Source organism: Pimephales promelas, chromosome 14 (assembly GCF_988280905.1).
Source record: "Pimephales promelas chromosome 14, fPimPro1.hap1.1, whole genome shotgun sequence".
NCBI lineage: Eukaryota > Metazoa > Chordata > Actinopteri > Cypriniformes > Leuciscidae > Pimephales > Pimephales promelas.
In genome coordinates this window covers 8321613-8393189 of record NC_142782.1, presented here as the reverse complement: position 1 = coordinate 8393189, position 71577 = coordinate 8321613, and the positions used below count along the sequence as shown (strand labels likewise).

The 71577-nt window shown below is 41.0% G+C and overlaps 6 protein-coding genes across 6 annotated transcripts; 1 reads left to right on the top strand and 5 right to left on the bottom strand.

The window, feature by feature from the left end:
* Positions 1-158: 158 nt before the first annotated feature.
* Positions 159-3699, bottom strand: LOC120481081 (uncharacterized). Its single transcript, XM_089119201.1, has 5 exons — positions 3450-3699; positions 2839-2929; positions 1761-2108; positions 1162-1254; positions 159-532 (listed from the first exon to the last, which is right to left on the bottom strand). The coding sequence occupies exons 1-5, from the start codon at positions 3639-3641 to the stop codon at positions 159-161; spliced, it is 1098 nt and encodes a 365-aa protein (XP_088975327.1). The 5' UTR covers positions 3642-3699.
* Positions 3700-16971: 13272 nt separating this feature from the next.
* LOC148973662 (uncharacterized) lies at positions 16972-20534 on the bottom strand. The gene is made up of 5 exons (XM_089119200.1): positions 20285-20534; positions 19674-19764; positions 18574-18921; positions 17975-18067; positions 16972-17345 (listed from the first exon to the last, which is right to left on the bottom strand). The coding sequence occupies exons 1-5, from the start codon at positions 20474-20476 to the stop codon at positions 16972-16974; spliced, it is 1098 nt and encodes a 365-aa protein (XP_088975326.1). The 5' UTR covers positions 20477-20534.
* Positions 20535-31353: 10819 nt separating this feature from the next.
* LOC148973661 (uncharacterized) lies at positions 31354-35852 on the bottom strand. The gene is made up of 5 exons (XM_089119369.1): positions 35603-35852; positions 34992-35082; positions 33900-34247; positions 33301-33393; positions 31354-32671 (listed from the first exon to the last, which is right to left on the bottom strand). Exons 1-5 carry the CDS (start codon positions 35792-35794, stop codon positions 32298-32300), a joined length of 1098 nt encoding a protein of 365 aa, XP_088975495.1. The 5' UTR covers positions 35795-35852; the 3' UTR covers positions 31354-32297.
* Positions 35853-38534: 2682 nt separating this feature from the next.
* Positions 38535-41870, top strand: LOC148973660 (uncharacterized). The gene has a single exon (XM_089119199.1). It carries the CDS (start codon positions 38535-38537, stop codon positions 41742-41744), a length of 3210 nt encoding a protein of 1069 aa, XP_088975325.1. The 3' UTR covers positions 41745-41870.
* A 7980-nt stretch (positions 41871-49850) lies between these two features.
* On the bottom strand, positions 49851-53725 carry LOC120481082 (uncharacterized). Its single transcript, XM_039674516.2, has 5 exons — positions 53476-53725; positions 52865-52955; positions 51775-52122; positions 51176-51268; positions 49851-50546 (listed from the first exon to the last, which is right to left on the bottom strand). Exons 1-5 carry the CDS (start codon positions 53665-53667, stop codon positions 50173-50175), a joined length of 1098 nt encoding a protein of 365 aa, XP_039530450.2. The 5' UTR covers positions 53668-53725; the 3' UTR covers positions 49851-50172.
* Positions 53726-65022: 11297 nt separating this feature from the next.
* LOC148973659 (uncharacterized) lies at positions 65023-68987 on the bottom strand. Its single transcript, XM_089119368.1, has 5 exons — positions 68738-68987; positions 68127-68217; positions 67031-67378; positions 66432-66524; positions 65023-65802 (listed from the first exon to the last, which is right to left on the bottom strand). The coding sequence occupies exons 1-5, from the start codon at positions 68927-68929 to the stop codon at positions 65429-65431; spliced, it is 1098 nt and encodes a 365-aa protein (XP_088975494.1). The 5' UTR covers positions 68930-68987; the 3' UTR covers positions 65023-65428.
* Between the last annotated feature and the right edge of the window lie 2590 nt (positions 68988-71577).

Here is a 71577-nt window from a genome sequence, read left to right as displayed (position 1 = left end):
AAGTCCAATTTAGTCCTCAACCAACAGTGTCCGTGTATATCAGGTTGCCCAATTTCAGCTTCAGTTTGATGATTCTTCCGCAATTCAGGCTTAGTCAATACAGAAAAGAAACGTGTGCACAGCCCTACAACTCAGCTCAGGATCAGCTTGAGACTGGATTAACTGGAAACAGGCTCGTAATCTCCCATTAAAATTGATAACTCTGAGAGAAGATCGGTCAGACATGGAGCAGACGATGAATCGGAGCAAAAGAAACTTGACTGGGAACCAGATGGACTTGAGAAGGGTGACGTGTCTAAACTGATCTCGCGGTGAGATGGACCTGAGAAGGGTAACTGGTCAGAACTGATCTCGCGGTGAGATGGACCTGGCTCGGTTAAGTCCCTGGAGAGGACAGATATTTGTGGCTGTAGATCTGCTGGATCTGGGTCCACTGTGTCGTCCCCGTAACAACCAAGAGCGGAAACCTTTAGAGTTTTCCATGTTCGTTGGATGAATGAGCCTTTCTTCACCCTCCTTCTTGATTGTTTTTCTAAAAAAAAGAAAAAATGGAAAAATAAATTCAATTACGCCACGCCAACTTCGGACAAAACAAAGACGACCAAATCAAATCATGGAAAGGCAATAAAACGGCAAAAAAGTGATGGACTTATAACAGCTTGTGACTGTGTCATGGGTTACAGTAGAGAATCACAAAATCATTTTCATATTAATAAATCCCTTATGTAAACGTATATGACTACAGCCCACACACAAAAATGCCTTTTCAAATGGAAGAAAACCGGATGTGTAACTATTTTCATGCACTCATTCCTAAAAAACTAAATACATTTCAAGGTTCACATTTAATTCAGTCGGATTTTCTTTTTTTCTCTAGAGCTATTAAACTGTGTACCGCAGTCAAATAAGAGAAGTAACACACAACAGTAAACTACAATCAAAATGCTCATTTCAAATCGAAATTTGATTCAAAATCGAGAATCGCTTCGAATCGCGAAGCACCAAAAGATTCCCACCGCTAGATTATAGTGAAAAATAAAATAGATGCTGAATGTTGAACACTAATAATTTAAGGGGAACAAGAATAACATAAACCGTAGACTAGAGCAAAAGTCTACAACTATAACGAAAAGAATGACAATAGACTAATAATAGACTTACCAACAGCCGGCGCTATCATAGCCCTCCATTTCCTACGGAGAAACGCACCCACATCTTTCTTCTTCTTCTTCTTTGTTTGGCTCTCAGCAAAGTCTGAGGGAAGACATAATGAAGAAAGAATTCAATTGTGAGGTGAGACAACTGGAAAAGTGGGACATTTTTCAAGTATTTTCAGAGTATTTCCTCCTTAAAACTGCAGTGAACCAAAGACAGTCTCAAAAACACGGTGTGAAATCGCTGGTGTTTCTGACGTCACAAACCACCTTGTAACCAATCAGATCAACGTGTGATCGTCAACCAGTGGATCTCTGGGCTGAGTGAGTGAGTGGAGGCGGGGCTCATTTGCATATTCATAGAACCGAGCATACTAAATGAGGCAAGGGTGTCGAGTTACATTCAAACTATTTTAAGGCGTGACGGATTGTTTTTTCAAAGAAAAAAACATTTAAATATGGAATTATTTGGTGATCAAAGATGAGTTTAAAGGGATGAATTGATTGACCAGCGGGGGACTTTAATAATTAGGTACACAAGATGAACACAACACAACTCGGTTATAATGAAAGTACTGACAGTAATAATAATGACCATAGACTCACCCGGGACAGACGATGCATCGTCAGGATCGTCCTGAATAGAGTCCGGCGTCAGCTCGATACTAGAGAGACTGGACAATCCTGAGAAAGACATCAGCTCTAGATCTCGTGCCACTGCCGGCTCTGGGTCCAGGACAGATGTGCATGAGTGTTCGGGATCGTCCGGATCGGCATTAACCGGCAGCTGGACTCCAGATGGACACGGATGCACTGGTGTTGCCCAGTAAAACTCGGATGAATCCTGCTGGACATCCGTGGGATTGCAGGAGGGATATGTGGACACAAGTATATCGACCTCACTGCAGTCCAGCTTTACAGCCTTCCCGATTCTCCGTAAGAAAGCACAGATGCCTTGAAGAAAGGTAAAAACATTAACACAAGAAACCGTAAATACTGAGGCTTGACATCATGAAGAAAGAACAACATGGGATTACAACAGTTAAATATGTTCGTCCCAATCATCCTAGTGCCTGATTACACACACACACACACACACATGCTTTCCTTTCCTCCCTTACATTTACAATTACAGCGATATACAATAGTGAACACAAGTGACGTCCGGCCCAGGAAATCTGACATCTGCACTCTTGTCTTGCATTTAAATGTTATTATAAATGTGTGTAAGATTTTGTAGTCATATTGCACAGTTAAGCTGGGAGTCGATTGTTTAATTTGTGATAATAATTCAATAAAACATAAACAATTTGGCAACATCATTTTTGTCCAGGCTGTTATATAAAGCTGAATTAAAAACACATGCAAAAACAAGAGAACCAACCAAATATTAATAATAACTTATAATGTTGTGTACCATGTGTGACCATGATCCTCTAAAGCAGGGAATAGCACACACAAGCATGTTTCAAACTAATCATAATTATTAAACATTGGATACTCAAATTATGGCTATTCTTGAAATTTGTACCCAATCCTTATTTAAATATGTTATGATGTGTCTTGGAATAAAAACTAAATCTGATTATTGGCTTCAGTTGTATTTTGATATAATATGGTGTGGTCATATATGGTAATTAATGAAACTCCAGTGATAATATTCTCCAATGGTCATTTGATTTACCCTCAGCTCTTCTCTCAGGTATCGGTACAGTCCTCTGGTCTGGGGTGATGCCGCTCCAGTCACGGGAATGAAGCTTCTCCTCTTCCTCTGCCTAGGGGGACCATATTTTGATTACCAAAAACCAGGACACTCGGCCCAGCAAACAGATACTCAAAGTTTACTCAAAGATGCCTTATTAATTTCAATACATTGAAAGTAGGCTATTCCTCCTCTGTATAAATAGAAAATTGTTACATTAACAAGACACAAATTCAGATAGGCTTCTCAGAGGTTACTCAACGTTTTATTATGACAGGTTTCAAAAATAATGAAATAATGTCTCTTCTGTATTACAAAAGTAAATATATAAATAATAAATAACTGAAAGAAATACCTACAAATTGAACAAATATATATCTCTCACAAACTTGCCAAAAAGAACTAACAAAATATATTTATATCTTTAGTTTTCTTCCTCTTTATCCTGTTTTTATTCCTTGCCCATCTATATTTTGCTGTAGAGCTGATCTTTCCCAGCAGTTTTTTGAAAACCAGGACATTTTCATCACTTTATAAAGAGCAGCCAGGAGGGCCAGGACAGGACGTGAAAACAGGACTGTTGGCCACCCTACCTTTGCCTTTGCTCTCCGAGAGTCTTGAGAAGAAGTGGACGGACGTCCATCATCTGGGCTCTGCTGGCTGTCTCTCTGCCACTCTCTCTTCCTGTCAGCCGGACCTGTGGAGACAGAAACAAACTCACAAGACAGAGATGTTACATATCCAGGAATAAGCTCATGGCTCTGAGTCCCGGTCGGGCCTGGCATCCTCCTGCAAACAAGAGCAATACAATACAAAATACAATACAATACAATGAAATACCCCACCTCAGTAATACCCCACCCAAAATACTCAGAAATACCCCAACCCCCCCCCAAAAAAAATTAAAAAATAAAAATAAAATAAAAATAAACAATAATAAATAAAATAAAACTCCAAAACTCCCTCAAAAACAAGAAAAGAACAATCAAATTAAAGCGTCCTCAGAAATAATATTAAATAAAAATAAATAAAACGATGTAGCGTTAGCTAGGATATATTATCCGATCTCCTTCTGGAATAAAAGTCTCCTCTCTCTCTCTGAAATCCTCCGAACAGCTTCAAAATCTCAAGTTCAGCACAAGAAAATTTTCAGCAAAAGTCTCTGAAATCGCCTCGACTCTCAACCAACCAACAGCGATCAAAGTGTTGATATTTTCATTCAAAATTCATAAGACGCGTCGCCATAGCAACTCATACTCGAATCACTCATATGCTCGCACGCGCATCCGAAGCCGCGTGCGTGAGCAGAGCGCGTGAGCTTACATCAATGACAAATAAGGTTTTCAACTGATAAAAAAAAAAAAAAAAAAAAAAATTAAATTGGTTAAAACTTTACATCAAAGTAGTTATTATCTTTATGGGGATGTTTTTTTTTTTTACTTGTTACTAAAATCTAAATTTTAAACTATGTATTTTAAGTGGTTTAACTGAGAATCATGTGACCACACCAGTCAAAATGTCATAAGGCCTACAGGATAACGTTAATGCATTTTCTAAATATTATGATATTAAAACTTTTCAAATCAATAATACTTAGGCTAATGAATATGTAAAGTGATGCAGTAAACAATATTTAGAGATCAGAAAAAAAAATTTTTTGTATTTTTTTTGTATTTCTTGTTCAAGTTCTTTACACACATTTTAACACTGCAATGTGAGTTAAAATGTAAAATGTCTGAAAAAGTTTAACAGGACTTGATTTCATGTTATTATTGTTTCCTCAACTCCATTTAGTGAAATTATGCATTTCAATGGAAAAAAAAAAACAGCGTTATCCCGTCTGACTTACGGTATATGGTATATGAAAACATATGAGATATCACATGAATTGTCATTTTTACAAAACTTACACACAATAATGTTCATAAATAATGAATGTTTGTTATGTAATGTTTTTTTTTTCCAATGAAATTAATTAGGCTCCACTTTAAAGAAATACACAAGTGGTTTTCAGTGTGAACTGTTACACACAAACTCAGTGTGGTTTCTTCCCAGATTTGCCAAGTATACAAATACAGTTAAACCATTTTTTTCCATGTTTATGAATATCAAAACAGCACAACTTAGTTTAAGGTTTAATTTAGTTCTGAAAAGTACCTTGAACCATTTTACTGATCACTCAACATCAATATTCATAAATAATGTAAGGGTTAATGTAGGCGACCTTCACTGATTTCACTGAACATTATTTATTTGAACAACAAATTTACAAAAGCATGTAATTGAACAATATATTTATAAAGACAATTTTTATTATTGAAGTACATTGAATCACTAAATTTCATTAAATTAACACTAAATGTTATTTTAGACAATGTCTATAGTAAATGTAATGTAACTGTAATTGAAAATTATTATGAATTAAATCATTTGCTGATATTCAACTGAACAATATTAATGATATGTTAGTATCACAATTTGAATGGAAATTATACAAATTAAAGCTGAAAACTGTATAAGAAAAACAATATAAATCAAGAAACAATATAAAATCAATATTGCTTTATGCAGAGCAAGATTATATGCTAGTTTATTAGGTTTGTGCTTGAATTGTTAAATGACTCCTTTCAGACAGAGACCAGTTGCAATTAAATGTGTACTGCAATGACATTTTGACTAAAAAGACATACTGTAACAGAATAATAAGCCCCTTTCAATATTGCAACTCCAAAAAACATTCCCAATTTAGCAAACCATGCTCATAATTCTCCAAACTTTAAATCAAGTTTGCCTGAACTTCTGAAAAAAGTTGAATAAAGTTGGGGCCAAAACCAAAAATATTTAAGCTTTTTTGACCCGATCATGTTCGCTATCGCTAAATGTTCCGAGTCTTGGCACTGTCTCGTTACTTCCGGTTTCTGGACTGGCTGCAGTAACACGCCTCTGTCCATACGGGGGCGCTCGCAGGCGGAGTGCAGAATGAATGGAGGTCTATGGAGCAATACTACAACTCCTTCTTTAACCTCACAAAATAACTTAGTTATTAATCTGATTTGTCTTATTTTGGGTGGGATTCACTAACTATATGGTGTTTAAAGTACATTGGAAGTATTTATTAGCAATCTTAACAAATCTGTGATCTGCAGAAAAACAATCAACAAACTTTTCTCATTTGTTGCATTTTTATTTATCTTTCAAAACTCTTTCCTAGTCACACAAAAGATCTTACTTTATTTTTTCACTCAACACCCAGCATCATACTAATGGAAGTCTTATCTGTTTTCTTCTGAATGACGAAGATGATGATGATGCCAAGGGTAATCACGTTGAAACCACACTACAGTAATGTCCATGAAAGCTCAAGTCCACAAATCCAAATCTCAAATCCTCCCAGTGTCAACCTTAGTGTGGATCCAATATCCCATACAATTCAGCTTCGGGATCCAAAACAGTGCGGAAAACCACTGAAATAAGCCACAGGGCCTCTAAACTCGCTCGCATAGTTTCAGACAAGGGTCCCACCATGAGTGACAGAAAGACAAAAGCCACAGTATGTGAAGTCCTTCTACAAAATAAATAAATAACATTAGAAAAAATACATACTCATACATCAACCAGTCAAAGTCAACATAAGAAAATAAACAATGCTTACTTTCGATTGAGCATCAAACTTTCAGTTTCCCAATCAGGACCATTGATTTCTTGGATTTCTAATGCATGCTTAGCTTACTCCTCCATTACATGTACTCTCTACACCTGTTTTATACCTGAGAGTATTACTCCTTGATGCCCCCGCAAGGTGTGTAGTATAATTACTACAGCTCAAAAAAAAAAAAAAGAAAACATGTAACACTCAGTGTTGTTTATTTTATTGACTAAACTATTTACATTTATTCATTTAGCAGAGGCTTTTATCCAAGCGACTTACAAATGAGAACAAAAGAGGCAGTTAAACTAACAGTAGGACAACAATACGCAAGTGCTATAACCCCTCTCAGTTTAATTTTAGTGCAGTTTTAAAGAAGAGAAGAGAAGAGAAAGTGTTAGTACTACTGAATCTGCCGAAAAAGATACTGTACGTCTTCAGCAGTTTCTTGAAAGTGGCTACTGACTCAGAAGCTCTGGTTGAGTTAGGCAGATCATTCCACCAGCAGGGAACAGTCATGGGTAAAGGTCCAAGAAACAGATTTTGTGCCTCTTTGAGATGGTACCACAAGACGACATTCGCTAGCAGAGTGCAAGTTTCTGGATGGCACATAAGTCTGAAGTAATGAGTTTAGGTAAGAGGGAGCAATGCCAGTGGTTGTTCTGTAGGCAAACGTCAGTGCCTTAAATTTAATGCGAGCGGCAACTGGCAATCAGTGCAATTTTGAGAGGAGAGGAGTGACGACGAGTGCTCTCTTTGGCTCATTAAAGACTACTCTGGCTGCAGCATTCTGGATCAATTGTACACTGTAAAAAATATTTTCAAGATTTGTTATCACAACATATTTTCTTTTGTCAAATCAACTTTATAATAATTTATTTAGTTGAGATAACTTATTATTTTGAGTTTCTGATGGTTAAATTAACTCTGTGTGTTGTACTCACACGACTGGATGACAGCAGGTGGAAATACTCGATTCAGCAGCTCTGTTTTACTTTAACACAGGCAGGAGAGCAGATGAGGATGTCGATATTAACTCTGTGTGTTGTACTCACACGACTGGATGACAGCAGGGGGAAATACTCGATTCAGCAGCTCTGTTTCACTTCAACACAGGCAGGAGGACAGATGAGGATGTCAGTATTAACTCTGTGTGTTGTACTCACACGACTGGATGACAGCAGGGGGAAATACTCGATTCAGCAGCTCTGTTTCACTTCAACACAGGCAGGAGGACAGATGAGGATGTCAGTCAGGGCCTGAAATTAACACCCGACCACCTGCCAAATGCGGGTGAATTTTTCTATTGGCGGGTAACACTGTCAATCTACCTGCCACATTGGCAGGTAGCCAATGAGAATTGAGTGATTCATAAGGATTTTTACATTTCAACTAAGTCTGCCATTGCGTTTGACTTTAGCTAAAATGTGGCGGCACATTACTGGGGTAAAGAGGCCAGCTGAAACAAACAACCAACAAAAAGATGAATACAAAGTGGACAATTGGCGGCAATGGCAAGGTTCGTGAGTGGCTGATTTATGACAGCGACTTTTTCGTAACGTTCATGCGATCAGAAGAAGACGAGGCCCTTTTCTGACTATGTTTGGATGTGCGAGTATTAAACTGTTGGTGAGATGGGATGAGATAATGTAACGCTGATGTAGCCGACAGTACAATGAGAGTTGCACAGATGTGTGTTGGGAGTTGGGAACCAGTGAGAAAATACCCGGTACCCGGTAACTTTACCAGTAATAACAATATTAATTTAGTTAATAGTTAACGGTTCCTGAACGCTGTAACTAAAAGCTGTCAGGATCTGTCTACGTGACTAAATCAGCAATCAACACAGCCGCGTGTGATTTGTTTACATACGAGCTGCGGTAGGTCTATCTGTTGAGTATATACTATATAGCCTATACTATATATGTTGAGTGAGTGTCAAAATCAATGAATAAAAAGATTTTAAAAAAATGTATGTTCTTAGAGTTATTATTATTACTTGAGAGAACTTAAATGTGTATTCTTGTGAAAGTGAAAGAACAATATTGTGAAATTCATGGGGTTTTTTCACCTTTCTATAAAGGTGAAGGAAAAAACCCCCCAGAAATTTCACAATATTGTTCTTTTTACCAGCCATTTTTGAGGCAAAATATGAGGCAAAAAAAAAAGGTGGCTGGTAAAAAGTCTCAGTGGCAGGTGAATTTTTAAATCCACCTGCCACAGTGGCCGGTGGGCGAAAAAGTTAATTTCAGGCCCTGATGTCAGTATTAACTCTGTGTGTTGTACTCACACGACTGGATGACAGCAGGGGGAAATACTCGATTCAGCAGCTCTGTTTTACTTCAACACAGGCAGGAGAGCAGATGAGGATGTCAATATTAACTCTGTGTGTTGTACTCACACGACAGGATGACAGCAGGGGGAAATACTCGATTCAGCAGCTCTGTTTTACTTCAACACAGGCAGGAGAGCAGATGAGGATGTCAATATTAATCTCCTTCATTGTATTAACTCACTTTTTCCAGTTCAATCAACTTAAAATTTTAAGGCAACCAGGTTACTTACATTTTTAAGTTAAACCATCAATATTTTTTTCACAGTGTAGAGGTTTGACAGAGCAAGCTGGAAGACCAGCCAGGAGAGCATTACAATAGTCCAGTCTGGATAAAAACAAGTGCTTGGACAAGGAGTTGTGTAGCATGCTCTGTAAGGAAGGGCCTGATCCTCCTAATGTTGTGCAAGGCAAATCTGCAGGACCGGGCAGTTCTAGCAATGTGGTCTGTGAATTTCAACTGATCATCAATTATTACAACCTCAAGGTCCTCAGGTCCGTATCGGCAGCTGGGTCCCGGCCTTTCTCGTCCCACGGAGGAGGAGATCGGCTTGGAGGATCTGCAGGACAGCCATTGAATGCAGGGTGGAAGCTGCTTGCCAGTTACAATACACACCGTACACTTCAGAAAGCCTACTTCCACTGAAACGGAGTTTAAAACTACCTGGCTAGTAAATCTTTCTTCTGTCACATGTTTACTTCTGCTTCTGTTCTGTCATATGAAGCAGGCTTGCTTGTATTTGTTTTAGTTCTAGAGTGCCGAAGTTACGACGTCACTCTGTAGGCCAAAACGCGGAAGTGAGTTAGCATTTTAGCACTACGGTTCCCTCGCTCTAAAGCCTATGGGATTTTTGAATGGGTTTTTGCTAAATCGCCTGAAATAAGGCGATTTAGCCTTAATAACTTGTAAAGATTATCTTGATAGACAAAACGTGTAAGGGTCACACTCACAACTGTTTGTTAAACACAGATCTTATTTTTTTGCGATTTTCCAAAAGTCTATGGGGGAAAATGCATAGCTTTTCGACAGAGGGAACCCATGCGCCGCTAGCTTCCGAGTTGTCCTACAAAGTGACGTCATCACTTCGGCACTCTACTGATTGTAGATTTATCAACTTTGAACTGGTACCAATTCAGTGCATTTTCTTTTTTTCATTTCACAAGTTGTAGTGAAATTGCTGTCTCAAATCCTCCTTACGAACTTAGACGATAACTATATAATGCCAGTGTGCCCATTCAACCTGATCAGTTAATACAGAAGCCTACACTATAGAGTACACACACACACACACACACACACACACACACACACACACACACTAATACAACCACAGTTGACCACAGTGCTGTAGGGACAGAGCAAAATAATCATAAAATCACATTCAGATTCTATATCATTACAACAGCCACACAGATAAAACAAAACCCCATGTGAACTCCCAGTAGGAAAACGGTTTGTCGCATTCTTCATCCCGTAATTCTAGAATTAGATCTCTTTTAAAAGGAGCTTGTAACAACTCCATATGTGGCGTCATATTGGATGAACTTTATTGACCATATTGACTTTGCCAGTATGGACTTTGAGTTTGAAAGACATTTCACTAAAATTTTTACACAAATTTAACCCTGCTAATGTAGCACTCCTGAAAGGGAGCAGCTTATCAGTAAACAGTCAGACGAGATGCTTCATTAACAGAGTTTTTACTTAGAATCAATCTTGGCAATAAATGAATAATTATTACACAACAATGCATGAGCTCTATTATTTCTATAATGTTATACACAAGTGCATGAGTATGTACTTCTCCTTTAAATCAACGCATCCCAAGTTCACTGTGAATAAATGAGTGCACTTAAAGTAGTGCGCATCCTAAAACAGCGACACTGTCTATATTCAGGCACGTGCAGAGGGGGGGGCGTTGGGTGCTCGAGCACCTGCCCTTTTGCCCCTTGGTGCCCAAAGTGCCCTTTTGTCAAGACAAAATTTCCTCTCCTTTTTTTTGTATTTAAATGCACTTTTGTGGATGCCTGCCCCATCTAACTAGTAGTAAAATTAATGAATAATAATTTAGCTGTAAATAAAATGACCCACATGATGACCTTTCACCTGATTCCTCACGCTGCACGCGCATTTTTTAATTTCGCGCGGCTACGCGCAATCGCGCATTCCCAGAGGATATCTTCAACTCTTGCGGCTGCTGGTAAGTGGTGTTCTATTCTCAGCGAAGTGATTTTGATGTTTGTTTACTTATTATAATTATTTTACTAGAACGACGTGAAGAGAGCATGCAGAGAGATGTTGTTTGTATTGCTGTGTGTAACGTTAGGCTGTAGAAGTAACGTTAGCTTGCTGTTTGAGGGAGAAAAGTTTCATGGGCGTGGAGTGGTGTTATTTGACTAAAAACTATTATTTGTACTTTAAACTATTATTATTATTACAGTATTTATTTAAAAAATTATTTTCACATAAAAATTATTATCACAACTCTGGTAAGTTATCACATAGGCTTACCAGTTAGTATCTTATGTTTTGTGTGCAGAAGCCTGTGTGAACATCTGCCCTGTTACGTTACTATTCTATTATTGTATTATTATACTATAGCAGCCTGGGCAGAATCTGTAGCTTTAGCAGGTCAGTGAACTAGTGAGCCAGTTCCAAACACTGTCAGCAATCTTTACATCTTGTCATGGTCACATAAAAATGGTTTAATCAGCTAATAACCTATATTTCTGTTTATTTTAATGTCTACAGTCTTAGATCAACTCCAGCAGTATCAGCAGCAGCAGTAACAACATCAACAGCAAAGGCAGCAAACTCACTTAAGGACTTAAGTAAGAATTAACCATAACAGGCATCACATTAATGTTAAAAATCTTGTAAAAGTATTAATTGATGTTTCTGTTTGCTTTGTTTTTATTTTCATTGTATAAAATGTAACTCTTGTATTTTTGTAAATCCGTTTTTGCCATGAAAATAGCCACAGATGCTGATATGCCATTAAATAAAACTATACTGTACTGCACGAAACATGGGCCAGGTTGATTTTGTCCTATACAGTTCACTATAACAGCTGTTCTTTATTATTCTGTATAACAGAGAAGAAAAAGCCATCAGGTTGGGACAACTTAAGATACTTCAGTTTCTAATCCCAGAGTTATATATAAATATATAAATTATATATATATATATATAAATTATTTTTTTACATTTTAAACTTTAAAATTGTCTTTTCTGTTCTGTTTCTTTTTCAAAACTGCATCAATGCATTTGCTGCTGTATCGATGCAGAATCATCTGTATTGATATATTACTGTATTGATATTTTGAGCACAGCCCTATAAAGCCTTGTTTCCATGTGCCCCATTTTATACTTTGAGCACCTGCCCTTCCAGAGGTCTCTGCACGGCCCTGTCTATATTCACAAGCCTCAATCTGACATAAAACACACACACACACACACACACACACACGTGAAAACACAGATCATATATCGACCTTCAACTCATTAAATCACTCTACTGATAAACACATAAACGATTTGCGCGCGAACCGCGTGCTCTCCAGCTGAAAACTCTCGCATTTTACATTGGATTCGCCCCGTATCACTCAACAATACAACACAATACCTAACCTAGCAAAATTAGATTTAGTCACTAATATTCACATGAGTGCAAATGTACGGTTCATGTACCTGAAAGGGAGCAGGTTTATCAGTAAACAGTCAGACGAGATGCTTCATTAACTGCAATGTTCTTCCGGGTTTCTCTCTCTTTTTTTAAGGATGTAATGTTTGGCATTTTTTTTAATATACAGAAAGCTCAAACGAATGAATACTTTATTATTATTCTATTATTGCAATTAAATTCTCTTTTCAAATTCACCGTTTTTAGGAGAGAGGTCCAACAGTACATCCAAATATTTCATCATCTGAGAATCTTAAAGCTCAGTAACCTTGTTTCAACTTTTTAACTCATTTCATTAAAGTTTTCTGTTCTGTTTTTCTTGTTTTTACATGTATATATAGGCTATATGAAATCTCTATGTATAGGCCCATGCATAAATTATGGATTTTATTATCATTTAATTGTATGTAAGTTTTACATTTTTGATATGTACTTGTATTTTTGATACCTTGGTATTACATTAAAAAGAAGGTGGATAGAGGACCTGCCCTCCTGAAGAATATCATTTTTTTCCATATAAAGATAAAAGTGTGTGGAAAATGCTGAGGTGCAATAGGTGACTGTCTACAATTAATTTTTTTATTATGCGGGTTGAAATTCTCCTCATATCCTGATAGCAATCACAGTGTTAAGCGGTCGAACACACACAACATCTCTCAAAATCAGGTACGCCAATTTATTATTATTACAAAATATTATTTACTGAACAATAAAAGTTAATGAACAATAACAGCCATTATACAAGAATACATTATACAAGCATACATTATACATGAATACAAAGTGTGTAGAATAGTCAAGTCAAATATATTTAAAAAGCACTTTTTACATTACAGATTGTATCAAATCTGCTTCACAGTATCAATCAAAAGAACATAACAGTGTTTGTTTATTGCTGGAAAAAAAAGACATCCAAGTTTGGTGGAGCTGATCAATGGTATGATGGGTCATTTAATTTGAATATCCCCAACTGAGCGAGCCAAAGGCAACAGTGGCAAGGAACCGAAAAACTCCATCAAGTGACCCGATGGAGAAAAAAAAAAAAACCTTGGAAGAAACCCAGGCTCAGTCGGGGGCCAGTTCTCCTCTGGCGTTTATGAACTAAGAGGCCAAATTTACAGTAACTGTAAGATAAACATTTTATATGAACGCCTGGCTAAATAAATGCATCTTTAGTCTAGCTTTAAACTGGGAGATAAATGTGAAAATGGAAATAAATGTGAAAATGGTGGATCTGGATATTCTAGGAATGAAAATAAATAAAAATAAATAAAATACAAAAAGGTGATGCTATTAGTATTTATACTAATTTATGACTCAAGACTTGGGTATAATCCGTCTTTTTAGTGGTACGGGTGTAGTGTAGACGCACGAGTCACGTATAGGAAAATGTTCGATTGTAAGTGAGTGTAAAGAAAGTGAGTTTGGCAATCGATCGCAGGGCGAGCAGCAGTGAAGCAGTGTCTCGCTCTACAACCAACAACCAAACGCTCCAGCCGTATTTGCAGTTCCAGCCATATAATGGCTTGAGACGCACACACACATCACACATCTTCTTCCGCTCATCCGGGGCCGGGTCGCGGGGGCAGCAGTCTAAGCAGAGATGCCCAGACTTCCCTCTCCCCAGACACTTCCTCCAGCTCTTCTGGGGGGATACCGAGGCGTTCCCAGGCCAGCCGGGAGACATAGTCTCTCCAGCGTGTCCTAGGTCTTCCCCGGGGCCTCCGCCCAGTGGGACGTGCCCGGAACACCTCCCCAGGAAGGCGTCCAGGAGGCATCCGGAACAGATGCCCGAGCCACCTCAGCTGACCCCTCTCGATGTGGAGGAGCAGCGGCTCTACTCTGAGCTCCTCCCGAGTGACCGAGCTTCTCACCCTATCTCTAAGGGATCGCCCAGCCACCCTGCGGAGAAAGCTCATTTCAGCCGCCTGTATCCGGGATCTTGTCCTTTCGGTCATGACCCAAAGCTCATGACCATAGGTGAGAGTAGGAACGTAGATTGACTGGTAAATCGAGAGCTTTGCCTTACGGCTCAGCTCCTTCTTCACCACAACAGATCGGTACATCGACCGCATTACTGCTGAAGCTGCACCGATCCGTCTGTCAATCTCCCGTTCCATCCCTCCCTCACTCGTGAACAAAACCCCAAGATACTTAAACTCCTCCACTTGAGGAAGGATCTCTCCACCAACCTGAAGTGGGCAAGCCACCCTTTTCCGGCTGAGGACCATGGCCTCGGATTTGGAGGTGCTTATTTTCATCCCAGCCGCTTCACACTCGGCTGCAAACCGTCCCAGTGCATGCTGAAGGTCCTGGTATGAAGGGGCCAACACGACAACATCATCCGCGTAGAGCAGAGATGAAATCGTGTGGTCCCCAAATCTGACACCCTCCGGCCCCTGGCTGCGCCTAGAAATTCTGTCCATAAAAATTATGAACAGAACCGGCGACAAAGGGCAGCCCTGCCGGAGTCCAACATGCACCGGGAAGAAGTCTGACTTACTACCGGCAATGCGAACCAAGCTCCTGCTTCGGTCATACAGGGATCGGACAGCCCTTAGCAAAGGACCCCGGACCCCATATTCCCGGAGCACCCTCCACAGGCCGCCTCGGGGGACACAGTCGAATGCCTTCTCCAAATCCACAAAACACATGTGGACTGGTTGGGCAAACTCCCATGAACCCTCCAGCACCCTGTAGAGAGTATAGAGCTGGTCCAGTGTTCCACGGCCAGGACGAAAACCGCACTGTTCCTCCTGAATCCGAGGTTCCACTATCGGCCGTATTCTCCTCTCCAGTACCCTGGCATAGACTTTCCCAGGGAGGCTGAGAAGTGTGATCCCCCTATAGTTGGAACACACCCTCCGGTCCCCCTTCTTAAAAAGAGGAACCACCACCCCGGTCTGCCATCCCAGAGGCACTGTCCCCGACCGCCACGCGATGCTGCAGAGGCGTGTCAACCAAGACAGCCCCACAGCATCCAGAGACTTAAGGTATTCGGGGCGGATCTCATCCACCCCCGGTGCCTTGCCACCGAGGAGTTTCTTGACTACCTCGGTGACCTCAGCTAGGGTGATGGACGAGTCCACCTCCGAACCCTCAGCCTCTGCTTCCTCAATGGAAGACGTGACGGCGGGATTGAGGAGGTCCTCGAAGTATTCCTTCCACCGTCCGACGACATCCCCAGTCGAGGTCAACAGCCGCCCACCCCTACTGTAAACAGCATTGGTAGGGGACTGTTTCCCCTTCCTGAGGCGCCGGACAGTTTGCCAGAATTTCTTCGAGGCCAGCCGATAGTCCTTCTCCATGGCCTCACCGAACTCCTCCCAGGCCCGAGTTTTTGCCTCCACGACCACCCGGGCCGCAGTCCGCTTGGCCTGCCGGTACCTGTCAGCTGCCTCCGGAGTCCCACGAGCCAACCAGGCCCGATAGGACTCCTTCTTCAGCTTGACGGCATCCTTTACTTCCGGTGTCCACCACCGGGTTCGAGGATTGCCGCCTCGACAGGCACCGGAGACCTTACGGCCACAGCTCCGAGCAGCCGCTTCGACAATGGAGGTGAAGAACATGGTCCACTCAGACTCAATATCTCCAGCCTCCTTCGGGATCTGGTCGTAGCTCTGCCGGAGGTGAGAGTTGAAGATCTTTCTGACAGGAGATTCGGCCAAACGTTCCCAGCAAACCCTTACAGTACGCTTGGGTCTGCCGAGTCCGTCCAGCCTCCTCCCCCGCCATCGGATCCAACTCACCACCAGGTGGTGATCAGTTGACAGCTCCGCCCCTCTCTTCACCCGAGTGTCCAAGACATACGGCCGCAGGTCAGATGAAACGACCACAAAGTCGATCATCGACCTACGGCCTAGGGTGTCCTGGTGCCACGTGCACTGGTGGACACCCTTATGCTTGAACATGGTGTTCGTTATGGACAAACTGTAACTAGCACAGAAGTCCAATAACTGAACACCACTCGGGTTCAGGTCGGGGGGGCCGTTCCTCCCAATCACGCCCCTCCAGGTGTCAGGTGTCACGTGGGTAACGACAGTGGCTTGAGACGCGTCTGACCTAATTTTAGCTACGTTTGAATCTAATTCTAGCTACAATTCTTTCACCCAATTACCCTTTAAATTCTCCTTTCAACTCTCGTCACCTTAGAAACAAAATAGGAAAAGATGAGAGAAACCAATACAATATTCAATCAGAATAAAAAATGTAAAAAATGAAAATAAAATACAAAAGGACTTGAAACAATCAAGAAAAAAAAACAACAACAGCAACATGGAAAATTGAAATCACACTAAGTCCAATTTAGTCCTCAACCAACAGTGTCCGTGTATATCAGGTTGCCCAATTTCAGCTTCAGTTTGATGATTCTTCCGCAATTCAGGCTTAGTCAATACAGAAAAGAAACGTGTGCACAGCCCTACAACTCAGCTCAGGATCAGCTTGAGACTGGATTAACTGGAAACAGGCTCGTAATCTCCCATTAAAATTGATAACTCTGAGAGAAGATCGGTCAGACATGGAGCAGACGATGAATCGGAGCAAAAGAAACTTGACTGGGAACCAGATGGACTTGAGAAGGGTGACGTGTCTAAACTGATCTCGCGGTGAGATGGACCTGAGAAGGGTAACTGGTCAGAACTGATCTCGCGGTGAGATGGACCTGGCTCGGTTAAGTCCCTGGAGAGGACAGATATTTGTGGCTGTAGATCTGCTGGATCTGGGTCCACTGTGTCGTCCCCGTAACAACCAAGAGCGGAAACCTTTAGAGTTTTCCATGTTCGTTGGATGAATGAGCCTTTCTTCACCCTCCTTCTTGATTGTTTTTCTAAAAAAAAGAAAAAATGGAAAAATAAATTCAATTACGCCACGCCAACTTCGGACAAAACAAAGACGACCAAATCAAATCATGGAAAGGCAATAAAACGGCAAAAAAGTGATGGACTTATAACAGCTTGTGACTGTGTCATGGGTTACAGTAGAGAATCACAAAATCATTTTCATATTAATAAATCCCTTATGTAAACGTATATGACTACAGCCCACACACAAAAATGCCTTTTCAAATGGAAGAAAACCGGATGTGTAACTATTTTCATGCACTCATTCCTAAAAAACTAAATACATTTCAAGGTTCACATTTAATTCAGTCGGATTTTCTTTTTTTCTCTAGAGCTATTAAACTGTGTACCGCAGTCAAATAAGAGAAGTAACACACAACAGTAAACTACAATCAAAATGCTCATTTCAAATCGAAATTTGATTCAAAATCGAGAATCGCTTCGAATCGCGAAGCACCAAAAGATTCCCACCGCTAGATTATAGTGAAAAATAAAATAGATGCTGAATGTTGAACACTAATAATTTAAGGGGAACAAGAATAACATAAACCGTAGACTAGAGCAAAAGTCTACAACTATAACGAAAAGAATGACAATAGACTAATAATAGACTTACCAACAGCCGGCGCTATCATAGCCCTCCATTTCCTACGGAGAAACGCACCCACATCTTTCTTCTTCTTCTTCTTTGTTTGGCTCTCAGCAAAGTCTGAGGGAAGACATAATGAAGAAAGAATTCAATTGTGAGGTGAGACAACTGGAAAAGTGGGACATTTTTCAAGTATTTTCAGAGTATTTCCTCCTTAAAACTGCAGTGAACCAAAGACAGTCTCAAAAACACGGTGTGAAATCGCTGGTGTTTCTGACGTCACAAACCACCTTGTAACCAATCAGATCAACGTGTGATCGTCAACCAGTGGATCTCTGGGCTGAGTGAGTGAGTGGAGGCGGGGCTCATTTGCATATTCATAGAACCGAGCATACTAAATGAGGCAAGGGTGTCGAGTTACATTCAAACTATTTTAAGGCGTGACGGATTGTTTTTTCAAAGAAAAAAACATTTAAATATGGAATTATTTGGTGATCAAAGATGAGTTTAAAGGGATGAATTGATTGACCAGCGGGGGACTTTAATAATTAGGTACACAAGATGAACACAACACAACTCGGTTATAATGAAAGTACTGACAGTAATAATAATGACCATAGACTCACCCGGGACAGACGATGCATCGTCAGGATCGTCCTGAATAGAGTCCGGCGTCAGCTCGATACTAGAGAGACTGGACAATCCTGAGAAAGACATCAGCTCTAGATCTCGTGCCACTGCCGGCTCTGGGTCCAGGACAGATGTGCATGAGTGTTCGGGATCGTCCGGATCGGCATTAACCGGCAGCTGGACTCCAGATGGACACGGATGCACTGGTGTTGCCCAGTAAAACTCGGATGAATCCTGCTGGACATCCGTGGGATTGCAGGAGGGATATGTGGACACAAGTATATCGACCTCACTGCAGTCCAGCTTTACAGCCTTCCCGATTCTCCGTAAGAAAGCACAGATGCCTTGAAGAAAGGTAAAAACATTAACACAAGAAACCGTAAATACTGAGGCTTGACATCATGAAGAAAGAACAACATGGGATTACAACAGTTAAATATGTTCGTCCCAATCATCCTAGTGCCTGATTACACACACACACACACACACACACACACACACACACACACACATGCTTTCCTTTCCTCCCTTACATTTACAATTACAGCGATATACAATAGTGAACACAAGTGACGTCCGGCCCAGGAAATCTGACATCTGCACTCTTGTCTTGCATTTAAATGTTATTATAAATGTGTGTAAGATTTTGTAGTCATATTGCACAGTTAAGCTGGGAGTCGATTGTTTAATTTGTGATAATAATTCAATAAAACATAAACAATTTGGCAACATCATTTTTGTCCAGGCTGTTATATAAAGCTGAATTAAAAACACATGCAAAAACAAGAGAACCAACCAAATATTAATAATAACTTATAATGTTGTGTACCATGTGTGACCATGATCCTCTAAAGCAGGGAATAGCACACACAAGCATGTTTCAAACTAATCATAATTATTAAACATTGGATACTCAAATTATGGCTATTCTTGAAATTTGTACCCAATCCTTATTTAAATATGTTATGATGTGTCTTGGAATAAAAACTAAATCTGATTATTGGCTTCAGTTGTATTTTGATATAATATGGTGTGGTCATATATGGTAATTAATGAAACTCCAGTGATAATATTCTCCAATGGTCATTTGATTTACCCTCAGCTCTTCTCTCAGGTATCGGTACAGTCCTCTGGTCTGGGGTGATGCCGCTCCAGTCACGGGAATGAAGCTTCTCCTCTTCCTCTGCCTAGGGGGACCATATTTTGATTACCAAAAACCAGGACACTCGGCCCAGCAAACAGATACTCAAAGTTTACTCAAAGATGCCTTATTAATTTCAATACATTGAAAGTAGGCTATTCCTCCTCTGTATAAATAGAAAATTGTTACATTAACAAGACACAAATTCAGATAGGCTTCTCAGAGGTTACTCAACGTTTTATTATGACAGGTTTCAAAAATAATGAAATAATGTCTCTTCTGTATTACAAAAGTAAATATATAAATAATAAATAACTGAAAGAAATACCTACAAATTGAACAAATATATATCTCTCACAAACTTGCCAAAAAGAACTAACAAAATATATTTATATCTTTAGTTTTCTTCCTCTTTATCCTGTTTTTCTTCCTTGCCCATCTATATTTTGCTGTAGAGCTGATCTTTCCCAGCAGTTTTTTGAAAACCAGGACATTTTCATCACTTTATAAAGAGCAGCCAGGAGGGCCAGGACAGGACGTGAAAACAGGACTGTTGGCCACCCTACCTTTGCCTTTGCTCTCCGAGAGTCTTGAGAAGAAGTGGACGGACGTCCATCATCTGGGCTCTGCTGGCTGTCTCTCTGCCACTCTCTCTTCCTGTCAGCCGGACCTGTGGAGACAGAAACAAACTCACAAGACAGAGATGTTACATATCCAGGAATAAGCTCATGGCTCTGAGTCCCGGTCGGGCCTGGCATCCTCCTGCAAACAAGAGCAATACAATACAAAATACAATACAATACAATGAAATACCCCACCTCAGTAATACCCCACCCAAAATACTCAGAAATACCCCAACCCCCCCCCCCCCCCCCCCCAAAAAAAAAATTTAAAAATAAAAATAAAATAAAAATAAACAATAATAAATAAAATAAAACTCCAAAACTCCCTCAAAAACAAGAAAAGAACAATCAAATTAAAGCGTCCTCAGAAATAATATTAAATAAAAATAAATAAAACGATGTAGCGTTAGCTAGGATATATTATCCGATCTCCTTCTGGAATAAAAGTCTCCTCTCTCTCTCTGAAATCCTCCGAACAGCTTCAAAATCTCAAGTTCAGCACAAGAAAATTTTCAGCAAAAGTCTCTGAAATCGCCTCGACTCTCAACCAACCAACAGCGATCAAAGTGTTGATATTTTCATTCAAAATTCATAAGACGCGTCGCCATAGCAACTCATACTCGAATCACTCATATGCTCGCACGCGCATCCGAAGCCGCGTGCGTGAGCAGAGCGCGTGAGCTTACATCAATGACAAATAAGGTTTTCAACTGATAAAAAAAAAAAAAAAAAAAATTAAATTGGTTAAAACTTTACATCAAAGTAGTTATTATCTTTATGGGGATGTTTTTTTTTTTTACTTGTTACTAAAATCTAAATTTTAAACTATGTATTTTAAGTGGTTTAACTGAGAATCATGTGACCACACCAGTCAAAATGTCATAAGGCCTACAGGATAACGTTAATGCATTTTCTAAATATTATGATATTAAAACTTTTCAAATCAATAATACTTAGGCTAATGAATATGTAAAGTGATGCAGTAAACAATATTTAGAGATCAGAAAAAATTTTTTTTTGTATTTCTTGTTCAAGTTCTTTACACACATTTTAACACTGCAATGTGAGTTAAAATGTAAAATGTCTGAAAAAGTTTAACAGGACTTGATTTCATGTTATTATTGTTTCCTCAACTCCATTTAGTGAAATTATGCATTTCAATGGAAAAAAAAAAACAGCGTTATCCCGTCTGACTTACGGTATATGGTATATGAAAACATATGAGATATCACATGAATTGTCATTTTTACAAAACTTACACACAATAATGTTCATAAATAATGAATGTTTGTTATGTAATGTTTTTTTTTCCAATGAAATTAATTAGGCTCCACTTTAAAGAAATACACAAGTGGTTTTCAGTGTGAACTGTTACACACAAACTCAGTGTGGTTTCTTCCCAGATTTGCCAAGTATACAAATACAGTTAAACCATTTTTTTCCATGTTTATGAATATCAAAACAGCACAACTTAGTTTAAGGTTTAATTTAGTTCTGAAAAGTACCTTGAACCATTTTACTGATCACTCAACATCAATATTCATAAATAATGTAAGGGTTAATGTAGGCGACCTTCACTGATTTCACTGAACATTATTTATTTGAACAACAAATTTACAAAAGCATGTAATTGAACAATATATTTATAAAGACAATTTTTATTATTGAAGTACATTGAATCACTAAATTTCATTAAATTAACACTAAATGTTATTTTAGACAATGTCTATAGTAAATGTAATGTAACTGTAATTGAAAATTATTATGAATTAAATCATTTGCTGATATTCAACTGAACAATATTAATGATATGTTAGTATCACAATTTGAATGGAAATTATACAAATTAAAGCTGAAAACTGTATAAGAAAAACAATATAAATCAAGAAACAATATAAAATCAATATTGCTTTATGCAGAGCAAGATTATATGCTAGTTTATTAGGTTTGTGCTTGAATTGTTAAATGACTCCTTTCAGACAGAGACCAGTTGCAATTAAATGTGTACTGCAATGACATTTTGACTAAAAAGACATACTGTAACAGAATAATAAGCCCCTTTCAATATTGCAACTCCAAAAAACATTCCCAATTTAGCAAACCATGCTCATAATTCTCCAAACTTTAAATCAAGTTTGCCTGAACTTCTGAAAAAAGTTGAATAAAGTTGGGGCCAAAACCAAAAATATTTAAGCTTTTTTGACCCGATCATGTTCGCTATCGCTAAATGTTCCGAGTCTTGGCACTGTCTCGTTACTTCCGGTTTCTGGACTGGCTGCAGTAACACGCCTCTGTCCATACGGGGGCGCTCGCAGGCGGAGTGCAGAATGAATGGAGGTCTATGGAGCAATACTACAACTCCTTCTTTAACCTCACAAAATAACTTAGTTATTAATCTGATTTGTCTTATTTTGGGTGGGATTCACTAACTATATGGTGTTTAAAGTACATTGGAAGTATTTATTAGCAATCTTAACAAATCTGTGATCTGCAGAAAAACAATCAACAAACTTTTCTCATTTGTTGCATTTTTATTTATCTTTCAAAACTCTTTCCTAGTCACACAAAAGATCTTACTTTATTTTTTCACTCAACACCCAGCATCATACTAATGGAAGTCTTATCTGTTTTCTTCTGAATGACGAAGATGATGATGATGCCAAGGGTAATCACGTTGAAACCACACTACAGTAATGTCCATGAAAGCTCAAGTCCACAAATCCAAATCTCAAATCCTCCCAGTGTCAACCTTAGTGTGGATCCAATATCCCATACAATTCAGCTTCGGGATCCAAAACAGTGCGGAAAACCACTGAAATAAGCCACAGGGCCTCTAAACTCGCTCGCATAGTTTCAGACAAGGGTCCCACCATGAGTGACAGAAAGACAAAAGCCACAGTATGTGAAGTCCTTCTACAAAATAAATAAATAACATTAGAAAAAATACATACTCATACATCAACCAGTCAAAGTCAACATAAGAAAATAAACAATGCTTACTTTCGATTGAGCATCAAACTTTCAGTTTCCCAATCAGGACCATTGATTTCTTGGATTTCTAATGCATGCTTAGCTTACTCCTCCATTACATGTACTCTCTACACCTGTTTTATACCTGAGAGTATTACTCCTTGATGCCCCCGCAAGGTGTGTAGTATAATTACTACAGCTCAAAAAAAAAAAAAAGAAAACATGTAACACTCAGTGTTGTTTATTTTATTGACTAAACTATTTACATTTATTCATTTAGCAGAGGCTTTTATCCAAGCGACTTACAAATGAGAACAAAAGAGGCAGTTAAACTAACAGTAGGACAACAATACGCAAGTGCTATAACCCCTCTCAGTTTAATTTTAGTGCAGTTTTAAAGAAGAGAAGAGAAGAGAAAGTGTTAGTACTACTGAATCTGCCGAAAAAGATACTGTACGTCTTCAGCAGTTTCTTGAAAGTGGCTACTGACTCAGAAGCTCTGGTTGAGTTAGGCAGATCATTCCACCAGCAGGGAACAGTCATGGGTAAAGGTCCAAGAAACAGATTTTGTGCCTCTTTGAGATGGTACCACAAGACGACATTCGCTAGCAGAGTGCAAGTTTCTGGATGGCACATAAGTCTGAAGTAATGAGTTTAGGTAAGAGGGAGCAATGCCAGTGGTTGTTCTGTAGGCAAACGTCAGTGCCTTAAATTTAATGCGAGCGGCAACTGGCAATCAGTGCAATTTTGAGAGGAGAGGAGTGACGACGAGTGCTCTCTTTGGCTCATTAAAGACTACTCTGGCTGCAGCATTCTGGATCAATTGTACACTGTAAAAAATATTTTCAAGATTTGTTATCACAACATATTTTCTTTTGTCAAATCAACTTTATAATAATTTATTTAGTTGAGATAACTTATTATTTTGAGTTTCTGATGGTTAAATTAACTCTGTGTGTTGTACTCACACGACTGGATGACAGCAGGTGGAAATACTCGATTCAGCAGCTCTGTTTTACTTTAACACAGGCAGGAGAGCAGATGAGGATGTCGATATTAACTCTGTGTGTTGTACTCACACGACTGGATGACAGCAGGGGGAAATACTCGATTCAGCAGCTCTGTTTCACTTCAACACAGGCAGGAGGACAGATGAGGATGTCAGTATTAACTCTGTGTGTTGTACTCACACGACTGGATGACAGCAGGGGGAAATACTCGATTCAGCAGCTCTGTTTCACTTCAACACAGGCAGGAGGACAGATGAGGATGTCAGTCAGGGCCTGAAATTAACACCCGACCACCTGCCAAATGCGGGTGAATTTTTCTATTGGCGGGTAACACTGTCAATCTACCTGCCACATTGGCAGGTAGCCAATGAGAATTGAGTGATTCATAAGGATTTTTACATTTCAACTAAGTCTGCCATTGCGTTTGACTTTAGCTAAAATGTGGCGGCACATTACTGGGGTAAAGAGGCCAGCTGAAACAAACAACCAACAAAAAGATGAATACAAAGTGGACAATTGGCGGCAATGGCAAGGTTCGTGAGCGGCTGATTTATGACAGCGACTTTTTCGTAACGTTCATGCGATCAGAAGAAGACGAGGCCCTTTTCTGACTATGTTTGGATGTGCGAGTATTAAACTGTTGGTGAGATGGGATGAGATAATGTAACGCTGATGTAGCCGACAGTACAATGAGAGTTGCACAGATGTGTGTTGGGAGTTGGGAACCAGTGAGAAAATACCCGGTACCCGGTAACTTTACCAGTAATAACAATATTAATTTAGTTAATAGTTAACGGTTCCTGAACGCTGTAACTAAAAGCTGTCAGGATCTGTCTACGTGACTAAATCAGCAATCAACACAGCCGCGTGTGATTTGTTTACATACGAGCTGCGGTAGGTCTATCTGTTGAGTATATACTATATAGCCTATACTATATATGTTGAGTGAGTGTCAAAATCAATGAATAAAAAGATTTTAAAAAAATGTATGTTCTTAGAGTTATTATTATTACTTGAGAGAACTTAAATGTGTATTCTTGTGAAAGTGAAAGAACAATATTGTGAAATTCATGGGGTTTTTTCACCTTTCTATAAAGGTGAAGGAAAAAACCCCCCAGAAATTTCACAATATTGTTCTTTTTACCAGCCATTTTTGAGGCAAAATATGAGGCAAAAAAAAAAGGTGGCTGGTAAAAAGTCTCAGTGGCAGGTGAATTTTTAAATCCACCTGCCACAGTGGCCGGTGGGCGAAAAAGTTAATTTCAGGCCCTGATGTCAGTATTAACTCTGTGTGTTGTACTCACACGACTGGATGACAGCAGGGGGAAATACTCGATTCAGCAGCTCTGTTTTACTTCAACACAGGCAGGAGAGCAGATGAGGATGTCAATATTAACTCTGTGTGTTGTACTCACACGACAGGATGACAGCAGGGGGAAATACTCGATTCAGCAGCTCTGTTTTACTTCAACACAGGCAGGAGAGCAGATGAGGATGTCAATATTAATCTCCTTCATTGTATTAACTCACTTTTTCCAGTTCAATCAACTTAAAATTTTAAGGCAACCAGGTTACTTACATTTTTAAGTTAAACCATCAATATTTTTTTCACAGTGTAGAGGTTTGACAGAGCAAGCTGGAAGACCAGCCAGGAGAGCATTACAATAGTCCAGTCTGGATAAAAACAAGTGCTTGGACAAGGAGTTGTGTAGCATGCTCTGTAAGGAAGGGCCTGATCCTCCTAATGTTGTGCAAGGCAAATCTGCAGGACCGGGCAGTTCTAGCAATGTGGTCTGTGAATTTCAACTGATCATCAATTATTACAACCTCAAGGTCCTCAGGTCCGTATCGGCAGCTGGGTCCCGGCCTTTCTCGTCCCACGGAGGAGGAGATCGGCTTGGAGGATCTGCAGGACAGCCATTGAATGCAGGGTGGAAGCTGCTTGCCAGTTACAATACACACCGTACACTTCAGAAAGCCTACTTCCACTGAAACGGAGTTTAAAACTACCTGGCTAGTAAATCTTTCTTCTGTCACATGTTTACTTCTGCTTCTGTTCTGTCATATGAAGCAGGCTTGCTTGTATTTGTTTTAGTTCTAGAGTGCCGAAGTTACGACGTCACTCTGTAGGCCAAAACGCGGAAGTGAGTTAGCATTTTAGCACTACGGTTCCCTCGCTCTAAAGCCTATGGGATTTTTGAATGGGTTTTTGCTAAATCGCCTGAAATAAGGCGATTTAGCCTTAATAACTTGTAAAGATTATCTTGATAGACAAAACGTGTAAGGGTCACACTCACAACTGTTTGTTAAACACAGATCTTATTTTTTTGCGATTTTCCAAAAGTCTATGGGGGAAAATGCATAGCTTTTCGACAGAGGGAACCCATGCGCCGCTAGCTTCCGAGTTGTCCTACAAAGTGACGTCATCACTTCGGCACTCTACTGATTGTAGATTTATCAACTTTGAACTGGTACCAATTCAGTGCATTTTCTTTTTTTCATTTCACAAGTTGTAGTGAAATTGCTGTCTCAAATCCTCCTTACGAACTTAGACGATAACTATATAATGCCAGTGTGCCCATTCAACCTGATCAGTTAATACAGAAGCCTACACTATAGAGTACACACACACACACACACACACACACACACACACACACACACACACACACACACACACACACACACACACACACACTAATACAACCACAGTTGACCACAGTGCTGTAGGGACAGAGCAAAATAATCATAAAATCACATTCAGATTCTATATCATTACAACAGCCACACAGATAAAACAAAACCCCATGTGAACTCCCAGTAGGAAAACGGTTTGTCGCATCCTTCATCCCGTAATTCTAGAATTAGATCTCTTTTAAAAGGAGCTTGTAACAACTCCATATGTGGCGTCATATTGGATGAACTTTATTGACCATATTGACTTTGCCAGTATGGACTTTGAGTTTGAAAGACACTAAAATTTTTACACAAATTTAACCCTGCTAATGTAGCACTCCTGAAAGGGAGCAGCTTATCAGTAAACAGTCAGACGAGATGCTTCATTAACAGAGTTTTTACTTAGAATCAATCTTGGCAATAAATGAATAATTATTACACAACAATGCATGAGCTCTATTATTTCTATAATGTTATACACAAGTGCATGAGTATGTACTTCTCCTTTAAATCAACGCATCCCAAGTTCACTGTGAATAAATGAGTGCACTTAAAGTAGTGCGCATCCTAAAACAGCGACACTGTCTATATTCACAAGCCTCAATCTGACATAAAACACACACACACACACACACGTGAAAACACAGATCATATATCGACCTTCAACTCATTAAATCACTCTACTGATAAACACATAAACGATTTGCGCGCGAACCGCGTGCTCTCCAGCTGAAAACTCTCGCATTTTACATTGGATTCGCCCCGTATCACTCAACAATACAACACAATACCTAACCTAGCAAAATTAGATTTAGTCACTAATATTCACATGAGTGCAAATGTACGGTTCATGTACCTGAAAGGGAGCAGGTTTATCAGTAAACAGTCAGACGAGATGCTTCATTAACTGCAATGTTCTTCCGGGTTTCTCTCTCTTTTTTTAAGGATGTAATGTTTGGCATTTTTTTTAATATACAGAAAGCTCAAACGAATGAATACTTTATTATTATTCTATTATTGCAATTAAATTCTCTTTTCAAATTCACCGTTTTTAGGAGAGAGGTCCAACAGTACATCCAAATATTTCATCATCTGAGAATCTTAAAGCTCAGTAACCTTGTTTCAACTTTTTAACTCATTTCATTAAAGTTTTCTGTTCTGTTTTTCTTGTTTTTACATGTATATATAGGCTATATGAAATCTCTATGTATAGGCCCATGCATAAATTATGGATTTTATTATCATTTAATTGTATGTAAGTTTTACATTTTTGATATGTACTTGTATTTTTGATACCTTGGTATTACATTAAAAAGAAGGTGGATAGAGGACCTGCCCTCCTGAAGAATATCATTTTTTTCCATATAAAGATAAAAGTGTGTGGAAAATGCTGAGGTGCAATAGGTGACTGTCTACAATTAATTTTTTTATTATGCGGGTTGAAATTCTCCTCATATCCTGATAGCAATCACAGTGTTAAGCGGTCGAACACACACAACATCTCTCAAAATCAGGTACGCCAATTTATTATTATTACAAAATATTATTTACTGAACAATAAAAGTTAATGAACAATAACAGCCATTATACAAGAATACATTATACAAGCATACATTATACATGAATACAAAGTGTGTAGAATAGTCAAGTCAAATATATTTAAAAAGCACTTTTTACATTACAGATTGTATCAAATCTGCTTCACAGTATCAATCAAAAGAACATAACAGTGTTTGTTTATTGCTGGAAAAAAAAGACATCCAAGTTTGGTGGAGCTGATCAATGGTATGATGTGTCATTTAATTTGAATATCCCCAACTGAGCGAGCCAAAGGCAACAGTGGCAAGGAACCGAAAAACTCCATCAAGTGACCCGATGGAGAAAAAAAAAAAACCTTGGAAGAAACCCAGGCTCAGTCGGGGGCCAGTTCTCCTCTGGCGTTTATGAACTAGAGGCCAAATTTACAGTAACTGTAAGATAAACATTTTATATGAACGCCTGGCTAAATAAATGCATCTTTAGTCTAGCTTTAAACTGGGAGATAAATGTGAAAATGGAAATAAATGTGAAAATGGTGGATCTGGATATTCTAGGAATGAAAATAAATAAAAATAAATAAAATACAAAAAGGTGATGCTATTAGTATTTATACTAATTTATGACTCAAGACTTGGGTATAATCCGTCTTTTTAGTGGTACGGGTGTAGTGTAGACGCACGAGTCACGTATAGGAAAATGTTCGATTGTAAGTGAGTGTAAAGAAAGTGAGTTTGGCAATCGATCGCAGGGCGAGCAGCAGTGAAGCAGTGTCTCGCTCTACAACCAACAACCAAACGCTCCAGCCGTATTTGCAGTTCCAGCCATATAATGGCTTGAGACGCACACACACATCACACATCTTCTTCCGCTCATCCGGGGCCGGGTCGCGGGGGCAGCAGTCTAAGCAGAGATGCCCAGACTTCCCTCTCCCCAGACACTTCCTCCAGCTCTTCTGGGGGGATACCGAGGCGTTCCCAGGCCAGCCGGGAGACATAGTCTCTCCAGCGTGTCCTAGGTCTTCCCCGGGGCCTCCGCCCAGTGGGACGTGCCCGGAACACCTCCCCAGGAAGGCGTCCAGGAGGCATCCGGAACAGATGCCCGAGCCACCTCAGCTGACCCCTCTCGATGTGGAGGAGCAGCGGCTCTACTCTGAGCTCCTCCCGAGTGACCGAGCTTCTCACCCTATCTCTAAGGGATCGCCCAGCCACCCTGCGGAGAAAGCTCATTTCAGCCGCCTGTATCCGGGATCTTGTCCTTTCGGTCATGACCCAAAGCTCATGACCATAGGTGAGAGTAGGAAGGTAGATTGACTGGTAAATCGAGAGCTTTGCCTTACGGCTCAGCTCCTTCTTCACCACAACAGATCGGTACATCGACCGCATTACTGCTGAAGCTGCACCGATCCGTCTGTCAATCTCCCGTTCCATCCCTCCCTCACTCGTGAACAAAACCCCAAGATACTTAAACTCCTCCACTTGAGGAAGGATCTCTCCACCAACCTGAAGTGGGCAAGCCACCCTTTTCCGGCTGAGGACCATGGCCTCGGATTTGGAGGTGCTTATTTTCATCCCAGCCGCTTCACACTCGGCTGCAAACCGTCCCAGTGCATGCTGAAGGTCCTGGTATGAAGGGGCCAACACGACAACATCATCCGCGAAGAGCAGAGATGAAATCGTGTGGTCCCCAAATCTGACACCCTCCGGCCCCTGGCTGCGCCTAGAAATTCTGTCCATAAAAATTATGAACAGAACCGGCGACAAAGGGCAGCCCTGCCGGAGTCCAACATGCACCGGGAAGAAGTCTGACTTACTACTGGCAATGCGAACCAAGCTCCTGCTTCGGTCATACAGGGATCGGACAGCCCTTAGCAAAGGACCCCGGACCCCATATTCCCGGAGCACCCTCCACAGGCCGCCTCGGGGGACACAGTCGAATGCCTTCTCCAAATCCACAAAACACATGTGGACTGGTTGGGCAAACTCCCATGAACCCTCCAGCACCCTGTAGAGAGTATAGAGCTGGTCCAGTGTTCCACGGCCAGGACGAAAACCGCACTGTTCCTCCTGAATCCGAGGTTCCACTATCGGCCGTATTCTCCTCTCCAGTACCCTGGCATAGACTTTCCCAGGGAGGCTGAGAAGTGTGATCCCCCTATAGTTGGAACACACCCTCCGGTCCCCCTTCTTAAAAAGAGGAACCACCACCCCGGTCTGCCATCCCAGAGGCACTGTCCCCGACCGCCACGCGATGCTGCAGAGGCGTGTCAACCAAGACAGCCCCACAGCATCCAGAGACTTAAGGTATTCGGGGCGGATCTCATCCACCCCCGGTGCCTTGCCACCGAGGAGTTTCTTGACTACCTCGGTGACCTCAGCTAGGGTGATGGACGAGTCCACCTCCGAACCCTCAGCCTCTGCTTCCTCAATGGAAGACGTGACGGCGGGATTGAGGAGGTCCTCGAAGTATTCCTTCCACCGTCCGACGACATCCCCAGTCGAGGTCAACAGCCGCCCACCCCTACTGTAAACAGCATTGGTAGGGGACTGTTTCCCCTTCCTGAGGCGCCGGACAGTTTGCCAGAATTTCTTCGAGGCCAGCCGATAGTCCTTCTCCATGGCCTCACCGAACTCCTCCCAGGCCCGAGTTTTTGCCTCCACGACCACCCGGGCTGCAGTCCGCTTGGCCTGCCGGTACCTGTCAGCTGCCTCCGGAGTCCCACGAGCCAACCAGGCCCGATAGGACTCCTTCTTCAGCTTGACGGCATCCTTTACTTCCGGTGTCCACCACCGGGTTCGAGGATTGCCGCCTTGACAGGCACCGGAGACCTTACGGCCACAGCTCCGAGCAGCCGCTTCGACAATGGAGGTGGAGAACATGGTCCACTCAGACTCAATATCTCCAGCCTCCTTCGGGATCTGGTCGTAGCTCTGCCGGAGGTGAGAGTTGAAGATCTTTCTGACAGGAGATTCGGCCAAACGTTCCCAGCAAACCCTTACAGTACGCTTGGGTCTGCCGAGTCCGTCCAGCCTCCTCCCCCGCCATCGGATCCAACTCACCACCAGGTGGTGATCAGTTGACAGCTCCGCCCCTCTCTTCACCCGAGTGTCCAAGACATACGGCCGCAGGTCAGATGAAACGACCACAAAGTCGATCATCGACCTACGGCCTAGGGTGTCCTGGTGCCACGTGCACTGGTGGACACCCTTATGCTTGAACATGGTGTTCGTTATGGACAAACTGTAACTAGCACAGAAGTCCAATAACTGAACACCACTCGGGTTCAGGTCGGGGGGGCCGTTCCTCCCAATCACGCCCCTCCAGGTGTCAGGTGTCACGTGGGTAACGACAGTGGCTTGAGACGCGTCTGACCTAATTTTAGCTACGTTTGAATCTAATTCTAGCTACAATTCTTTCACCCAATTACCCTTTAAATTCTCCTTTCAACTCTCGTCACCTTAGAAACAAAATAGGAAAAGATGAGAGAAACCAATACAATATTCAATCAGAATAAAAAATGTAAAAAATGAAAATAAAATACAAAAGGACTTGAAACAATCAAGAAAAAACAACAACAACAGCAACATGGAAAATTGAAATCACACTAAGTCCAATTTAGTCCTCAACCAACAGTGTCCGTGTATATCAGGTTGCCCAATTTCAGCTTCAGTTTGATGATTCTTCCGCAATTCAGGCTTAGTCAATACAGAAAAGAAACGTGTGCACAGCCCTACAACTCAGCTCAGGATCAGCTTGAGACTGGATTAACTGGAAACAGGCTCGTAATCTCCCATTAAAATTGATAACTCTGAGAGAAGATCGGTCAGACATGGAGCAGACGATGAATCGGAGCAAAAGAAACTTGACTGGGAACCAGATGGACTTGAGAAGGGTGACGTGTCTAAACTGATCTCGCGGTGAGATGGACCTGAGAAGGGTAACTGGTCAGAACTGATCTCGCGGTGAGATGGACCTGGCTCGGTTAAGTCCCTGGAGAGGACAGATATTTGTGGCTGTAGATCTGCTGGATCTGGGTCCACTGTGTCGTCCCCGTAACAACCAAGAGCGGAAACCTTTAGAGTTTTCCATGTTCGTTGGATGAATGAGCCTTTCTTCACCCTCCTTCTTGATTGTTTTTCTAAAAAAAAGAAAAAATGGAAAAATAAATTCAATTACGCCACGCCAACTTCGGACAAAACAAAGACGACCAAATCAAATCATGGAAAGGCAATAAAACGGCAAAAAAGTGATGGACTTATAACAGCTTGTGACTGTGTCATGGGTTACAGTAGAGAATCACAAAATCATTTTCATATTAATAAATCCCTTATGTAAACGTATATGACTACAGCCCACACACAAAAATGTCTTTTCAAATGGAAGAAAACCGGATGTGTAACTATTTTCATGCACTCATTCCTAAAAAACTAAATACATTTCAAGGTTCAAATTTAATTCAGTCGGATTTTCTTTTTTTCTCTAGAGCTATTAAACTGTGTACCGCAGTCAAATAAGAGAAGTAACACACAACAGTAAACTACAATCAAAATGCTCATTTCAAATCGAAATTTGATTCAAAATCGAGAATCGCTTCGAATCGCGAAGCACCAAAAGATTCCCACCGCTAGATTATAGTGAAAAATAAAATAGATGCTGAATGTTGAACACTAATAATTTAAGGGGAACAAGAATAACATAAACCGTAGACTAGAGCAAAAGTCTACAACTATAACGAAAAGAATGACAATAGACTAATAATAGACTTACCAACAGCCGGCGCTATCATAGCCCTCCATTTCCTACGGAGAAACGCACCCACATCTTTCTTCTTCTTCTTCTTTGTTTGGCTCTCAGCAAAATCTGAGGGAAGACATAATGAAGAAAGAATTCAATTGTGAGGTGAGACAACTGGAAAAGTGGGACATTTTTCAAGTATTTTCAGAGTATTTCCTCCTTAAAACTGCAGTGAACCAAAGACAGTCTCAAAAACACGGTGTGAAATCGCTGGTGTTTCTGACGTCACAAACCACCTTGTAACCAATCAGATCAACGTGTGATCGTCAACCAGTGGATCTCTGGGCTGAGTGAGTGAGTGGAGGCGGGGCTCATTTGCATATTCATAGAACCGAGCATACTAAATGAGGCAAGGGTGTCGAGTTACATTCAAACTATTTTAAGGCGTGACGGATTGTTTTTTCAAAGAAAAAAACATTTAAATATGGAATTATTTGGTGATCAAAGATGAGTTTAAAGGGATGAATTGATTGACCAGCGGGGGACTTTAATAATTAGGTACACAAGATGAACACAACACAACTCGGTTATAATGAAAGTACTGACAGTAATAATAATGACCATAGACTCACCCGGGACAGACGATGCATCGTCAGGATCGTCCTGAATAGAGTCCGGCGTCAGCTCGATACTAGAGAGACTGGACAATCCTGAGAAAGACATCAGCTCTAGATCTCGTGCCACTGCCGGCTCTGGGTCCAGGACAGATGTGCATGAGTGTTCGGGATCGTCCGGATCGGCATTAACCGGCAGCTGGACTCCAGATGGACACGGATGCACTGGTGTTGCCCAGTAAAACTCGGATGAATCCTGCTGGACATCCGTGGGATTGCAGGAGGGATATGTGGACACAAGTATATCGACCTCACTGCAGTCCAGCTTTACAGCCTTCCCGATTCTCCGTAAGAAAGCACAGATGCCTTGAAGAAAGGTAAAAACATTAACACAAGAAACCGTAAATACTGAGGCTTGACATCATGAAGAAAGAACAACATGGGATTACAACAGTTAAATATGTTCGTCCCAATCATCCTAGTGCCTGATTACACACACACACACACACACACACACACACACACATGCTTTCCTTTCCTCCCTTACATTTACAATTACAGCGATATACAATAGTGAACACAAGTGACGTCCGGCCCAGGAAATCTGACATCTGCACTCTTGTCTTGCATTTAAATGTTATTATAAATGTGTGTAAGATTTTGTAGTCATATTGCACAGTTAAGCTGGGAGTCGATTGTTTAATTTGTGATAATAATTCAATAAAACATAAACAATTTGGCAACATCATTTTTGTCCAGGCTGTTATATAAAGCTGAATTAAAAACACATGCAAAAACAAGAGAACCAACCAAATATTAATAATAACTTATAATGTTGTGTACCATGTGTGACCATGATCCTCTAAAGCAGGGAATAGCACACACAAGCATGTTTCAAACTAATCATAATTATTAAACATTGGATACTCAAATTATGGCTATTCTTGAAATTTGTACCCAATCCTTATTTAAATATGTTATGATGTGTCTTGGAATAAAAACTAAATCTGATTATTGGCTTCAGTTGTATTTTGATATAATATGGTGTGGTCATATATGGTAATTAATGAAACTCCAGTGATAATATTCTCCAATGGTCATTTGATTTACCCTCAGCTCTTCTCTCAGGTATCGGTACAGTCCTCTGGTCTGGGGTGATGCCGCTCCAGTCACGGGAATGAAGCTTCTCCTCTTCCTCTGCCTAGGGGGACCATATTTTGATTACCAAAAACCAGGACACTCGGCCCAGCAAACAGATACTCAAAGTTTACTCAAAGATGCCTTATTAATTTCAATACATTGAAAGTAGGCTATTCCTCCTCTGTATAAATAGAAAATTGTTACATTAACAAGACACAAATTCAGATAGGCTTCTCAGAGGTTACTCAACGTTTTATTATGACAGGTTTCAAAAATAATGAAATAATGTCTCTTCTGTATTACAAAAGTAAATATATAAATAATAAATAACTGAAAGAAATACCAACAAATTGAACAAATATATATCTCTCACAAACTTGCCAAAAAGAACTAACAAAATATATTTATATCTTTAGTTTTCTTCCTCTTTATCCTGTTTTTCTTCCTTGCCCATCTATATTTTGCTGTAGAGCTGATCTTTCCCAGCAGTTTTTTGAAAACCAGGACATTTTCATCACTTTATAAAGAGCAGCCAGGAGGGCCAGGACAGGACGTGAAAACAGGACTGTTGGCCACCCTACCTTTGCCTTTGCTCTCCGAGAGTCTTGAGAAGAAGTGGACGGACGTCCATCATCTGGGCTCTGCTGGCTGTCTCTCTGCCACTCTCTCTTCCTGTCAGCCGGACCTGTGGAGACAGAAACAAACTCACAAGACAGAGATGTTACATATCCAGGAATAAGCTCATGGCTCTGAGTCCCGGTCGGGCCTGGCATCCTCCTGCAAACAAGAGCAATACAATACAAAATACAATACAATACAATGAAATACCCCACCTCAGTAATACCCCACCCAAAATACTCAGAAATACCCCAACCCCCCCCCCCCCCCCCCAAAAAAAAAATTAAAAAATAAAAATAAAATAAAAATAAACAATAATAAATAAAATAAAACTCCAAAACTCCCTCAAAAACAAGAAAAGAACAATCAAATTAAAGCGTCCTCAGAAATAATATTAAATAAAAATAAATAAAACGATGTAGCGTTAGCTAGGATATATTATCCGATCTCCTTCTGGAATAAAAGTCTCCTCTCTCTCTCTGAAATCCTCCGAACAGCTTCAAAATCTCAAGTTCAGCACAAGAAAATTTTCAGCAAAAGTCTCTGAAATCGCCTCGACTCTCAACCAACCAACAGCGATCAAAGTGTTGATATTTTCATTCAAAATTCATAAGACGCGTCGCCATAGCAACTCATACTCGAATCACTCATATGCTCGCACGCGCATCCGAAGCCGCGTGCGTGAGCAGAGCGCGTGAGCTTACATCAATGACAAATAAGGTTTTCAACTGATAAAAAAAAAAAAAAAAAAATTAAATTGGTTAAAACTTTACATCAAAGTAGTTATTATCTTTATGGGGATGTTTTTTTTTTTACTTGTTACTAAAATCTAAATTTTAAACTATGTATTTTAAGTGGTTTAACTGAGAATCATGTGACCACACCAGTCAAAATGTCATAAGGCCTACAGGATAACGTTAATGCATTTTCTAAATATTATGATATTAAAACTTTTCAAATCAATAATACTTAGGCTAATGAATATGTAAAGTGATGCAGTAAACAATATTTAGAGATCAGAAAAAAAAATTTTTTGTATTTTTTTTGTATTTCTTGTTCAAGTTCTTTACACACATTTTAACACTGCAATGTGAGTTAAAATGTAAAATGTCTGAAAAAGTTTAACAGGACTTGATTTCATGTTATTATTGTTTCCTCAACTCCATTTAGTGAAATTATGCATTTCAATGGAAAAAAAAAACAGCGTTATCCCGTCTGACTTACGGTATATGGTATATGAAAACATATGAGATATCACATGAATTGTCATTTTTACAAAACTTACACACAATAATGTTCATAAATAATGAATGTTTGTTATGTAATGTTTTTTTTTTTCAATGAAATTAATTAGGCTCCACTTTAAAGAAATACACAAGTGGTTTTCAGTGTGAACTGTTACACATAAACTCAGTGTGGTTTCTTCCCAGATTTGCCAAGTATACAAATACAGTTAAACCATTTTTTTCCATGTTTATGAATATCTTACAACTTAGTAACAGCACAACTTAGTTTAAGGTTTAATTTAGTTCTGAAAAGTACCTTGAACCATTTTACTGATCACTCAACATCAATATTCATAAATAATGTAAGGGTTAATGTAGGCGACCTTCACTGATTTCACTGAACATTATTTATTTGAACAACAAATTTACAAAAGCATGTAATTGAACAATATATTTATAAAGACAATTTTTATTATTGAAGTACATTGAATCACTAAATTTCATTAAATTAACACTAAATGTTATTTTAGACAATGTCTATAGTAAATGTAATGTAACTGTAATTGAAAATTATTATGAATTAAATCATTTGCTGATATTCAACTGAACAATATTAATGATATGTTAGTATCACAATTTGAATGGAAATTATACAAATTAAAGCTGAAAACTGTATAAGAAAAACAATATAAATCAAGAAACAATATAAAATCAATATTGCTTTATGCAGAGCAAGATTATATGCTAGTTTATTAGGTTTGTGCTTGAATTGTTAAATGACTCCTTTCAGACAGAGACCAGTTGCAATTAAATGTGTACTGCAATGACATTTTGACTAAAAAGACATACTGTAACAGAATAATAAGCCCCTTTCAATATTGCAACTCCAAAAAACATTCCCAATTTAGCAAACCATGCTCATAATTCTCCAAACTTTAAATCAAGTTTTCCTGAACTTCTGAAAAAAGTTGAATAAAGTTGGGGCCAAAACCAAAAATATTTAAGCTTTTTTGACCCGATCATGTTCGCTATCGCTAAATGTTCCGAGTCTTGGCACTGTCTCGTTACTTCCGGTTTCTGGACTGGCTGCAGTAACACGCCTCTGTCCATACGGGGGCGCTCGCAGGCGGAGTGCAGAATGAATGGAGGTCTATGGAGCAATACTACAACTCCTTCTTTAACCTCACAAAATAACTTAGTTATTAATCTGATTTGTCTTATTTTGGGTGGGATTCACTAACTATATGGTGTTTAAAGTACATTGGAAGTATTTATTAGCAATCTTAACAAATCTGTGATCTGCAGAAAAACAATCAACAAACTTTTCTCATTTGTTGCATTTTTATTTATCTTTCAAAACTCTTTCTCAAAAAACTCAAAAAAAAACCTTCTTTCTGGAACAACCAGTGACTACCAGGAACAGTCTGGTTGACCACCAAGTACAGATTGGTGACAGCTGGAGAGACAGTGGACAGCCCGGAAAGACGGCATCGGGGCAGTGAGGGGTAGCATCCCAAGCTGCACCTTCTGAGAAGAAGGAACCCAAAGAGCTACGAATCGACCTACAGGAGATATACCCCTAGGGATTCCCGAGAGGGGGGGCGGAAGAGAATCCCACAGGACGGATCAAAGGATGACGACACATAGCAATGAAAACACGACAATGATAATGGAATGCGTATGTGGCAAGATATGCAAGAACCGACATGGCCTGCGGATCCATCAGGCCAAGATGAAGTGTATGCAGAAGGAAGTAGAGTCACAGCGCACAGGAACTACGCCTGGTGAGACGCAGGAGGAGCCAGGCCCGGAGTCACCCCACAGTGCCCGGAGCCTCCAGGTGATGCTACCAACTGACGCACACAGGACATCAGAACATCGTCGGGTGAAGTGGCCCCAAGCTAGCAAGGAGAAGGAGTGGCGCCAGTTTGATGGAGACGTAGACACCATCTTGGAGGCAACTGCCAAAGGGAGTGCTGATCGACGCCTCAAAACGATGACTACAATCATTATCAGCCTAGCTGCAGACAGGTTTGGACTTGAGGAGAAGCGAGCAGCAAAGCCCCCTTACACTATGAATAACAGAGCAAGTAAGATCCATCAGCTCAGGCAGGAGCTGAAGATCTTGAGGCAGCAGTTTAAGGTTGCAAGTGGAGAGGAGAGGGGACCACTCGCGGAGCTACGCAGCATAATCCGCAAAAAGCTTATGACCCTGAGGAGAGCGGAGTGGCATAGGAGGAGAAGGAGGGAGAGGTCCAGGAGGAGAGCTGCCTTTCTATTGAATCCATTTGGGTTTACAAAACAGCTGCTAGGACAGAAGCGCAGTGGCCAACTCACCTGCTCTAAAGCTGAGATTGACCATCACCTCAAGCAAACCTACAGTGATGAGTACAGAGAGCAAGATCTAGGCCCCTGCAGGTTCCTGATCAATCCACCTGCACCGGCTCTGGACTTTGATGGGAGAGAGCCAGGCTGGAAGGAGATCCAGGAGGTGGTTAGAAGGGCAAGGGCAAACTCCGCACCAGGGCCTAGTGGAGTACCGTATAAGGTTTATAAGAACTGCCCAAGACTACTCCACAGACTCTGGAAGATCCTGAAGGTGATATGGAGGAGGGGAAAGGTAGTAGACCACTGGAGACAGGCAGAGGGTGTTTGGATCCCGAAGGAGGAGAAGTCTCAGAAGATCGAGCAATTCCGGACCATCTCACTCCTGAGCGTTGAAGGAAAGATTTTCTTCAGCCTCATTTCCAGGCGACTGACAGACTACCTCCTGCAGAATTCATACATCGATACAGCGGTCCAGAAGGGAGGAATCCCAGGGGTATCTGGATGTCTGGAGCATACAGGTGTGGTCACTCAGCTTATCAGGGAAGCCAGGGAGAACAAGGGTGACCTGGCTGTGCTTTGGCTGGACCTTGCGAATGCCTATGGATCCATACCCCATAAACTAGTCGAAGAGGCACTGAACCGGCATCATACCCCGAAGAAGTTCAAAGACCTCATCCTGGACTACTATACCAACTTCCATATTAGAGTCTCCTCCGGAACGACAACCTCAGATTGGCACAAGCTTGAGAAGGGAATCATCACTGGCTGTACTATCTCAGTCATCCTTTTTGCACTCGCCATGAACATGCTGGTAAAATCTGCGGAAATACAGTGTAGGGGGCCCCTTTCGAAGTCTGGAGTTAGACAGCCACCCATCCGAGCCTTCATGGATGACCTGACAGTGACCACAACATCTGTCCCAGGCTGTAGGTGGATCCTGAATGGCCTTCAGGAGCTGATGTCCTGGGCTCGCATGAACTTCAAGCCGGCTAAGTCAAGGTCCCTCGTGCTGAAGAAAGGGAAGGTCACTAACAAGTTCCACTTCTCACTTGGCACCACCAAGATTCCATCACTGACAGAGAAACCTGTGAAGAGCCTGGGGAAGGTTTTCAATTGTAGCCTGAGAGACGCAGCTTCCACAAAAGCGACCAACCATGACCTGGAAACCTGGCTGGCTGCGGTGGACAAGTCTGGCCTTCCAGGCAAGTTCAAGGCCTGGATTTACCAGCACGGCATCCTCCCTCGGATCCTTTGGCCCCTCCTGGTGTATGAAGTCCCCATTTCAACAGTAGAAGGCTTCGAGATGAGGATTAGCAGGTTTCTGCGCAGGTGGCTGGGACTGCCTCGAAGCCTGAGCAGCATCGCACTCTATGGGCACAATAATAAGCTGAAGCTTCCCATGAGCAGCCTGAGCGAGGAGTTCATGGTGACGCGGTCCAGGGAGGTCTTACAGTATCGGGAGTCCAGAGATCCAAAGGTTGCCCAGGCTGGGATAGAGGTCAGGACAGGGCGGAAGTGGAGGGCTGCCGTGGCAGTGGATGACGCAGAGTCGAGGCTACGGCAAAGGGTATTGGTGGGCTCAGTGGCACATGGGAGAGCTGGCCTGGGCAGCAGAAGAACTCCTCGCTACGATAAGGCAGAAGGGAAAGAGAGGAGGTCCCTGATCCTGGAGGAGGTGCGTGCCGGAGTTGAGGAGAAGCGAGCTTGCCAGATGGCTGGGATGCGGCAACAGGGCGCCTGGACAAGATGGGAGCAAACACTGGAGCGAAAAGTGACATGGACTGAGCTGTGGAAGGCGGAACCACACAGGATAAAATTCCTGATTCAGGCGGTCTATGACGTGTTGCCAAGCCCATCCAACCTCTTCTCCTGGGGAAAGGTTGAGACACCAGCATGCCCCCTCTGCCAGAGGAGAGGAACGTTGGAACACATCCTGAGCTGCTGTCCGAAAGCCCTGGGCGAAGGGCGTTACCGCTGGCGGCATGACCAGGTCCTAAAAGCAATAGCGGATTCTATCTGCAGTGGAATCAGCCACAGCAAGAGCATTCGCCCAGTGAAGACCACAGCCTTTGTTAAAGCTGGGGAGAAGTTAATACCAGCTGCCCGGGGCACCTCCTCTGGCCTGTTGCCAACTGCGCGTGACTGGGAGCTGGCAGTTGATCTGGGTAAGCAGCTGAAGATCCCTGAAGCAGTTGCCATAACAACATTAAGGCCTGACATTATGCTCATCTCGGAGGCCTCCAAGCAGTTAATTCTATTGGAGTTGACAGTGCCTTGGGAGGACCGTATGGAGGAGGCCAATGAAAGAAAGAGGGCAAAGTACTCCCAGCTTGTAGAGGAGTGCCGGAGCAATGGGTGGCGGACAATATGCCAACCAGTTGAAGTGGGATGTCGAGGGTTTGTGGGCCATTCCCTTTGCAGGGCCTACAAGATGCTTGGCATCACAGGGGCGAGTCAGCGAAGGGCCATCAAGTTGGCCACGGACGCTGCAGAAGCAGCATCAAGGTGGCTGTGGATCAGGAGAGGAGAGGCATGGCGTGTAGGGCAGTAGCGCTACCTGGACATAAGCTGGGACTTGATCACCCCAGCTGGGTCGCCTAGGGGAGGGGGTCTGATTGTTGAAAGACCCGAAACCCCCCGTGATCTTAGGTTACATCACTGAAGATATGTCCAGGTGCACCAGACGGTGTAAAAAAAAAAAAATCCTAGTCACACAAAAGATCTTACTTTATTTTTTCACTCAACACCCAGCATCATACTAATGGAAGTCTTATCTGTTTTCTTCTGAATGACGAAGATGATGATGATGCCAAGGGTAATCACGTTGAAACCACACTACAGTAATGTCCATGAAAGCTCAAGTCCACAAATCCAAATCTCAAATCCTCCCAGTGTCAACCTTAGTGTGGATCCAAAATCCCATACAATTCAGCTTCGGGATCCAAAACAGTGCGGAAAACCACTGAAATAAGCCACAGGGCCTCTAAACTCGCTCGCATAGTTTCAGACAAGGGTCCCACCATGAGTGACAGAAAGACAAAAGCCACAGTATGTGAAGTCCTTCTACAAAATAAATAAATAACATTAGAAAAAATACATACTCATACATCAACCAGTCAAAGTCAACATAAGAAAATAAACAATGCTTACTTTCGATTGAGCATCAAACTTTCAGTTTCCCAATCAGGACCATTGATTTCTTGGATTTCTAATGCATGCTTAGCTTACTCCTCCATTACATGTACTCTCTACACCTGTTTTATACCTGAGAGTATTACTCCTTGATGCCCCCACAAGGTGTGTAGTATAATTACTACAGCTCAAAAAAAAAAAAAAGAAAACATGTAACACTCAGTGTTGTTTATTTTATTGACTAAACTATTTACATTTATTCATTTAGCAGAGGCTTTTATCCAAGCGACTTACAAATGAGAACAAAAGAGGCAGTTAAACTAACAGTAGGACAACAATACGCAAGTGCTATAACCCCTCTCAGTTTAATTTTAGTGCAGTTTTAAAGAAGAGAAGAGAAGAGAAAGTGTTAGTACTACTGAATCTGCCGAAAAAGATACTGTACGTCTTCAGCAGTTTCTTGAAAGTGGCTACTGACTCAGAAGCTCTGGTTGAGTTAGGCAGATCATTCCACCAGCAGGGAACAGTCATGGGTAAAGGTCCAAGAAACAGATTTTGTGCCTCTTTGAGATGGTACCACAAGACGACATTCGCTAGCAGAGTGCAAGTTTCTGGATGGCACATAAGTCTGAAGTAATGAGTTTAGGTAAGAGGGAGCAATGCCAGTGGTTGTTCTGTAGGCAAACGTCAGTGCCTTAAATTTAATGCGAGCGGCAACTGGCAATCAGTGCAATTTTGAGAGGAGAGGAGTGACGACGAGTGCTCTCTTTGGCTCATTAAAGACTACTCTGGCTGCAGCATTCTGGATCAATTGTACACTGTAAAAAATATTTTCAAGATTTGTTATCACAACATATTTTCTTTTGTCAAATCAACTTTATAATAATTTATTTAGTTGAGATAACTTATTATTTTGAGTTTCTGATGGTTAAATTAACTCTGTGTGTTGTACTCACACGACTGGATGACAGCAGGTGGAAATACTCGATTCAGCAGCTCTGTTTTACTTTAACACAGGCAGGAGAGCAGATGAGGATGTCGATATTAACTCTGTGTGTTGTACTCACACGACTGGATGACAGCAGGGGGAAATACTCGATTCAGCAGCTCTGTTTCACTTCAACACAGGCAGGAGGACAGATGAGGATGTCAGTATTAACTCTGTGTGTTGTACTCACACGACTGGATGACAGCAGGGGGAAATACTCGATTCAGCAGCTCTGTTTTACTTCAACACAGGCAGGAGAGCAGATGAGGATGTCAATATTAACTCTGTGTGTTGTACTCACACGACTGGATGACAGCAGGGGGAAATACTCGATTCAGCAGCTCTGTTTTACTTCAACACAGGCAGGAGAGCAGATGAGGATGTCAATATTAATCTCCTTCATTGTATTAACTCACTTTTTCCAGTTCAATCAACTTAAAATTTTAAGGCAACCAGGTTACTTACATTTTTAAGTTAAACCATCAATATTTTTTTCACAGTGTAGAGGTTTGACAGAGCAAGCTGGAAGACCAGCCAGGAGAGCATTACAATAGTCCAGTCTGGATAAAAACAAGTGCTTGGACAAGGAGTTGTGTAGCATGCTCTGTAAGGAAGGGCCTGATCCTCCTAATGTTGTGCAAGGCAAATCTGCAGGACCGGGCAGTTCTAGCAATGTGGTCTGTGAATTTCAACTGATCATCAATTATTACAACCTCAAGGTCCTCAGGTCCGTATCGGCAGCTGGGTCCCGGCCTTTCTCGTCCCACGGAGGAGGAGATCGGCTTGGAGGATCTGCAGGACAGCCATTGAATGCAGGGTGGAAGCTGCTTGCCAGTTACAATACACACCGTACACTTCAGAAAGCCTACTTCCACTGAAACTGAGTTTAAAACTACCTGGCTAGTAAATCTTTCTTCTGTCACATGTTTACTTCTGCTTCTGTTCTGTCATATGAAGCAGGCTTGCTTGTATTTGTTTTAGTTCTAGAGTGCCGAAGTTACGACGTCACTCTGTAGGCCAAAACGCGGAAGTGAGTTAGCATTTTAGCACTACGGTTCCCTCGCTCTAAAGCCTATGGGATTTTTGAATGGGTTTTTGCTAAATCGCCTGAAATAAGGCGATTTAGCCTTAATAACTTGTAAAGATTATCTTGATAGACAAAACGTGTAAGGGTCACACTCACAACTGTTTGTTAAACACAGATCTTATTTTTTGCGATTTTCCAAAAGTCTATGGGGGAAAATGCATAGCTTTTCGACAGAGGGAACCCATGCGCCGCTAGCTTCCGAGTTGTCCTACAAAGTGACGTCATCACTTCGGCACTCTACTGATTGTAGATTTATCAACTTTGAACTGGTACCAATTCAGTGCATTTTCTTTTTTTCATTTCACAAGTTGTAGTGAAATTGCTGTCTCAAATCCTCCTTACGAACTTAGACGATAACTATATAATGCCAGTGTGCCCATTCAACCTGATCAGTTAATACAGAAGCCTACACTATAGAGTACACACACACACACACACACACACACACACACACACACACACACACACACACACACACACACACACACACACACTAATACAACCACAGTTGACCACAGTGCTGTAGGGACAGAGCAAAATAATCATAAAATCACATTCAGATTCTATATCATTACAACAGCCACACAGATAAAACAAAACCCCATGTGAACTCCCAGTAGGAAAACGGTTTGTCGCATCCTTCATCCCGTAATTCTAGAATTAGATCTCTTTTAAAAGGAGCTTGTAACAACTCCATATGTGGCGTCATATTGGATGAACTTTATTGACCATATTGACTTTGCCAGTATGGAGTGGACTTTGAGTTTGAAAGACACTAAAATTTTTACACAAATTTAACCCTGCTAATGTAGCACTCCTGAAAGGGAGCAGCTTATCAGTAAACAGTCAGACGAGATGCTTCATTAACAGAGTTTTTACTTAGAATCAATCTTGGCAATAAATGAATAATTATTACACAACAATGCATGAGCTCTATTATTTCTATAATGTTATACACAAGTGCATGAGTACTTCTCCTTTAAATCAACGCATCCCAAGTTCACTGTGAATAAATGAGTGCACTTAAAGTAGTGCGCATCCTAAAACAGCGACACTGTCTATATTCACAAGCCTCAATCTGACATAAAACACACACACACACACACGTGAAAACACAGATCATATATCGACCTTCAACTCATTAAATCACTCTACTGATAAACACATAAACGATTTGCGCGCGAACCGCGTGCTCTCCAGCTGAAAACTCTCGCATTTTACATTGGATTCGCCCCGTATCACTCAACAATACAACACAATACCTAACCTAGCAAAATTAGATTTAGTCACTAATATTCACATGAGTGCAAATGTACGGTTCATGTACCTGAAAGGGAGCAGGTTTATCAGTAAACAGTCAGACGAGATGCTTCATTAACTGCAATGTTCTTCCGGGTTTCTCTCTCTTTTTTTAAGGATGTAATGTTTGGCATTTTTTTTAATATACAGAAAGCTCAAACGAATGAATACTTTATTATTATTCTATTATTGCAATTAAATTCTCTTTTCAAATTCACCGTTTTTAGGAGAGAGGTCCAACAGTACATCCAAATATTTCATCATCTGAGAATCTTAAAGCTCAGTAACCTTGTTTCAACTTTTTAACTCATTTCATTAAAGTTTTCTGTTCTGTTTTTCTTGTTTTTACATGTATATATAGGCTATATGAAATCTCTATGTATAGGCCCATGCATAAATTATGGATTTTATTATCATTTAATTGTATGTAAGTTTTACATTTTTGATATGTACTTGTATTTTTGATACCTTGGTATTACATTAAAAAGAAGGTGGATAGAGGACCTGCCCTCCTGAAGAATATCATTTTTTTCCATATAAAGATAAAAGTGTGTGGAAAATGCTGAGGTGCAATAGGTGACTGTCTACAATTAATTTTTTTATTATGCGGGTTGAAATTCTCCTCATATCCTGATAGCAATCACAGTGTTAAGCGGTCGAACACACACAACATCTCTCAAAATCAGGTACGCCAATTTATTATTTTTACAAAATATTATTTACTGAACAATAAAAGTTAATGAACAATAACAGCCATTATACAAGAATACATTATACAAGCATACATTATACATGAATACAAAGTGTGTAGAATAGTCAAGTCAAATATATTTAAAAAGCACTTTTTACATTACAGATTGTATCAAATCTGCTTCACAGTATCAATCAAAAGAACATAACAGTGTTTGTTTATTGCTGGAAAAAAAAGACATCCAAGTTTGGTGGAGCTGATCAATGGTATGATGTGTCATTTAATTTGAATATCCCCAACTGAGCGAGCCAAAGGCAACAGTGGCAAGGAACCGAAAAACTCCATCAAGTGACCCGATGGAGAAAAAAAAAAAAACCTTGGAAGAAACCCAGGCTCAGTCGGGGGCCAGTTCTCCTCTGGCGTTTATGAACTAGAGGCCAAATTTACAGTAACTGTAAGATAAACATTTTATATGAACGCCTGGCTAAATAAATGCATCTTTAGTCTAGCTTTAAACTGGGAGATAAATGTGAAAATGGAAATAAATGTGAAAATGGTGGATCTGGATATTCTAGGAATGAAAATAAATAAAAATAAATAAAATACAAAAAGGTGATGCTATTAGTATTTATACTAATTTATGACTCAAGACTTGGGTATAATCCGTCTTTTTAGTGGTACGGGTGTAGTGTAGACGCACGAGTCACGTATAGGAAAATGTTCGATTGTAAGTGAGTGTAAAGAAAGTGAGTTTGGCAATCGATCGCAGGGCGAGCAGCAGTGAAGCAGTGTCTCGCTCTACAACCAACAACCAAACGCTCCAGCCGTATTTGCAGTTCCAGCCATATAATGGCTTGAGACGCACACACACATCACACATCTTCTTCCGCTCATCCGGGGCCGGGTCGCGGGGGCAGCAGTCTAAGCAGAGATGCCCAGACTTCCCTCTCCCCAGACACTTCCTCCAGCTCTTCTGGGGGGATACCGAGGCGTTCCCAGGCCAGCCGGGAGACATAGTCTCTCCAGCGTGTCCTAGGTCTTCCCCGGGGCCTCCGCCCAGTGGGACGTGCCCGGAACACCTCCCCAGGAAGGCGTCCAGGAGGCATCCGGAACAGATGCCCGAGCCACCTCAGCTGACCCCTCTCGATGTGGAGGAGCAGCGGCTCTACTCTGAGCTCCTCCCGAGTGACCGAGCTTCTCACCCTATCTCTAAGGGATCGCCCAGCCACCCTGCGGAGAAAGCTCATTTCAGCCGCCTGTATCCGGGATCTTGTCCTTTCGGTCATGACCCAAAGCTCATGACCATAGGTGAGAGTAGGAAGGTAGATTGACTGGTAAATCGAGAGCTTTGCCTTACGGCTCAGCTCCTTCTTCACCACAACAGATCGGTACATCGACCGCATTACTGCTGAAGCTGCACCGATCCGTCTGTCAATCTCCCGTTCCATCCCTCCCTCACTCGTGAACAAAACCCCAAGATACTTAAACTCCTCCACTTGAGGAAGGATCTCTCCACCAACCTGAAGTGGGCAAGCCACCCTTTTCCGGCTGAGGACCATGGCCTCGGATTTGGAGGTGCTTATTTTCATCCCAGCCGCTTCACACTCGGCTGCAAACCGTCCCAGTGCATGCTGAAGGTCCTGGTATGAAGGGGCCAACACGACAACATCATCCGCGAAGAGCAGAGATGAAATCGTGTGGTCCCCAAATCTGACACCCTCCGGCCCCTGGCTGCGCCTAGAAATTCTGTCCATAAAAATTATGAACAGAACCGGCGACAAAGGGCAGCCCTGCCGGAGTCCAACATGCACCGGGAAGAAGTCTGACTTACTACTGGCAATGCGAACCAAGCTCCTGCTTCGGTCATACAGGGATCGGACAGCCCTTAGCAAAGGACCCCGGACCCCATATTCCCGGAGCACCCTCCACAGGCCGCCTCGGGGGACACAGTCGAATGCCTTCTCCAAATCCACAAAACACATGTGGACTGGTTGGGCAAACTCCCATGAACCCTCCAGCACCCTGTAGAGAGTATAGAGCTGGTCCAGTGTTCCACGGCCAGGACGAAAACCGCACTGTTCCTCCTGAATCCGAGGTTCCACTATCGGCCGTATTCTCCTCTCCAGTACCCTGGCATAGACTTTCCCAGGGAGGCTGAGAAGTGTGATCCCCCTATAGTTGGAACACACCCTCCGGTCCCCCTTCTTAAAAAGAGGAACCACCACCCCGGTCTGCCATCCCAGAGGCACTGTCCCCGACCGCCACGCGATGCTGCAGAGGCGTGTCAACCAAGACAGCCCCACAGCATCCAGAGACTTAAGGTATTCGGGGCGGATCTCATCCACCCCCGGTGCCTTGCCACCGAGGAGTTTCTTGACTACCTCGGTGACCTCAGCTAGGGTGATGGACGAGTCCACCTCCGAACCCTCAGCCTCTGCTTCCTCAATGGAAGACGTGACGGCGGGATTGAGGAGGTCCTCGAAGTATTCCTTCCACCGTCCGACGACATCCCCAGTCGAGGTCAACAGCCGCCCACCCCTACTGTAAACAGCATTGGTAGGGGACTGTTTCCCCTTCCTGAGGCGCCGGACAGTTTGCCAGAATTTCTTCGAGGCCAGCCGATAGTCCTTCTCCATGGCCTCACCGAACTCCTCCCAGGCCCGAGTTTTTGCCTCCACGACCACCCGGGCTGCAGTCCGCTTGGCCTGCCGGTACCTGTCAGCTGCCTCCGGAGTCCCACGAGCCAACCAGGCCCGATAGGACTCCTTCTTCAGCTTGACGGCATCCTTTACTTCCGGTGTCCACCACCGGGTTCGAGGATTGCCGCCTCGACAGGCACCGGAGACCTTACGGCCACAGCTCCGAGCAGCCGCTTCGACAATGGAGGTGGAGAACATGGTCCACTCAGACTCAATATCTCCAGCCTCCTTCGGGATCTGGTCGTAGCTCTGCCGGAGGTGAGAGTTGAAGATCTTTCTGACAGGAGATTCGGCCAAACGTTCCCAGCAAACCCTTACAGTACGCTTGGGTCTGCCGAGTCCGTCCAGCCTCCTCCCCCGCCATCGGATCCAACTCACCACCAGGTGGTGATCAGTTGACAGCTCCGCCCCTCTCTTCACCCGAGTGTCCAAGACATACGGCCGCAGGTCAGATGAAACGACCACAAAGTCGATCATCGACCTACGGCCTAGGGTGTCCTGGTGCCACGTGCACTGGTGGACACCCTTATGCTTGAACATGGTGTTCGTTATGGACAAACTGTAACTAGCACAGAAGTCCAATAACTGAACACCACTCGGGTTCAGGTCGGGGGGGCCGTTCCTCCCAATCACGCCCCTCCAGGTGTCAGGTGTCACGTGGGTAACGACAGTGGCTTGAGACGCGTCTGACCTAATTTTAGCTACGTTTGAATCTAATTCTAGCTACAATTCTTTCACCCAATTACCCTTTAAATTCTCTTTTCAACTCTCGTCACCTTAGAAACAAAATAGGAAAAGATGAGAGAAACCAATACAATATTCAATCAGAATAAAAAATGTAAAAAATGAAAATAAAATACAAAAGGACTTGAAACAATCAAGAAAAAACAACAACAACAGCAACATGGAAAATTGAAATCACACTAAGTCCAATTTAGTCCTCAACCAACAGTGTCCGTGTATATCAGGTTGCCCAATTTCAGCTTCAGTTTGATGATTCTTCCGCAATTCAGGCTTAGTCAATACAGAAAAGAAACGTGTGCACAGCCCTACAACTCAGCTCAGGATCAGCTTGAGACTGGATTAACTGGAAACAGGCTCGTAATCTCCCATTAAAATTGATAACTCTGAGAGAAGATCGGTCAGACATGGAGCAGACGATGAATCGGAGCAAAAGAAACTTGACTGGGAACCAGATGGACTTGAGAAGGGTGACGTGTCTAAACTGATCTCGCGGTGAGATGGACCTGAGAAGGGTAACTGGTCAGAACTGATCTCGCGGTGAGATGGACCTGGCTCGGTTAAGTCCCTGGAGAGGACAGATATTTGTGGCTGTAGATCTGCTGGATCTGGGTCCACTGTGTCGTCCCCGTAACAACCAAGAGCGGAAACCTTTAGAGTTTTCCATGTTCGTTGGATGAATGAGCCTTTCTTCACCCTCCTTCTTGATTGTTTTTCTAAAAAAAAGAAAAAATGGAAAAATAAATTCAATTACGCCACGCCAACTTCGGACAAAACAAAGACGACCAAATCAAATCATGGAAAGGCAATAAAACGGCAAAAAAGTGATGGACTTATAACAGCTTGTGACTGTGTCATGGGTTACAGTAGAGAATCACAAAATCATTTTCATATTAATAAATCCCTTATGTAAACGTATATGACTACAGCCCACACACAAAAATGCCTTTTCAAATGGAAGAAAACCGGATGTGTAACTATTTTCATGCACTCATTCCTAAAAAACTAAATACATTTCAAGGTTCACATTTAATTCAGTCGGATTTTCTTTTTTTCTCTAGAGCTATTAAACTGTGTACCGCAGTCAAATAAGAGAAGTAACACACAACAGTAAACTACAATCAAAATGCTCATTTCAAATCGAAATTTGATTCAAAATCGAGAATCGCTTCGAATCGCGAAGCACCAAAAGATTCCCACCGCTAGATTATAGTGAAAAATAAAATAGATGCTGAATGTTGAACACTAATAATTTAAGGGGAACAAGAATAACATAAACCGTAGACTAGAGCAAAAGTCTACAACTATAACGAAAAGAATGACAATAGACTAATAATAGACTTACCAACAGCCGGCGCTATCATAGCCCTCCATTTCCTACGGAGAAACGCACCCACATCTTTCTTCTTCTTCTTCTTTGTTTGGCTCTCAGCAAAATCTGAGGGAAGACATAATGAAGAAAGAATTCAATTGTGAGGTGAGACAACTGGAAAAGTGGGACATTTTTCAAGTATTTTCAGAGTATTTCCTCCTTAAAACTGCAGTGAACCAAAGACAGTCTCAAAAACATGGTGTGAAATCGCTGGTGTTTCTGACGTCACAAACCACCTTGTAACCAATCAGATCAACGTGTGATCGTCAACCAGTGGATCTCTGGGCTGAGTGAGTGAGTGGAGGCGGGGCTCATTTGCATATTCATAGAACCGAGCATACTAAATGAGGCAAGGGTGTCGAGTTACATTCAAACTATTTTAAGGCGTGACGGATTGTTTTTTCAAAGAAAAAAACATTTAAATATGGAATTATTTGGTGATCAAAGATGAGTTTAAAGGGATGAATTGATTGACCAGCGGGGGACTTTAATAATTAGGTACACAAGATGAACACAACACAACTCGGTTATAATGAAAGTACTGACAGTAATAATAATGACCATAGACTCACCCGGGACAGACGATGCATCGTCAGGATCGTCCTGAATAGAGTCCGGCGTCAGCTCGATACTAGAGAGACTGGACAATCCTGAGAAAGACATCAGCTCTAGATCTCGTGCCACTGCCGGCTCTGGGTCCAGGACAGATGTGCATGAGTGTTCGGGATCGTCCGGATCGGCATTAACCGGCAGCTGGACTCCAGATGGACACGGATGCACTGGTGTTGCCCAGTAAAACTCGGATGAATCCTGCTGGACATCCGTGGGATTGCAGGAGGGATATGTGGACACAAGTATATCGACCTCACTGCAGTCCAGCTTTACAGCCTTCCCGATTCTCCGTAAGAAAGCACAGATGCCTTGAAGAAAGGTAAAAACATTAACACAAGAAACCGTAAATACTGAGGCTTGACATCATGAAGAAAGAACAACATGGGATTACAACAGTTAAATATGTTCGTCCCAATCATCCTAGTGCCTGATTACACACACACACACACACACACACACACACACATGCTTTCCTTTCCTCCCTTACATTTACAATTACAGCGATATACAATAGTGAACACAAGTGACGTCCGGCCCAGGAAATCTGACATCTGCACTCTTGTCTTGCATTTAAATGTTATTATAAATGTGTGTAAGATTTTGTAGTCATATTGCACAGTTAAGCTGGGAGTCGATTGTTTAATTTGTGATAATAATTCAATAAAACATAAACAATTTGGCAACATCATTTTTGTCCAGGCTGTTATATAAAGCTGAATTAAAAACACATGCAAAAACAAGAGAACCAACCAAATATTAATAATAACTTATAATGTTGTGTACCATGTGTGACCATGATCCTCTAAAGCAGGGAATAGCACACACAAGCATGTTTCAAACTAATCATAATTATTAAACATTGGATACTCAAATTATGGCTATTCTTGAAATTTGTACCCAATCCTTATTTAAATATGTTATGATGTGTCTTGGAATAAAAACTAAATCTGATTATTGGCTTCAGTTGTATTTTGATATAATATGGTGTGGTCATATATGGTAATTAATGAAACTCCAGTGATAATATTCTCCAATGGTCATTTGATTTACCCTCAGCTCTTCTCTCAGGTATCGGTACAGTCCTCTGGTCTGGGGTGATGCCGCTCCAGTCACGGGAATGAAGCTTCTCCTCTTCCTCTGCCTAGGGGGACCATATTTTGATTACCAAAAACCAGGACACTCGGCCCAGCAAACAGATACTCAAAGTTTACTCAAAGATGCCTTATTAATTTCAATACATTGAAAGTAGGCTATTCCTCCTCTGTATAAATAGAAAATTGTTACATTAACAAGACACAAATTCAGATAGGCTTCTCAGAGGTTACTCAACGTTTTATTATGACAGGTTTCAAAAATAATGAAATAATGTCTCTTCTGTATTACAAAAGTAAATATATAAATAATAAATAACTGAAAGAAATACCTACAAATTGAACAAATATATATCTCTCACAAACTTGCCAAAAAGAACTAACAAAATATATTTATATCTTTAGTTTTCTTCCTCTTTATCCTGTTTTTCTTCCTTGCCCATCTATATTTTGCTGTAGAGCTGATCTTTCCCAGCAGTTTTTTGAAAACCAGGACATTTTCATCACTTTATAAAGAGCAGCCAGGAGGGCCAGGACAGGACGTGAAAACAGGACTGTTGGCCACCCTACCTTTGCCTTTGCTCTCCGAGAGTCTTGAGAAGAAGTGGACGGACGTCCATCATCTGGGCTCTGCTGGCTGTCTCTCTGCCACTCTCTCTTCCTGTCAGCCGGACCTGTGGAGACAGAAACAAACTCACAAGACAGAGATGTTACATATCCAGGAATAAGCTCATGGCTCTGAGTCCCGGTCGGGCCTGGCATCCTCCTGCAAACAAGAGCAATACAATACAAAATACAATACAATACAATGAAATACCCCACCTCAGTAATACCCCACCCAAAATACTCAGAAATACCCCAACCCCCCCCCAAAAAAATTAAAAAATAAAAATAAAATAAAAATAAACAATAATAAATAAAATAAAACTCCAAAACTCCCTCAAAAACAAGAAAAGAACAATCAAATTAAAGCGTCCTCAGAAATAATATTAAATAAAAATAAATAAAACGATGTAGCGTTAGCTAGGATATATTATCCGATCTCCTTCTGGAATAAAAGTCTCCTCTCTCTCTCTGAAATCCTCCGAACAGCTTCAAAATCTCAAGTTCAGCACAAGAAAATTTTCAGCAAAAGTCTCTGAAATCGCCTCGACTCTCAACCAACCAACAGCGATCAAAGTGTTGATATTTTCATTCAAAATTCATAAGACGCGTCGCCATAGCAACTCATACTCGAATCACTCATATGCTCGCACGCGCATCCGAAGCCGCGTGCGTGAGCAGAGCGCGTGAGCTTACATCAATGACAAATAAGGTTTTCAACTGATAAAAAAAAAAAAAAAAAAAAAAAAATTAAATTGGTTAAAACTTTACATCAAAGTAGTTATTATCTTTATGGGGATGTTTTTTTTTTTTACTTGTTACTAAAATCTAAATTTTAAACTATGTATTTTAAGTGGTTTAACTGAGAATCATGTGACCACACCAGTCAAAATGTCATAAGGCCTACAGGATAACGTTAATGCATTTTCTAAATATTATGATATTAAAACTTTTCAAATCAATAATACTTAGGCTAATGAATATGTAAAGTGATGCAGTAAACAATATTTAGAGATCAGAAAAAAAATTTTTTTGTATTTTTTTTGTATTTCTTGTTCAAGTTCTTTACACACATTTTAACACTGCAATGTGAGTTAAAATGTAAAATGTCTGAAAAAGTTTAACAGGACTTGATTTCATGTTATTATTGTTTCCTCAACTCCATTTAGTGAAATTATGCATTTCAATGGAAAAAAAAAAACAGCGTTATCCCGTCTGACTTACGGTATATGGTATATGAAAACATATGAGATATCACATGAATTGTCATTTTTACAAAACTTACACACAATAATGTTCATAAATAATGAATGTTTGTTATGTAATGTTTTTTTTTCCAATGAAATTAATTAGGCTCCACTTTAAAGAAATACACAAGTGGTTTTCAGTGTGAACTGTTACACACAAACTCAGTGTGGTTTCTTCCCAGATTTGCCAAGTATACAAATACAGTTAAACCATTTTTTTCCATGTTTATGAATATCAAAACAGCACAACTTAGTTTAAGGTTTAATTTAGTTCTGAAAAGTACCTTGAACCATTTTACTGATCACTCAACATCAATATTCATAAATAATGTAAGGGGTTAATGTAGGCGACCTTCACTGATTTCACTGAACATTATTTATGAACAACAAATTTACAAAAGCATGTAATTGAACAATATATTTATAAAGACAATTTTTATTATTGAAGTACATTGAATCACTAAATTTCATTAAATTAACACTAAATGTTATTTTAGACAATGTCTATAGTAAATGTAATGTAACTGTAATTGAAAATTATTATGAATTAAATCATTTGCTGATATTCAACTGAACAATATTAATGATATGTTAGTATCACAATTTGAATGGAAATTATACAAATTAAAGCTGAAAACTGTATAAGAAAAACAATATAAATCAAGAAACAATATAAAATCAATATTGCTTTATGCAGAGCAAGATTATATGCTAGTTTATTAGGTTTGTGCTTGAATTGTTAAATGACTCCTTTCAGACAGAGACCAGTTGCAATTAAATGTGTACTGCAATGACATTTTGACTAAAAAGACATACTGTAACAGAATAATAAGCCCCTTTCAATATTGCAACTCCAAAAAACATTCCCAATTTAGCAAACCATGCTCATAATTCTCCAAACTTTAAATCAAGTTTTCCTGAACTTCTGAAAAAAGTTGAATAAAGTTGGGGCCAAAACCAAAAATATTTAAGCTTTTTTGACCCGATCATGTTCGCTATCGCTAAATGTTCCGAGTCTTGGCACTGTCTCGTTACTTCCGGTTTCTGGACTGGCTGCAGTAACACGCCTCTGTCCATACGGGGGCGCTCGCAGGCGGAGTGCAGAATGAATGGAGGTCTATGGAGCAATACTACAACTCCTTCTTTAACCTCACAAAATAACTTAGTTATTAATCTGATTTGTCTTATTTTGGGTGGGATTCACTAACTATATGGTGTTTAAAGTACATTGGAAGTATTTATTAGCAATCTTAACAAATCTGTGATCTGCAGAAAAACAATCAACAAACTTTTCTCATTTGTTGCATTTTTATTTATCTTTCAAAACTCTTTCCTAGTCACACAAAAGATCTTACTTTATTTTTTCACTCAACACCCAGCATCATACTAATGGAAGTCTTATCTGTTTTCTTCTGAATGACGAAGATGATGATGATGCCAAGGGTAATCACGTTGAAACCACACTACAGTAATGTCCATGAAAGCTCAAGTCCACAAATCCAAATCTCAAATCCTCCCAGTGTCAACCTTAGTGTGGATCCAAAATCCCATACAATTCAGCTTCGGGATCCAAAACAGTGCGGAAAACCACTGAAATAAGCCACAGGGCCTCTAAACTCGCTCGCATAGTTTCAGACAAGGGTCCCACCATGAGTGACAGAAAGACAAAAGCCACAGTATGTGAAGTCCTTCTACAAAATAAATAAATAACATTAGAAAAAATACATACTCATACATCAACCAGTCAAAGTCAACATAAGAAAATAAACAATGCTTACTTTCGATTGAGCATCAAACTTTCAGTTTCCCAATCAGGACCATTGATTTCTTGGATTTCTAATGCATGCTTAGCTTACTCCTCCATTACATGTACTCTCTACACCTGTTTTATACCTGAGAGTATTACTCCTTGATGCCCCCGCAAGGTGTGTAGTATAATTACTACAGCTCAAAAAAAAAAAAAAAGAAAACATGTAACACTCAGTGTTGTTTATTTTATTGACTAAACTATTTACATTTATTCATTTAGCAGAGGCTTTTATCCAAGCGACTTACAAATGAGAACAAAAGAGGCAGTTAAACTAACAGTAGGACAACAATACGCAAGTGCTATAACCCCTCTCAGTTTAATTTTAGTGCAGTTTTAAAGAAGAGAAGAGAAGAGAAAGTGTTAGTACTACTGAATCTGCCGAAAAAGATACTGTACGTCTTCAGCAGTTTCTTGAAAGTGGCTACTGACTCAGAAGCTCTGGTTGAGTTAGGCAGATCATTCCACCAGCAGGGAACAGTCATGGGTAAAGGTCCAAGAAACAGATTTTGTGCCTCTTTGAGATGGTACCACAAGACGACATTCGCTAGCAGAGTGCAAGTTTCTGGATGGCACATAAGTCTGAAGTAATGAGTTTAGGTAAGAGGGAGCAATGCCAGTGGTTATTCTGTAGGCAAACGTCAGTGCCTTAAATTTAATGCGAGCGGCAACTGGCAATCAGTGCAATTTTGAGAGGAGAGGAGTGACGACGAGTGCTCTCTTTGGCTCATTAAAGACTACTCTGGCTGCAGCATTCTGGATCAATTGTACACTGTAAAAAATATTTTCAAGATTTGTTATCACAACATATTTTCTTTTGTCAAATCAACTTTATAATAATTTATTTAGTTGAGATAACTTATTATTTTGAGTTTCTGATGGTTAAATTAACTCTGTGTGTTGTACTCACACGACTGGATGACAGCAGGTGGAAATACTCGATTCAGCAGCTCTGTTTTACTTTAACACAGGCAGGAGAGCAGATGAGGATGTCGATATTAACTCTGTGTTGTACTCACACGACTGGATGACAGCAGGGGGAAATACTCGATTCAGCAGCTCTGTTTCACTTCAACACAGGCAGGAGGACAGATGAGGATGCCTGAAATTAACACCCGACCACCTGCCAAATGCGGGTGAATTTTTCTATTGGCGGGTAACACTGTCAATCTACCTGCCACATTGGCAGGTAGCCAATGAGAATTGAGTGATTCATAAGGATTTTTACATTTCAACTAAGTCTGCCATTGCGTTTGACTTTAGCTAAAATGTGGCGGCACATTACTGGGGTAAAGAGGCCAGCTGAAACAAACAACCAACAAAAAGATGAATACAAAGTGGACAATTGGCGGCAATGGCAAGGTTCGTGAGCGGCTGATTTATGACAGCGACTTTTTCGTAACGTTCATGCGATCAGAAGAAGACGAGGCCCTTTTCTGACTATGTTTGGATGTGCGAGTATTAAACTGTTGGTGAGATGGGATGAGATAATGTAACGCTGATGTAGCCGACAGTACAATGAGAGTTGCACAGATGTGTGTTGGGAGTTGGGAACCAGTGAGAAAATACCCGGTACCCGGTAACTTTACCAGTAATAACAATATTAATTTAGTTAATAGTTAACGGTTCCTGAACGCTGTAACTAAAAGCTGTCAGGATCTGTCTACGTGACTAAATCAGCAATCAACACAGCCGCGTGTGATTTGTTTACATACGAGCTGCGGTAGGTCTATCTGTTGAGTATATACTATATAGCCTATACTATATATGTTGAGTGAGTGTCAAAATCAATGAATAAAAAGATTTAAAAAAAATGTATGTTCTTAGAGTTATTATTATTACTTGAGAGAACTTAAATGTGTATTCTTGTGAAAGTGAAAGAACAATATTGTGAAATTCATGGGGTTTTTTCACCTTTCTATAAAGGTGAAGGAAAAAAAACCCCAGAAATTTCACAATATTGTTCTTTTTACCAGCCATTTTTGAGGCAAAATATGAGGCAAAAAAAAAGGTGGCTGGTAAAAAGTCTCAGTGGCAGGTGAATTTTTAAATCCACCTGCCACAGTGGCCGGTGGGCGAAAAAGTTAATTTCAGGCCCTGATGTCAGTATTAACTCTGTGTTGTACTCACACGACTGGATGACAGCAGGGGGAAATACTCGATTCAGCAGCTCTGTTTTACTTCAACACAGGCAGGAGAGCAGATGAGGATGTCAATATTAACTCTGTGTGTTGTACTCACACGACTGGATGACAGCAGGGGGAAATACTCGATTCAGCAGCTCTGTTTTACTTCAACACAGGCAGGAGAGCAGATGAGGATGTCAATATTAATCTCCTTCATTGTATTAACTCACTTTTTCTAGTTCAATCAACTTAAAATTTTAAGGCAACCAGGTTACTTACATTTTTAAGTTAAACCATCAATATTTTTTTCACAGTGTAGAGGTTTGACAGAGCAAGCTGGAAGACCAGCCAGGAGAGCATTACAATAGTCCAGTCTGGATAAAAACAAGTGCTTGGACAAGGAGTTGTGTAGCATGCTCTGTAAGGAAGGGCCTGATCCTCCTAATGTTGTGCAAGGCAAATCTGCAGGACCGGGCAGTTCTAGCAATGTGGTCTGTGAATTTCAACTGATCATCAATTATTACAACCTCAAGGTCCTCAGGTCCGTATCGGCAGCTGGGTCCCGGCCTTTCTCGTCCCACGGAGGAGGAGATCGGCTTGGAGGATCTGCAGGACAGCCATTGAATGCAGGGTGGAAGCTGCTTGCCAGTTACAATACACACCGTACACTTCAGAAAGCCTACTTCCACTGAAACTGAGTTTAAAACTACCTGGCTAGTAAATCTTTCTTCTGTCACATGTTTACTTCTGCTTCTGTTCTGTCATATGAAGCAGGCTTGCTTGTATTTGTTTTAGTTCTAGAGTGCCGAAGTTACGACGTCACTCTGTAGGCCAAAACGCGGAAGTGAGTTAGCATTTTAGCACTACGGTTCCCTCGCTCTAAAGCCTATGGGATTTTTGAATGGGTTTTTGCTAAATCGCCTGAAATAAGGCGATTTAGCCTTAATAACTTGTAAAGATTATCTTGATAGACAAAACGTGTAAGGGTCACACTCACAACTGTTTGTTAAACACAGATCTTATTTTTTGCGATTTTCCAAAAGTCTATGGGGGAAAATGCATAGCTTTTCGACAGAGGGAACCCATGCGCCGCTAGCTTCCGAGTTGTCCTACAAAGTGACGTCATCACTTCGGCACTCTACTGATTGTAGATTTATCAACTTTGAACTGGTACCAATTCAGTGCATTTTCTTTTTTTCATTTCACAAGTTGTAGTGAAATTGCTGTCTCAAATCCTCCTTACGAACTTAGACGATAACTATATAATGCCAGTGTGCCCATTCAACCTGATCAGTTAATACAGAAGCCTACACTATAGAGTACACACACACACACACACACACACACACACACACACACACACACACACACACACACACACACACACACACACACACACACACACACACTAATACAACCACAGTTGACCACAGTGCTGTAGGGACAGAGCAAAATAATCATAAAATCACATTCAGATTCTATATCATTACAACAGCCACACAGATAAAACAAAACCCCATGTGAACTCCCAGTAGGAAAACGGTTTGTCGCATCCTTCATCCCGTAATTCTAGAATTAGATCTCTTTTAAAAGGAGCTTGTAACAACTCCATATGTGGCGTCATATTGGATGAACTTTATTGACCATATTGACTTTGCCAGTATGGACTTTGAGTTTGAAAGACACTAAAATTTTTACACAAATTTAACCCTGCTAATGTAGCACTCCTGAAAGGGAGCAGCTTATCAGTAAACAGTCAGACGAGATGCTTCATTAACAGAGTTTTTACTTAGAATCAATCTTGGCAATAAATGAATAATTATTACACAACAATGCATGAGCTCTATTATTTCTATAATGTTATACACAAGTGCATGAGTATGTACTTCTCCTTTAAATCAACGCATCCCAAGTTCACTGTGAATAAATGAGTGCACTTAAAGTAGTGTGCATCCTAAAACAGCGACACTGTCTATATTCACAAGCCTCAATCTGACATAAAACACACACACACACACACACACACACACACACACACACACACACACACACACACACACACACACACACACACACACACACACACACGTGAAAACACAGATCATATATCGACCTTCAACTCATTAAATCACTCTACTGATAAACACATAAACGATTTGCGCGCGAACCGCGTGCTCTCCAGCTGAAAACTCTCGCATTTTACATTGGATTCGCCCCGTATCACTCAACAATACAACACCTAACCTAGCAAAATTAGATTTAGTCACTAATATTCACATGAGTGCAAATGTACGGTTCATGTACCTGAAAGGGAGCAGGTTTATCAGTAAACAGTCAGACGAGATGCTTCATTAACTGCAATGTTCTTCCGGGTTTCTCTCTCTTTTTTTAAGGATGTAATGTTTGGCATTTTTTTTAATATACAGAAAGCTCAAACGAATGAATACTTTATTATTATTCTATTATTGCAATTAAATTCTCTTTTCAAATTCACCGTTTTTAGGAGAGAGGTCCAACAGTACATCCAAATATTTCATCATCTGAGAATCTTAAAGCTCAGTAACCTTGTTTCAACTTTTTAACTCATTTCATTAAAGTTTTCTGTTCTGTTTTTCTTGTTTTTACATGTATATATAGGCTATATGAAATCTCTACCATGCATAAATTATGGATTTTATTATCATTTAATTGTATGTAAGTTTTACATTTTTGATATGTACTTGTATTTTTGATACCTTGGTATTACATTAAAAAGAAGGTGGATAGAGGACCTGCCCTCCTGAAGAATATCATTTTTTTCCATATAAAGATAAAAGTGTGTGGAAAATGCTGAGGTGCAATAGGTGACTGTCTACAATTAATTTTTTTATTATGCGGGTTGAAATTCTCCTCATATCCTGATAGCAATCACAGTGTTAAGCGGTCGAACACACACAACATCTCTCAAAATCAGGTACGCCAATTTATTATTATTACAAAATATTATTTACTGAACAATAAAAGTTAATGAACAATAACAGCCATTATACAAGAATACATTATACAAGCATACATTATACATGAATACAAAGTGTGTAGAATAGTCAAGTCAAATATATTTAAAAAGCACTTTTTACATTACAGATTGTATCAAATCTGCTTCACAGTATCAATCAAAAGAACATAACAGTGTTTGTTTATTGCTGGAAAAAAAAGACATCCAAGTTTGGTGGAGCTGATCAATGGTATGATGGGTCATTTAATTTGAATATCCCCAACTGAGCGAGCCAAAGGCAACAGTGGCAAGGAACCGAAAAACTCCATCAAGTGACCCGATGGAGAAAAAAAAAAAAACCTTGGAAGAAACCCAGGCTCAGTCGGGGGCCAGTTCTCCTCTGGCGTTTATGAACTAGAGGCCAAATTTACAGTAACTGTAAGATAAACATTTTATATGAACGCCTGGCTAAATAAATGCATCTTTAGTCTAGCTTTAAACTGGGAGATAAATGTGAAAATGGAAATAAATGTGAAAATGGTGGATCTGGATATTCTAGGAATGAAAATAAATAAAAATAAATAAAATACAAAAAGGTGATGCTATTAGTATTTATACTAATTTATGACTCAAGACTTGGGTATAATCCGTCTTTTTAGTGGTACGGGTGTAGTGTAGACGCACGAGTCACGTATAGGAAAATGTTCGATTGTAAGTGAGTGTAAAGAAAGTGAGTTTGGCAATCGATCGCAGGGCGAGCAGCAGTGAAGCAGTGTCTCGCTCTACAACCAACAACCAAACGCTCCAGCCGTATTTGCAGTTCCAGCCATATAATGGCTTGAGACGCACACACACATCACACATCTTCTTCCGCTCATCCGGGGCCGGGTCGCGGGGGCAGCAGTCTAAGCAGAGATGCCCAGACTTCCCTCTCCCCAGACACTTCCTCCAGCTCTTCTGGGGGGATACCGAGGCGTTCCCAGGCCAGCCGGGAGACATAGTCTCTCCAGCGTGTCCTAGGTCTTCCCCGGGGCCTCCGCCCAGTGGGACGTGCCCGGAACACCTCCCCAGGAAGGCGTCCAGGAGGCATCCGGAACAGATGCCCGAGCCACCTCAGCTGACCCCTCTCGATGTGGAGGAGCAGCGGCTCTACTCTGAGCTCCTCCCGAGTGACCGAGCTTCTCACCCTATCTCTAAGGGATCGCCCAGCCACCCTGCGGAGAAAGCTCATTTCAGCCGCCTGTATCCGGGATCTTGTCCTTTCGGTCATGACCCAAAGCTCATGACCATAGGTGAGAGTAGGAACGTAGATTGACTGGTAAATCGAGAGCTTTGCCTTACGGCTCAGCTCCTTCTTCACCACAACAGATCGGTACATCGACCGCATTACTGCTGAAGCTGCACCGATCCGTCTGTCAATCTCCCGTTCCATCCCTCCCTCACTCGTGAACAAAACCCCAAGATACTTAAACTCCTCCACTTGAGGAAGGATCTCTCCACCAACCTGAAGTGGGCAAGCCACCCTTTTCCGGCTGAGGACCATGGCCTCGGATTTGGAGGTGCTTATTTTCATCCCAGCCGCTTCACACTCGGCTGCAAACCGTCCCAGTGCATGCTGAAGGTCCTGGTATGAAGGGGCCAACACGACAACATCATCCGCGAAGAGCAGAGATGAAATCGTGTGGTCCCCAAATCTGACACCCTCCGGCCCCTGGCTGCGCCTAGAAATTCTGTCCATAAAAATTATGAACAGAACCGGCGACAAAGGGCAGCCCTGCCGGAGTCCAACATGCACCGGGAAGAAGTCTGACTTACTACTGGCAATGCGAACCAAGCTCCTGCTTCGGTCATACAGGGATCGGACAGCCCTTAGCAAAGGACCCCGGACCCCATATTCCCGGAGCACCCTCCACAGGCCGCCTCGGGGGACACAGTCGAATGCCTTCTCCAAATCCACAAAACACATGTGGACTGGTTGGGCAAACTCCCATGAACCCTCCAGCACCCTGTAGAGAGTATAGAGCTGGTCCAGTGTTCCACGGCCAGGACGAAAACCGCACTGTTCCTCCTGAATCCGAGGTTCCACTATCGGCCGTATTCTCCTCTCCAGTACCCTGGCATAGACTTTCCCAGGGAGGCTGAGAAGTGTGATCCCCCTATAGTTGGAACACACCCTCCGGTCCCCCTTCTTAAAAAGAGGAACCACCACCCCGGTCTGCCATCCCAGAGGCACTGTCCCCGACCGCCACGCGATGCTGCAGAGGCGTGTCAACCAAGACAGCCCCACAGCATCCAGAGACTTAAGGTATTCGGGGCGGATCTCATCCACCCCCGGTGCCTTGCCACCGAGGAGTTTCTTGACTACCTCGGTGACCTCAGCTAGGGTGATGGACGAGTCCACCTCCGAACCCTCAGCCTCTGCTTCCTCAATGGAAGACGTGACGGCGGGATTGAGGAGGTCCTCGAAGTATTCCTTCCACCGTCCGACGACATCCCCAGTCGAGGTCAACAGCCGCCCACCCCTACTGTAAACAGCATTGGTAGGGGACTGTTTCCCCTTCCTGAGGCGCCGGACAGTTTGCCAGAATTTCTTCGAGGCCAGCCGATAGTCCTTCTCCATGGCCTCACCGAACTCCTCCCAGGCCCGAGTTTTTGCCTCCACGACCACCCGGGCCGCAGTCCGCTTGGCCTGCCGGTACCTGTCAGCTGCCTCCGGAGTCCCACGAGCCAACCAGGCCCGATAGGACTCCTTCTTCAGCTTGACGGCATCCTTTACTTCCGGTGTCCACCACCGGGTTCGAGGATTGCCGCCTCGACAGGCACCGGAGACCTTACGGCCACAGCTCCGAGCAGCCGCTTCGACAATGGAGGTGGAGAACATGGTCCACTCAGACTCAATATCTCCAGCCTCCTTCGGGATCTGGTCGTAGCTCTGCCGGAGGTGAGAGTTGAAGATCTTTCTGACAGGAGATTCGGCCAAACGTTCCCAGCAAACCCTTACAGTACGCTTGGGTCTGCCGAGTCCGTCCAGCCTCCTCCCCCGCCATCGGATCCAACTCACCACCAGGTGGTGATCAGTTGACAGCTCCGCCCCTCTCTTCACCCGAGTGTCCAAGACATACGGCCGCAGGTCAGATGAAACGACCACAAAGTCGATCATCGACCTACGGCCTAGGGTGTCCTGGTGCCACGTGCACTGGTGGACACCCTTATGCTTGAACATGGTGTTCGTTATGGACAAACTGTAACTAGCACAGAAGTCCAATAACTGAACACCACTCGGGTTCAGGTCGGGGGGGCCGTTCCTCCCAATCACGCCCCTCCAGGTGTCAGGTGTCACGTGGGTAACGACAGTGGCTTGAGACGCGTCTGACCTAATTTTAGCTACGTTTGAATCTAATTCTAGCTACAATTCTTTCACCCAATTACCCTTTAAATTCTCCTTTCAACTCTCGTCACCTTAGAAACAAAATAGGAAAAGATGAGAGAAACCAATACAATATTCAATCAGAATAAAAAATGTAAAAAATGAAAATAAAATACAAAAGGACTTGAAACAATCAAGAAAAAACAACAACAACAGCAACATGGAAAATTGAAATCACACTAAGTCCAATTTAGTCCTCAACCAACAGTGTCCGTGTATATCAGGTTGCCCAATTTCAGCTTCAGTTTGATGATTCTTCCGCAATTCAGGCTTAGTCAATACAGAAAAGAAACGTGTGCACAGCCCTACAACTCAGCTCAGGATCAGCTTGAGACTGGATTAACTGGAAACAGGCTCGTAATCTCCCATTAAAATTGATAACTCTGAGAGAAGATCGGTCAGACATGGAGCAGACGATGAATCGGAGCAAAAGAAACTTGACTGGGAACCAGATGGACTTGAGAAGGGTGACGTGTCTAAACTGATCTCGCGGTGAGATGGACCTGAGAAGGGTAACTGGTCAGAACTGATCTCGCGGTGAGATGGACCTGGCTCGGTTAAGTCCCTGGAGAGGACAGATATTTGTGGCTGTAGATCTGCTGGATCTGGGTCCACTGTGTCGTCCCCGTAACAACCAAGAGCGGAAACCTTTAGAGTTTTCCATGTTCGTTGGATGAATGAGCCTTTCTTCACCCTCCTTCTTGATTGTTTTTCTAAAAAAAAGAAAAAATGGAAAAATAAATTCAATTACGCCACGCCAACTTCGGACAAAACAAAGACGACCAAATCAAATCATGGAAAGGCAATAAAACGGCAAAAAAGTGATGGACTTATAACAGCTTGTGACTGTGTCATGGGTTACAGTAGAGAATCACAAAATCATTTTCATATTAATAAATCCCTTATGTAAACGTATATGACTACAGCCCACACACAAAAATGTCTTTTCAAATGGAAGAAAACCGGATGTGTAACTATTTTCATGCACTCATTCCTAAAAAACTAAATACATTTCAAGGTTCAAATTTAATTCAGTCGGATTTTCTTTTTTTCTCTAGAGCTATTAAACTGTGTACCGCAGTCAAATAAGAGAAGTAACACACAACAGTAAACTACAATCAAAATGCTCATTTCAAATCGAAATTTGATTCAAAATCGAGAATCGCTTCGAATCGCGAAGCACCAAAAGATTCCCACCGCTAGATTATAGTGAAAAATAAAATAGATGCTGAATGTTGAACACTAATAATTTAAGGGGAACAAGAATAACATAAACCGTAGACTAGAGCAAAAGTCTACAACTATAACGAAAAGAATGACAATAGACTAATAATAGACTTACCAACAGCCGGCGCTATCATAGCCCTCCATTTCCTACGGAGAAACGCACCCACATCTTTCTTCTTCTTCTTCTTTGTTTGGCTCTCAGCAAAATCTGAGGGAAGACATAATGAAGAAAGAATTCAATTGTGAGGTGAGACAACTGGAAAAGTGGGAAATTTTTCAAGTATTTTCAGAGTATTTCCTCCTTAAAACTGCAGTGAACCAAAGACAGTCTCAAAAACACGGTGTGAAATCGCTGGTGTTTCTGACGTCACAAACCACCTTGTAACCAATCAGATCAACGTGTGATCGTCAACCAGTGGATCTCTGGGCTGAGTGAGTGAGTGGAGGCGGGGCTCATTTGCATATTCATAGAACCGAGCATACTAAATGAGGCAAGGGTGTCGAGTTACATTCAAACTATTTTAAGGCGTGACGGATTGTTTTTTCAAAGAAAAAAACATTTAAATATGGAATTATTTGGTGATCAAAGATGAGTTTAAAGGGATGAATTGATTGACCAGCGGGGGACTTTAATAATTAGGTACACAAGATGAACACAACACAACTCGGTTATAATGAAAGTACTGACAGTAATAATAATGACCATAGACTCACCCGGGACAGACGATGCATCGTCAGGATCGTCCTGAATAGAGTCCGGCGTCAGCTCGATACTAGAGAGACTGGACAATCCTGAGAAAGACATCAGCTCTAGATCTCGTGCCACTGCCGGCTCTGGGTCCAGGACAGATGTGCATGAGTGTTCGGGATCGTCCGGATCGGCATTAACCGGCAGCTGGACTCCAGATGGACACGGATGCACTGGTGTTGCCCAGTAAAACTCGGATGAATCCTGCTGGACATCCGTGGGATTGCAGGAGGGATATGTGGACACAAGTATATCGACCTCACTGCAGTCCAGCTTTACAGCCTTCCCGATTCTCCGTAAGAAAGCACAGATGCCTTGAAGAAAGGTAAAAACATTAACACAAGAAACCGTAAATACTGAGGCTTGACATCATGAAGAAAGAACAACATGGGATTACAACAGTTAAATATGTTCGTCCCAATCATCCTAGTGCCTGATTACACACACACACACACACACACACACACACACACACACATGCTTTCCTTTCCTCCCTTACATTTACAATTACAGCGATATACAATAGTGAACACAAGTGACGTCCGGCCCAGGAAATCTGACATCTGCACTCTTGTCTTGCATTTAAATGTTATTATAAATGTGTGTAAGATTTTGTAGTCATATTGCACAGTTAAGCTGGGAGTCGATTGTTTAATTTGTGATAATAATTCAATAAAACATAAACAATTTGGCAACATCATTTTTGTCCAGGCTGTTATATAAAGCTGAATTAAAAACACATGCAAAAACAAGAGAACCAACCAAATATTAATAATAACTTATAATGTTGTGTACCATGTGTGACCATGATCCTCTAAAGCAGGGAATAGCACACACAAGCATGTTTCAAACTAATCATAATTATTAAACATCGGATACTCAAATTATGGCTATTCTTGAAATTTGTACCCAATCCTTATTTAAATATGTTATGATGTGTCTTGGAATAAAAACTAAATCTGATTATTGGCTTCAGTTGTATTTTGATATAATATGGTGTGGTCATATATGGTAATTAATGACACTCCAGTGATAATATTCTCCAATGGTCATTTGATTTACCCTCAGCTCTTCTCTCAGGTATCGGTACAGTCCTCTGGTCTGGGGTGATGCCGCTCCAGTCACGGGAATGAAGCTTCTCCTCTTCCTCTGCCTAGGGGGACCATATTTTGATTACCAAAAACCAGGACACTCGGCCCAGCAAACAGATACTCAAAGTTTACTCAAAGATGCCTTATTAATTTCAATACATTGAAAGTAGGCTATTCCTCCTCTGTATAAATAGAAAATTGTTACATTAACAAGACACAAATTCAGATAGGCTTCTCAGAGGTTACTCAACGTTTTATTATGACAGGTTTCAAAAATAATGAAATAATGTCTCTTCTGTATTACAAAAGTAAATATATAAATAATAAATAACTGAAAGAAATACCTACAAATTGAACAAATATATATCTCTCACAAACTTGCCAAAAAGAACTAACAAAATATATTTATATCTTTAGTTTTCTTCCTCTTTATCCTGTTTTTCTTCGTTGCCCATCTATATTTTGCTGTAGAGCTGATCTTTCCCAGCAGTTTTTTGAAAACCAGGACATTTTCATCACTTTATAAAGAGCAGCCAGGAGGGCCAGGACAGGACGTGAAAACAGGACTGTTGGCCACCCTACCTTTGCCTTTGCTCTCCGAGAGTCTTGAGAAGAAGTGGACGGACGTCCATCATCTGGGCTCTGCTGGCTGTCTCTCTGCCACTCTCTCTTCCTGTCAGCCGGACCTGTGGAGACAGAAACAAACTCACAAGACAGAGATGTTACATATCCAGGAATAAGCTCATGGCTCTGAGTCCCGGTCGGGCCTGGCATCCTCCTGCAAACAAGAGCAATACAATACAAAATACAATACAATACAATGAAATACCCCACCTCAGTAATACCCCACCCAAAATACTCAGAAATACCCCAACCCCCCCCCCCCCAAAAAAAATTAAAAAATAAAAATAAAATAAAAATAAACAATAATAAATAAAATAAAACTCCAAAACTCCCTCAAAAACAAGAAAAGAACAATCAAATTAAAGCGTCCTCAGAAATAATATTAAATAAAAATAAATAAAACGATGTAGCGTTAGCTAGGATATATTATCCGATCTCCTGGAATAAAAGTCTCCTCTCTCTCTGAAATCCTCCGAACAGCTTCAAAATCTCAAGTTCAGCACAAGAAAATTTTCAGCAAAAGTCTCTGAAATCGCCTCGACTCTCAACCAACCAACAGCGATCAAAGTGTTGATATTTTCATTCAAAATTCATAAGACGCGTCGCCATAGCAACTCATACTCGAATCACTCATATGCTCGCACGCGCATCCGAAGCCGCGTGCGTGAGCAGAGCGCGTGAGCTTACATCAATGACAAATAAGGTTTTCAACTGATAAAAAAAAAAAAAAAAAAAAAAATTAAATTGGTTAAAACTTTACATCAAAGTAGTTATTATCTTTATGGGGATGTTTTTTTTTTTACTTGTTACTAAAATCTAAATTTTAAACTATGTATTTTAAGTGGTTTAACTGAGAATCATGTGACCACACCAGTCAAAATGTCATAAGGCCTACAGGATAACGTTAATGCATTTTCTAAATATTATGATATTAAAACTTTTCAAATCAATAATACTTAGGCTAATGAATATGTAAAGTGATGCAGTAAACAATATTTAGAGATCAGAAAAAAATTTTTTTTGTATTTTTTTTGTATTTCTTGTTCAAGTTCTTTACACACATTTTAACACTGCAATGTGAGTTAAAATGTAAAATGTCTGAAAAAGTTTAACAGGACTTGATTTCATGTTATTATTGTTTCCTCAACTCCATTTAGTGAAATTATGCATTTCAATGGAAAAAAAAAACAGCGTTATCCCGTCTGACTTACGGTATATGGTATATGAAAACATATGAGATATCACATGAATTGTCATTTTTACAAAACTTACACACAATAATGTTCATAAATAATGAATGTTTGTTATGTAATGTTTTTTTTTTCAATGAAATTAATTAGGCTCCACTTTAAAGAAATACACAAGTGGTTTTCAGTGTGAACTGTTACACACAAACTCAGTGTGGTTTCTTCCCAGATTTGCCAAGTATACAAATACAGTTAAACCATTTTTTTCCATGTTTATGAATATCAAAACAGCACAACTTAGTTTAAGGTTTAATTTAGTTCTGAAAAGTACCTTGAACCATTTTACTGATCACTCAACATCAATATTCATAAATAATGTAAGGGTTAATGTAGGCGACCTTCACTGAACATTATTTATTTGAACAACAAATTTACAAAAGCATGTAATTGAACAATATATTTATAAAGACAATTTTTATTATTGAAGTACATTGAATCACTAAATTTCATTAAATTAACACTAAATGTTATTTTAGACAATGTCTATAGTAAATGTAATGTAACTGTAATTGAAAATTATTATGAATTAAATCATTTGCTGATATTCAACTGAACAATATTAATGATATGTTAGTATCACAATTTGAATGGAAATTATACAAATTAAAGCTGAAAACTGTATAAGAAAAACAATATAAATCAAGAAACAATATAAAATCAATATTGCTTTATGCAGAGCAAGATTATATGCTAGTTTATTAGGTTTGTGCTTGAATTGTTAAATGACTCCTTTCAGACAGAGACCAGTTGCAATTAAATGTGTACTGCAATGACATTTTGACTAAAAAGACATACTGTAACAGAATAATAAGCCCCTTTCAATATTGCAACTCCAAAAAACATTCCCAATTTAGCAAACCATGCTCATAATTCTCCAAACTTTAAATCAAGTTTTCCTGAACTTCTGAAAAAAGTTGAATAAAGTTGGGGCCAAAACCAAAAATATTTAAGCTTTTTTGACCCGATCATGTTCGCTATCGCTAAATGTTCCGAGTCTTGGCACTGTCTCGTTACTTCCGGTTTCTGGACTGGCTGCAGTAACACGCCTCTGTCCATACGGGGGCGCTCGCAGGCGGAGTGCAGAATGAATGGAGGTCTATGGAGCAATACTACAACTCCTTCTTTAACCTCACAAAATAACTTAGTTATTAATCTGATTTGTCTTATTTTGGGTGGGATTCACTAACTATATGGTGTTTAAAGTACATTGGAAGTATTTATTAGCAATCTTAACAAATCTGTGATCTGCAGAAAAACAATCAACAAACTTTTCTCATTTGTTGCATTTTTATTTATCTTTCAAAACTCTTTCCTAGTCACACAAAAGATCTTACTTTATTTTTTCACTCAACACCCAGCATCATACTAATGGAAGTCTTATCTGTTTTCTTCTGAATGACGAAGATGATGATGATGCCAAGGATAATCACGTTGAAACCACACTACAGTAATGTCCATGAAAGCTCAAGTCCACAAATCCAAATCTCAAATCCTCCCAGTGTCAACCTTAGTGTGGATCCAAAATCCCATACAATTCAGCTTCGGGATCCA

Excerpts from the sequence above, each read along its gene's own strand:
- LOC148973659 (XM_089119368.1), bottom strand. The coding sequence starts at position 68,929 with ATGCCAGGCCCGACCGGGACTCAGAGCCATGAGCTTATTCCTGGATAT. Across the intron at positions 68,218-68,737 it reads CTCGGAGAGCAAAGGCAAAG|GCAGAGGAAGAGGAGAAGCT; the intron begins GTAGGGTGGCCA and ends TGGTCCCCCTAG. Across the intron at positions 66,525-67,030 it reads CGATGCATCGTCTGTCCCGG|ATTTTGCTGAGAGCCAAACA; the intron begins GTGAGTCTATGG and ends GTCTTCCCTCAG.
- LOC120481082 (XM_039674516.2), bottom strand. The coding sequence starts at position 53,667 with ATGCCAGGCCCGACCGGGACTCAGAGCCATGAGCTTATTCCTGGATAT. Across the intron at positions 51,269-51,774 it reads CGATGCATCGTCTGTCCCGG|ATTTTGCTGAGAGCCAAACA; the intron begins GTGAGTCTATGG and ends GTCTTCCCTCAG. Across the intron at positions 50,547-51,175 it reads TATGATAGCGCCGGCTGTTG|AAAAACAATCAAGAAGGAGG; the intron begins GTAAGTCTATTA and ends TCTTTTTTTTAG.
- LOC148973661 (XM_089119369.1), bottom strand. The coding sequence starts at position 35,794 with ATGCCAGGCCCGACCGGGACTCAGAGCCATGAGCTTATTCCTGGATAT. Across the intron at positions 34,248-34,991 it reads ACCTGAGAGAAGAGCTGAGG|GCATCTGTGCTTTCTTACGG; the intron begins GTAAATCAAATG and ends CCTTTCTTCAAG. Across the intron at positions 33,394-33,899 it reads CGATGCATCGTCTGTCCCGG|ATTTTGCTGAGAGCCAAACA; the intron begins GTGAGTCTATGG and ends GTCTTCCCTCAG.
- LOC148973660 (XM_089119199.1), top strand. The coding sequence starts at position 38,535 with ATGGAATGCGTATGTGGCAAGATATGCAAGAACCGACATGGCCTGCGG.
- LOC120481081 (XM_089119201.1), bottom strand. The coding sequence starts at position 3,641 with ATGCCAGGCCCGACCGGGACTCAGAGCCATGAGCTTATTCCTGGATAT. Across the intron at positions 2,109-2,838 it reads ACCTGAGAGAAGAGCTGAGG|GCATCTGTGCTTTCTTACGG; the intron begins GTAAATCAAATG and ends CCTTTCTTCAAG. Across the intron at positions 533-1,161 it reads TATGATAGCGCCGGCTGTTG|AAAAACAATCAAGAAGGAGG; the intron begins GTAAGTCTATTA and ends TCTTTTTTTTAG.
- LOC148973662 (XM_089119200.1), bottom strand. The coding sequence starts at position 20,476 with ATGCCAGGCCCGACCGGGACTCAGAGCCATGAGCTTATTCCTGGATAT. Across the intron at positions 19,765-20,284 it reads CTCGGAGAGCAAAGGCAAAG|GCAGAGGAAGAGGAGAAGCT; the intron begins GTAGGGTGGCCA and ends TGGTCCCCCTAG. Across the intron at positions 17,346-17,974 it reads TATGATAGCGCCGGCTGTTG|AAAAACAATCAAGAAGGAGG; the intron begins GTAAGTCTATTA and ends TCTTTTTTTTAG.